The 72,089-nt window shown below is 45.4% G+C and overlaps 2 protein-coding genes and 1 pseudogene across 2 annotated transcripts; 2 read left to right on the top strand and 1 right to left on the bottom strand.

Annotated features, from left to right (window-relative positions):
- Positions 1-21,236: 21,236 nt before the first annotated feature.
- On the top strand, positions 21,237-28,739 carry LOC125556445 (annotated as a pseudogene).
- Positions 28,740-39,898: 11,159 nt separating this feature from the next.
- Positions 39,899-41,197, top strand: LOC125556444 (glucan endo-1,3-beta-glucosidase-like). The gene has a single exon (XM_048719176.1). It carries the CDS (start codon positions 39,995-39,997, stop codon positions 41,060-41,062), a length of 1,068 nt encoding a protein of 355 aa, XP_048575133.1. The 5' UTR covers positions 39,899-39,994; the 3' UTR covers positions 41,063-41,197.
- A 919-nt stretch (positions 41,198-42,116) lies between these two features.
- Positions 42,117-51,751, bottom strand: LOC125510111 (pantothenate kinase 2). Its single transcript, XM_048675200.1, has 22 exons — positions 51,200-51,751; positions 50,610-50,822; positions 49,977-50,032; positions 49,440-49,556; positions 49,124-49,243; positions 48,968-49,062; positions 48,803-48,896; positions 48,501-48,632; positions 47,716-47,828; positions 47,373-47,565; positions 46,253-46,464; positions 45,777-45,818; positions 45,640-45,688; positions 44,780-44,862; positions 44,460-44,576; positions 44,315-44,378; positions 43,856-44,002; positions 43,589-43,735; positions 43,131-43,214; positions 42,844-43,038; positions 42,663-42,734; positions 42,117-42,413 (listed from the first exon to the last, which is right to left on the bottom strand). The coding sequence occupies exons 1-22, from the start codon at positions 51,453-51,455 to the stop codon at positions 42,324-42,326; spliced, it is 2,691 nt and encodes an 896-aa protein (XP_048531157.1). The 5' UTR covers positions 51,456-51,751; the 3' UTR covers positions 42,117-42,323.
- Positions 51,752-72,089: the final 20,338 nt, after the last annotated feature.

Genomic DNA, 72,089 nt, shown 5'->3' with positions numbered 1-72,089 from the left:
AAAGTGTTGAAATTAATAAATACAACGTACTTGCAAAAGGGCGAGGTTCCCCTAGGGCCACTGCCTAACATGGTCGTCCTGCAGAAGCTTACCAATCTTCGACGAACAGAATCGCGAAGTGAATGCATTCCAGTTGAACTTCCTTATCAACTTAATATTTTGCACTAAGGCATAGTATTTCTTCGGAACGTATTCATGAGACACTGGTGTAATTATAGTTCCTAAGAGAACTAGAAATGTCATCCAGATAAAGTCATCGTCAGTGCTCTTGTTCTTCACAATCTTTTCTATGAGATCATCAATCATGATCTTACCATTTTTCTTGCTAACAAAACTAACTTGTATTTTTTTGGTTGCTTTTTCTCCTTCAGTACTAAGAAACCCAAAAACATCCACTGCATTGTTTTTCCAACCAAATATGGAGTACACATCATCAGGCCTTAGTGAAATAAGGCCTTTACTTCCAGCAGTACTTCCAGAACTCTCTTCGACCATGAATTTTTTGCTACTTGGATTGTAACCTTGGAGTAAAAAGTGAAGCAAATAATCACGCATCAGTACCGATGGTATTCTAAACATGCCCTGCATATCCGTTTCATAAAACCGGAATTTCTGACTTGGTGACAGTTTGTCAACTAGGCTAACCCACTTTTGAACAGAACATGGAATCACACCGTCGATATTCATACTGCATCAAATAGTTTTCTGTCACATACCATCGTACTGCTATGAGCCTCGTCGTATAAAAAAACAGACACAAAAAAAACTTACACGACGGTGATGGTGGGAGAGGCACCGGCAGCGTATAGAGGGCGACGGGTCAGGGTACGCAGGCCGGCGCGGGCGCACCGACGGCGTTTGGACGGTGGGGCGATGGTGGGAGAGGCACCGGCAGCGTATAGAGGGTGACGGGTCAGGTCAGGGCGACGTGCGGCGTACGTCGGCAACACGTGCAGATCGCGGCGGCGGCGAGACAGGCTGGACATACAAGGAAAATTTGCATGCGCGTCGGCTAACGACGTCGCCCGAGCGCTGATTGCGGCGTCGTTGTTAGTGGGACGGCCCCATGCACGCATGCGCGTCGGTTAGCGAGACGGCCGGCGTTTTTTTTTTCATAGAGGGCCTCATTTTTTAACTAAATAAAATAAGCTCATTTTTTTAACTATATCAAATTTTTTTACCTTAACTAATTTTTGTTAACTTAGCCAAACGTGCCCATTTTTTTAACTTAATCAAATAGGATCATTTTTTTTAACTTAGCCAAACATGCCCAGTTTTTCCACGTGCTACAGTGTCCATGCAGGGCACGCATGCAAAAATTTGTGCGTTTCGAGTCCGTATGGATTTTCTACGATTTTCCAGGCCGAAAACCCCTAAAATACTGCCCGGACGTGACGCAACGTGTGTTCGTTGTCGGATTTTGTTCATTTTGGCCGTGGGGTGCCCGGGTGGGACCCACACGCGCTGGCAAAAGTTGGGTGCATTCTGTGAAGCCGCTCAGGTACTTGCTGTGGAAGGGGGTGGTTTCGGTATCGGCGGAGGGGACCCTCGGTCGCGCGTCTCCGCTTCGCATCTGCCAAACATGCCCATTTTTTCCACGTGCTACAGTGCCCATGCAGGGCACGCACGCAAAAAATTGTCGCGTTTCCAGTCCGTAAGGATTTTCTATGATTTTCTGGGCCGAAAACCCCTAAAATACTGCCCGGACGTGACGTGACGTGCGTTCGTTGTCGGATTTCGTTCATTTTGGCCGTGGGTTGCCAGGGTGGGGCCCCACACGCGCTGGCAAAAGTTGGGTGCATTCCGTGAAACCGCTCAGGTACTTGCTGTGGAAGGGGGTGGTTTCAGTATGGGCGGAGGGGACCCTCGGTCGCACGTCTCCGCTTCGCATCCGCCAAACGTGCCCATTTTTTTTCACGTGCTACAGTGCCATGTAGGGCACGCACGCAAAAATTTGTCGCGTTTCGAGTCCGTATGGATTTTCTACGATTTTCTGGGTCGAAAACCCTAAAATACTGCCCGGACGAGACGCAACGTGTGTTCGTTGTCGAATTTCATTCATTTTGGCCGTGGGTTGCCCGGGTGGGGCCCCACATGCTCTGGTAAAAGTGGGGTACATTCCGTGAAACCGCTCAGGTACTTGCTGTGGACGGGGGTGGTTTCGGTATGGGCGGAGGGGACCCTCGGTCGCACATCTCCGCTTCGCATCCGCCAAACATGCCCAGTTTTTCCACGTGCTACAGTGCCCATGCAGGGCACGCACGCAAAAATTTGTGCGTTTCGAGTCCGTATGGCTTTTCTATGATTTTCCGGGCCGAAAACCCCTAAAATACTGCCTGGACGTGACGCAACGTGTGTTCGTTGTCGGATTTTGTTCATTTTGGCCGTGGGGTGCCCGGGTGGGACCCACACGCGCTGGCAAAAGTTGGGTGCATTCTGTGAAGCCGCTCAGGTACTTGCTGTGGAAGGGGGTGGTTTCGGTATGGGCGGAGGGGACCCTCGGTCGCGCGTCTCCGCTTCACATCTGCCAAACATGCCCATTTTTTCCACGTGCTACAGTGCCCATGCAGGGCACGCACGCAAAAAATTGTCGCGTTTCAAGTCCGTAAGGATTTTCTATGATTTTCTGGGCCGAAAACCCCTAAAATACTGCCCGGACGTGACGTGACGTGCGTTCGTTGTCGGATTTCGTTCATTTTGGCCGTGGGTTGCCCGGGTGGGGCCCCACACGCGCTGGCAAAAGTTGGGTGCATTCTGTAAAACCGCTCAGGTACTTGCTGTGGAAGGGGGTGGTTTCGGTATGGGCGGAGGGGACCCTCGGTCGCACGTCTCCGCTTCGCATCCGCCAAACGTGCCCATTTTTTTCCACGTGCTACAGTGACATGTAGGGCACGCACGCAAAAATTTGTCGCGTTTCGAGTCCGTATAGATTTTCTACGATTTTCTGGGCCAAAAACCCTAAAATACTACCCGGACGTGACAGAACGTGTGTTCGTTGTCGAATTTCATTCATTTTGGCCGTGGGTTGCCCGGGTGGGGCCCCACACGCGCTGGCAAAAGTGGGGTGCATTCCGTGAAACCGCTCAGGTACTTGCTGTGGACGGGGGTGGTTTCGGTATGGGCGGAGGGGACCCTCGGTCGCACATCTCCGCTTCGCATCTGCCAAACATGCCCAGTTTTTCCACGTGCTACAGTGCCCATGCAGGGCACGCACGCAAAAATTTGTGCGTTTCGAGTCCATATGGATTTTCTATGATTTTCCGGGCCGAAAACCCCTAAAATACTGCCCGGACGTGACACAACGTGTGTTCGTTGTCGGATTTCATTCATTTTGGCTGTGGGGTGCCCGGGTGGGACCCACATGCGCTGGCAAAAGTTGGGTGCATTCTGTGAAGCCGCTCAGGTACTTGCTGTGGAAGGGGGTGGTTTCGGTATGGGTGGAGGGGACCCTTGGTCGCACGTCTCCGCTTCTCATCCGCCAAACGTGCCCATTTTTTTCACGTGCTACAGTGCCCATGCAGGGCACGCATGCAAAAATTTGTCGCGTTTCGAGTCTGTATGGATTTTCTACGATTTTCTGGGCCGAAAACCCCTAAAATACTGCCCGGACGTGACCCAACATGCGTTCGTTGTCGGATTTCGTTCATTTTGGCCGTGGGGTGCCCGGGTGGGGCCCCACACGCGCTGGCAAAAGTTGGGTGCATTTCATGAAACCGCTCAGGTACTTGCTGTGGAAGGGGGTGGTTTCGGTATGGGCGGAGGGGACCCTCGGTCGCACGTCTCCGCTTCGCATCCGCCAAACGTGCCCATTTTTTCCACGTGCTACAGTGCCATGTAGGGCACGCATGCAAAAATTTGTCGCGTTTCGAGTCCGTATGGATTTTCTACGATTTTCTGGGCCGAAAACCCTAAAATACTGCCCGGACGTGACACAACGTGTGTTCATTGTCGAATTTCATTCATTTTGGCCGTGGGTTGCCCGGGTGGGGCCCCACACGCGCTGGCAAAAGTGGGGTGCATTCCGTGAAACCGCACAGGCACTTGCTGTGGACGGGGGTGGTTTCGGTATGGGCGGAGGGGACCCTCGGTCGCACATCTCCGCTTCGCATCCGCCAAACATGCCCAGTTTTTCCACGTGCTACAGTGCCCATGCAGGGCACGCACGCAAAATTTTGTGCGTTTCGAGTCCGTATAGTTTTTCTACGATTTTCCGGGCCGAAAACCCCTAAAATACTGCCCGGGCGTGACGTAACGTGCGTTCGTTGTCGGATTTCGTTCATTTTGGCCGTGGGGTGCCCGGGTGGGACCCACACGCGCTGGCAAAAGTTGGGTGCATTCTGTGAAACCGCTCAGGTACTTGCTGTGGAAGGGGTGGTTTCGGTATGGGCGGAGGGGACTCTCGGTCGCACGTCTCCGCTTCGCATCCGCCAAACGTGCCCATTTTTTTCACGTGCTAGAGTGCCCATGCAGGGCACACACGCAAAAATTTGTCGCGTTTCGAGTCCGTATGGATTTTCTACGATTTTCCGGGCCGAAAACCCCTAAAATACTGTCCGGACGTGACGCAATGTGCGTTCGTTGTCGGATTTCGTTCATTTTGGCCGTGGGATGCCCGGATGGGGCCCCACACGCGCTGGTAAAAGTAGGGTTTACAAATATTTAAAAATATTTCAGAAAACTCATAAATTTTAATGGATTTAAAACTATTTCAGATAATGTTAATGAATTTAAAAATTCTCGGATTCATAAATATTAATGAATTATAAATATTCTCTGGTTCATAAATTTAAAGAATTTAAAAATATTTCGGTAAATGTTAATGAATTTAAAAATTCTCGTATTTATATATGTTAATGAATTTAAAAATATTCTCTGATTCATAAATGTTAATGAATATAAAAATATTTCTGAAAATGTTAATGAATTAAAATATCACACCTTTTTAATTTTATTTTTGTTTTTTATTTGTTATATTTTTTATTTCAAAATTTTAATTTTTTCATCCACCGGGCTTTACTATATGCATTTATTTTAACAAAATCTGAACATTTCTAAAACACTTTATAAATATTTAGATACACTTTTGACTTTTTCTTCAGTTTTCTTTTATATTTTATGTGTTTTCACGATTTTTTTGTGCTCTCGCTCCCGCCGCGCCCGCTCGCATGCCTCGTCCGCCCAAGCTCGCCGCCGCCCGTTGCCCTCCACCGCGCCTGCAGTTGCGCCCCGCCGCCTGCGCCATGGCTGCCCGCAGCCGCGCCCCGCACCAGCGCACGCCGTCCGAGCGTGCCATGGCCGCCCGCCGCGCGCGCGCTGTGGCCGCCCGCCACCGCGCGCCGCGCCCGGCGCCCGCCCCCCATGCGCCGTGGCCGCCCGCCGCCGCGCGCCGCGCCCGCGCACGCCGCCCCCACGTGCCATGGCCGCCCGCAGCCGCGCCCTGCGCCCGCGCACGCCGCCCCCGCGCGCCATGGCCGCCCGCAGCCGCGCCCCGCCCCCCACCCAGCAGCGCCCCGCGCCATGGCCGCCCGCTCGCCTGGCCCCGCGCTCGCCCGGCGGCCACTGCCGCGCCGCTGGTCCCTGCGCCGCGGGCGCCCGCGCTGGCCCTCTCGCCGCGGCGCCCGCGCTGGCCCGCTCGCCGCTCCGCCCGCGTGCGCGCCTGCTCGCCCGCTGGCCCTCCCCGCCTCGCCTCGCCCCGCCCCGCCTCGCCGTTGCCTCTCCTTCGTCCTCCCTCGCCTGCTACAGAAAAGGAGAGTGTGACAGGTGGGGCCGAGGGCGGACACAGACGGACGACGAGGACGCGAAGACGTCCGCTTTCTGTCCGCTTTGGCCCTAAACCGAGAGCAACTTTGGTCTGAAAATGGGACAAAAGCGAACACAGACAGGACGAAACGTTCGTATGCTTCCATGCGTTGGGTCGTTCGGTTTGTCCGTTTTACCCTAAACAGATATAAACGGACGATTTGGGGTAGAAATGGGTCACGCGGTGGAGTTGGCCTGAAAGTGATCGATCAATCCAACCGTTTCCCTGCAGCTACACTGACGTTTTGCATGCATTGATTGACAGCTATCCTGGCCCCTTGTGCATGCAGCCAGCGAGGAACGTTCAAAGCTAGGAGTATCGTCTTTATTTCTTTCTTGGAACGGAGGCGAGGAGTACAATCTTGGACAGCAAGTCGAGTGTCATGCTGACCGGCCAAGCACCATTTTGTCCAGGTGTAGAGACCATTCACCGTGGTCGCCAAGCAAGCAACGCTATATGAAGCTAGCCCCGCGGCAGCAATTCCTCATCGGCACAAGAGAACATCTAGTACTAAGTAGAAGAACAAACGTGAAGGTTAGAGAGGATCGGTTCCATGGGAGACGGTAAGAAATCCAGCCCCGGTTTCTGGTCGGTGGTGGGGTCTTGGTTTGCTTGCTTTCGTCGCCCAGCTAAGGCCAAGGCGGCGAGCGCCGGCGGCCGGACCACCACGTATGAATATGGTCCAGCCGACGGGATGGTGGCGGCGGCCAGACATTTCTCCAGTGCTCACAAAATAAACTTTGGATGATTCATGCCATGTCTGTGTTGGGAATAGTTTTGTGGTCTACCCATATCCCTCAACGCTTATCCATGGTATCGCTTATAGTTCGCAAATCAGAGGCTAAGGATAGGTACTTTCTTATATTGTCTTTCCAAAGAGTTCACCTCTTATACAAATAAGATTCATAATATTTTTAACTATTTTCCAGGATAGACTCAAGATCAAATTACCAATCACGATCAAATTTGTCTGTTAACGGATTCTACCTGTTGTGTCTCTGGAGTAGACACTTATGAGCAACGCGCCATAATAGTATAAATTCCTCTAATTATGTAGATTGATATTAAGCTGTAATCTAACTATATGATCTAGCTTCTTCCAATTATCACTGTACCCGAGTAGTCTTTTCAATATAAATACTAGTATATTGCATTCCACTGATAATCGATCAGCTTCCTTAAGCATACAACTTAAATACGTTTCAACAAGTGATAATTCCATAATAACCATGTAAAGCAATTTTATGCATAAATACATGTATAATTCCATAACGAGGTATTCCGAATATTAGTAATTCCTAATAATTAGTACTACAAAAAAATGAATATTGTTTCTCATCTTGTAGATACAATACTAGCTTCCTCAAAACGTTTACCTTTAATATAAATTCCAGAATAAGTGACATGTTGTGATGCACTTTCCACAATGTTATAGTATGATGTAGGAGATTCCCTTAGCTGCTCGTCTTTCCTCCCACTACTTAAATTTGCAACATAAATTTTGAAAGCTAAGGTATGATTGCATAATGAAGATACAGTAAATTTCAACACCATTATTATTCCTTTCTCCACAGGAGTTCAAACATAATTCCTCACCGAGTTTGGTTCCAGGTACTTTAACAATTTGCAATTTTCCATAGGAAACGTTTCAAAACATACTCTATGTAGTTACACTCCTAAAACAGAGGAAGCTTCAAACGTTCCTTTCATATGAAAGTTAAAACATGACCAAGCTTTCACTTCCATCAATGTGACTTTATCATTGCAAACAACAAAACAATGTTAATGTATACAATAATAATGCAAAATATTTTACACTTACATTTTTAGATGACCGCCTTGCTTCATTTACAAAACCATATGACCTGCTATTCTATTGATGTGAAGCTTGTTGTAAGACCAAACATTAATGTATTCAATTAGCAAACCATGCCCTTAGTTCCTCTTTCCGTAAATTCAAGGAGAGAGAGTTTTCACAAAGTATATTTCTGTTTGTGTAAAGAATTTAATAGCAAGAGGGACATTATAATATTCCAATGAGCCAAATTTCCTTAAATAAATAAACAAAACACTTACAAACAATGGGCTTGCGGTAGTTTTGTATGATAATAAGTACCTGAACTATATATTTTCTCATTGAATTTGTTCCTTCCTGCATTTCCTCCACCCATAGTTGACATTGATGATAAATTTAAGCCTTCTTAAAAGACTTCCTCTAAAATTTAGAGTGACTTCCCCCTAAAGAACAAATAACAATTTTCCAGAGATGACACCCCAAGTTAATTTCTCTCACTTACCGTAAGCATGTTAGTGTCGGGAGTTACTCTTGTAGTTTCCTTTGGGGTCAAAATTATAGTCCAGTATGATTGTCAATAAGTCCACCCTTTATCATAATAATTATTGTGTTCCTACCTTTCCACCAGTTTGATCCACTAGAATAACCACTAAAAAATTACTGGTGTGTGCTAAACCATGTCAATGCCTTTCCCTTCAAAGATAAAGGGAAGACCTTCTTCTTGACAACATCCTCGAGCATACCTGCAAGTTTAAATAATCCACAAACTTCATCCACATAGATTAGGTGCATATCGGGATGTAATGTTCCATCTCATGGAGAAGGATTAGCTAGCAGTTTCTCTATCATACCCGAAGGAATTTCATAATAAATATTTTCAGTAGGTGCAGTAGGTTGAGGAGCAACTTCTTGCTCTACCGGTCGAGGTGAAGATGAAAGAAATATGCCCTAGAGGCAATAATAAAGTTGTTATTTATATTCCTTATATCATGATAAATGTTTAATATTCATGCTAGAATTGTATTAACCGGAAACTTAGTACATGTGTGAATACATAGACAAAATGAGTGTCACTAGTATGCCTCTACTTGACTAGCTCGTTAATCAAAGATGGTTAAGTTTCCTAACCATGGACAAGAGTTGTCATTTGATGAACGGTATCACATCATTGGAGAATGATGTGATTGACTTGACCCATCCGCCAGCTTAGCACTTTGATCATTTAGTTTACTGCTGTTGCTTTCTCTATAAATTATACATGTTCCTATGACTATGAGATTATGCAACTTCCGAATACCGAAGGAACACTTAGTGTGCTATCAAACATCACAACATAACTGGGTGACTATAAAGATGCTCTACAGATGTCTCCGATAGTCTTTGTTGAGTTGGCATAGATCGAGATTAGGACTTGTCACTCCGTGTATCGGAGAGGTATCTTTGGGCCCTCTCGGTAATGCACATCACTATAAGCCTTGCAAGCAATGTGACTAATGAGTTAGGTACGTGATGTTGCATTACAGAACGAGTAAAGAGACTTGCCGGTAACGAGATTGAACTAGGTATTGAGATACCGACGATTGAGTCTCGGGCAAGTAACATATCGATGACAAAGGGAACAACGTATGTTGTTATGCGGTTTAACCGATAAAGATCTTCATAGAATATGTAGGAACCAATATGAGCATCCAGGTTCCGCTATTGGTTATTGACCGGAAGTGAGTCTCGGTCATGTCTACATAGTTCTCGAACCCGCAGGGTCCGCGCGCTTAATGTTCGATGACGATCGGTATTACGAGTTTATGTGTTTTGATGTACCGAAGGTAGTTTGGAGTCCCGGATGTGATCACGAACATGACGAGGAGTCTCGAAATGGTCGAGACATAAAGATTGATATATTGGACAGATATGTTCGAACACCGGAAGTGTTCCGGAGAAGTTTCGAATAAAACCGGAGTGCCGGAGGGTTATCGAAAACCCCGGGGGAACTAATGAGCCTCGATGGGCCTTAGTGTAGAGAGAGAGGGGCGGCCAAGGCAGGCCGCGCGCCCCTCCCCCTTGAGTCCGAATTGGACTAGGAGGGGGGCGGCGCCCCCCTTTTCCTTTCCCCTCTCCCTCTCCTTCCTTCCCCCTCTCTCCCTTTTGGTGGAAACCTACTAGGACTTGGAGTCCTAGTAGGATTCCCCTCTTGGGGGCGCACCAAGGAGGGTCGGCCGGCCTCCCCCTCCTGTTGGGGAACGTAGCATAAATTCAAAATTTTCCTACGTGTCACCAAGATCTATCTATGGAGTCATCTAGCAACGAGGGAGAAGTGGATCTACATACCCTTGTAGATCGCGCGCGGAAGCGTTCAAGAGAACGGGGTTGATGGAGTCGTACTCGTCGTGATCCAAATCACCGATGATCCTAGCGCCGAACGGACGGCACCTCCGCGTTCAACACACGTACGGAGCAGCAACGTCTCCTCCTTCTTGATCCAGCAAGGGGGGAGGAGAGGTTGATGGAGATCCAGCAGCACGACGGCGTGGTGGTGGAAGTAGCGGGATTCCAACAGGGCTTCGCCAAGCGCTACGGGAGGAGGGAGATGTGTCATGGGAGGGAGAGGGAGGCGCCAGGGCTTAGGTTGGGCTGCCCTCCCTTCCCCCCACTATATATAGGGCCAAGGGAGAGGGGGAGGCGCAGCCTTGGCCCTTCCTCCAAGGAAGGGTGTGGCCAGGGAGGAGTCCCTCCTCCCCAAGGCACCTCGGAGGTGCCTTCCCCCTTTAGGACTCTTCCTCTCCCTTGATTCTTGGCGCATGGGCCTCTTGGGGCTGGTGACCTTGGCCCATATAGGCCAAGGCGCACCCCCTACAGCCCATGTGCCCCCCCGGGGCAGGTGGCCCCATCTGGTGGACCCCCGGGACCCTTCCGGTGGTCCCGGTACAATACCGGTGACCCCGAAACTTGTCCCGATGGCCGAAATAGCACTTTCTATATATAATTCTTTACCTCCAGACCATTCCGGAACTCCTCGTGACGTCCGGGATCTCATCCGGGACTCCGAACAACTTTCGGGTTACCGCATACTAATATCTCTATAACCCTAGCGTCACCGAACCTTAAGTGTGTAGACCCTACGGGTTCGGGAGACATGCAGACATGACCGAGATGACTCTCCGGTCAATAACCAACAGCGGGATCTGGATACCCATGTTGGCTCCCACATGTTCCACGATGATCTCATCAGATGAACCACGATGTCAAGGACTTAATCAATCCAGTATGCAATTCCCTTTGTCTATCGGTACGATACTAGCCCGAGATTCGATCGTTGATATCCCGATACCTTGTTCAATCTCGTTACCAGCAAGTCTCTTTACTCGTTCCGTAACACATCATCCCGTGATCAACTCCTTGATCACATTGTGCACATTATGATGATGTCCTACCGAGTGGGCCCAGAGATACCTCTCCGTTTACACGGAGTGACAAATCCCAATCTCGATTCGTGCCAACCCAACAGACACTTTCGGAGATACCTGTAGTGTACCTTTATAGCCACCTAGTTACGTTGTGACGTTTGATACACCCAAAGCATTCCTACGGTATCCGGGAGTTGCACAATCTCATGGTCTAAGGAAATGATACTTGACATTAGAAAAGCTTTAGCATACGAACTACATGATCTTGTGCTAGGCTTAGGATTGGGTCTTTATCCATCACATCATTCTCCTAATGATGTGATCCCATTATCAATGACATCCAATGTCCATGGTCAGGAAACCGTAACCATCTATTGATCAACGAGCTAGTCAACTAGAGGCTTACTAGGGACATGGTGTTGTCTATGTATCCACACATGTATCTGAGTTTCCTATCAATACAATTCTAGCATGGATAATAAACGATTATCATGAACAAGGAAATATAATAATAACCAATTTATTATTGCCTCTAGGGCATATTTCCAACACCTCCCTCCTTTATATACGTGGGGAAGTGGCACCCTAGAACACACAAGTTGATTGTTTAGCAGTGTGTGGTGCCCCCTCCATAGATTTCCACCTCGGACATATCGTTGTAGAGCTTAGGCGAAACCCTGCGTCGGTAACTTCATCATCACCGTCATCATGCCGTCGTGCTGACGAAACTCTCCCTCAACCTCAGCTAGATCTAGAGTTCATGGGACGTAACCGAGCTGAACGTGTGCAGATCGCGGAGGCGCCGTACCTTCGGTGCTAGGATCGGTTGGATCGTGAGGACATGCGACTACATCAACCGCGTTGTCATAACGCTTCCGCTTACGGTCTACGAGGATACGTGGACTATACTCTCCCCTCTCGTTGCCATGCATCACCTAGATGGATCTTGCGTGTGCGTAGGATTTTTTTGAAATTACTGCATTCCCCAACAGAAGATACCCCGAACAAGCCCCTCAAAGGATTATTTTTCATAGTAACAAGTGACAGTAAATTTCGGCACACTATATAAATGTTTCCTTACCAAATTCCACTTCCCAAAGGCGCTTCACTCCCCGGCAACGACGCCAGGAAAGAGTCTTGATGACCCACAAGTATAGGGGATCTATCATAGTTCTTTCAATAAGTAAGAGTGTCGAACCCAACGAGGAGCAGAAGGAAATGACAAGCGGTTTTCAGCAAGGTATTCTCTGCAAGCACTGAAATTATTGGTAACAGATAGTTGTGTGATAAGATAATTCGTAACGGGGAACAAGTAACAAAAGTAAAAAATGTGCAGCAAGGTGGCCCAATCATTTTTTAGCAAAGGACAAGCCTGAATGAACTGTTATGTAAAGCAAAGCGCTCCCGAGGACACATGGGAATTGTTGTCAAGTTAGTTTTCATCATGCTCATATGATTCAAGTTCGTTACTTTGACAATTTGATATGTGGGTGGACCGGTGCTTGGCTGTTGCCCTTCCTTGGACAAGCCTCTCACTTATGGTTAACCCCTCTCATAAGCATCCGCAACTATGAAAGAAGAATTATGATAAATCTAACCATAGCATGAAACATATGGATCCAAATCAGCCCCTTACGAAGCAACGCATAAACCAGGGTTTAAGCTTCTGTCACTCTAGCAACCCATCATATACTTATTACTTCCCAATGCCTTCCCCTAGGCCCAAATCATGGTGAAGTGTCATGTAGTCGACGTTCACATAACACCACTAGAGAAGAGACATCATACATCTCATCAAAATATCGAACGAATACCAAATTCACATGAATACTTATAACAAGACTTATCCCATGTCCTCAGGAACAAACGTAACTACTCACAAAGCATATTCATGTTCATAATCAGAGGAGTATTAATTATCATTAAGGATCTGAACATATGATCTTCCACCGAATAAACCAACTAGCATCAACTAGAAGGAATAATCAACACTACTAGCAACCCACAGGTACCAATCTGAGGTTTTGAGACAGAGATCGGATACAAGAGATGAACTAGGGTTTGAGAGGAGATGGTGCTGGTGAAGATGTTGATGGATATTGACCCCCTCTCGATGAGAGGATCGTTGGTGATGATGATGGCTTCGATTTCCCCATCCCGGAGGGAAGTTTCCCCGGCAGAACAGCTCCGCCAGAGCCCTAGATTGGTCCTGCCCATGTTCTGCCTCGAGACGGTGATGCTTCGTCCCGAAAGCTTCCTTCTGATATTTTCCAGGTCAAAACACACTATATAGCAGAAGATGGGCATCGGGGGTCTGCCAGGTGGCCCACAAAACCGAAGGGCGCCCCCAGAGGGTAGGGCGCGCCCTCCACCCTTGTGGATGGCAGGTGGCCCCCCTCTGGTGCTTTATTCACCCAATATTTTTATATGTTTCAAAAATATTCCTCGTGAAGTTTCAAGGCTTTTGAAGTTGTGCAAAATAGGTCTCTAATATATGCTCCTTTTCCAGTCCAGAATTCCAGCTGTAGGCATTCCCCTCTTCATGTAAACCTTGTAAAATAAGAGAGAAAAGACATAAGTATTGTGATATAATGTGTAATAACAGCTCATAATGTGAATCAATATCAATATAAAAACATGATGCAAAATGGACGTATCAGAGTCCGGATCTGCCGGCGGTGGGGCGCGGCGGCGGATCGAGGTAGGCTGCTGGCCGGGAAAGGAGAGGGGAAATTTCATGGCGGTTGGGTTGGCGCGTGGCTGGCAGTTTTGCATCTGAGTTTACATCTCCGACGGTTGGATGTGTGTAAATTTGCATCACAAAATGTTTTATTTTACATCTCCGAGAGATGGAGATGTAATTTTTTGCATCTACATTATGTATTGAAAAGGGGGTTTTGGCCTTGGAGATGCAAACATTAGCTATTTTTGCATCAACGTCATCTATTCAAGATGCTCTTAGAGATATACAAAATCCTTTGCGTCATCACAATTAAACTACAGTTAATATCTTATAACTAACCTATGTCAATCCGATTGTGCTAACAAGTTACACCAGCCACACAATCTGCTTTTAAAACAAAATCACCCAACTTTATTCAATTGAAATAATAGATACAAGACATCATTTACGAGGACGGATACAATTTCACCCAGCCATGCAATCTGCTTTGTTATGGAAAGGGACAAATTATGTAACTCTTTTACCTTACTAATAAAGCATGCAGTGTTTTCGTCGGGTTCACCGTCAACATTTTTATAGAAAACCCCCTCTATTTTTTAATATCCTGGGAACGCCAAAAAATTATCTGACAACTAGGGTCTCTTGGAAAGAGGCAATAGGCCACTAGCACTAGGTCAACTGATCTTTCACGCCAAATTGAAAGAAAGTAAACTTATTTCAAAATTAGTCTCTCTCTCTCCAAGCTTGCAAAGCCAATGGGCCACATTGACCAACTCAAATCCTCCCTCATCTGTTTTGTCCTTCAGATGGGCCAAACCGGGCCACTCCTAGGACGCAGCCAACCCAACATACGGTCAAATAAAACTAATTAGTCCCACCTCGCCCCTTTTAAGTAAATTCCATCAATTTATATAGGCCTATGAGTTGTATAAGCTACAAGGAGCCTGACGTCTACTACACAACCTTCTTCTTGTAGACGTTGTTGGGCCTCCAAGTGCAGAGGTTTGTAGGACAGTAGCAAATTTCCATCAACAATAATAAGGCGACACAAATCAACCAAAAAACCCTAATGTCACCTAGATACTCCAATGTCACCTCAAGTATCCGTGGGTATGATTATACGATATGCATCACACAATCTCATATTCATCTATTCAACCAACACATAGAACCTCAAAGAGTGCCCCAAAGTTTCTACCGGAGAATCACGACGAAAACGTGTGCCAACCCCTATGCATAGGTTCATGGGCGGAACCCGCAAGTTGATCACCAAAACATACATCAAGTGAATCACGTGATATCCCATTGTCACCACAGATATGCATGGCAAGACATACATCAAGTGTTCTCAAATCTTTAAAGACTCAATCTGATAAGATAACTTCGAAGGGGAAACTCAATCCATTACAAGAGAGTAGAGGGGGAGAAGAAACATAAGATCCAACTATAATAGCAAAGCTCGCGATACATCAAGATCATGCCAAATCAAGAACACGAGAGAGAGAGAGAGATTAAACACATAGCTACTGGTACATACCCTCAGCCCCGAGGGAGAACTACTCCCTCCTCGTCATGGAGAGCACCGGGATGATGAAGATGGCTGCCGGAGAAGGATTACTCCCTCCGGCAGGGTGCCGGAACGGGTCTAGATTGGTTTTCGGTGGCTACGGAGGCTTCTGGCGGCGGAACTCCCGATCTATTGTGCATCCCCGATCGTTTTAGGGTATATGGATATATATAGGCGGAAGAAATACGTCAGGGGAGCCATGATGGGCCCACGAGGGTGGAGGGGGCGCCCCAGGGGGTGGGCGCGCCCCCTACCTCGTGGCTCCCTCGTTTCTTTCCTGACGTGCACTCCAAGTCTATCAGGTTGCTTTCCTTCCAAAAATTACTTCTCCAGAAGGTTTCATTCCGTTTCGACTCTGTTTGATATTCCTTTTCTTCGAAACACTGAAACAAGGGAAAAAACAGGAACTGGCACTGGGCTCTGGGTCAATAGGTTAGTCCCAAAAATAATATAAAAGTGGATAATAAAGCCCAATAACGTCCAAAACAGAAGATAATATAGCATGGAGCAATCAAAAATTATAGATACGTTGGAGACGTATCAACATCCCCAAGCTTAATTCCTGCTCGTCCTCGAGTAGGTAAATGATAAAAACAGATTTTTTGATGCGGAGTGCTACTTGGCATAATTTCAATGTAATTCTTCTTAATTGTGGTATGAATGTTCAGATCCATAAGATTCAAGACAAAAGTTTAATATTGGCATAAAAATAATAATACTTCAAGCATACTAACTAAGCAATCATTACTTCTCAAAATAACATGGCCAAAGAAAGTTCATCCCTACAAAATCATATAGTTTAGTCATGATCCATTTTCACCACACAAGAATGCTCTCATCATGCACAACCCCGATGACAAGCCAAGAAATTGTTTCATACTTTAGTAATCTCAAACTTTTTTCAACTTTCACGCAATACATGAGCGTGAGCCATGGATATAGCACTATGGGTGGATTAGAATATAATGAGGGGGTTATGTGGAGAAGACAACAAGGAGAAAGTCTTACATCGACGCGGCTAATCAATGGGCCAGGGAGATGCCCATCAATTGATGTCAATGCAAAGAGTAGGGATTGCCATGCAATGGATGCACTAGAGCTATAAATGTATGAAAGCTCAACAAAAGAAACTAAGTGGGTGTGAATCCAACTTGCTTGCTCACGAAGACCTAGGGCACTTGAGGAGGCCCATTGTTGGAATATACAAGACAAGTTCTATAATGAAAAATTCCCACTAGTATATGAAAGTGACAAAATAAGAGACTCTCTATCCCGAGGATTATGGTGCTACTTTGAAGCACAAGTGTGGCAAAGGATAGTAGCATTGCCCCTTCTCTCTTTTTCTCTCATTTTTTGGGGCCTTCTCTTTTTTATGGCCTTTCTCTCTTTTTTTATTCCTCACTTGGGACAATGCTCAATAAAATGATGATCATCACACTTCTATTTATTTACAACTCAATGATTACAACTCGATACTAGAACAAAGTATGCCTCTATATGAATGCCTCCGGCGGTGTACCGGGATATGCAATGAACCAAGAGTGACATGTATGAAATAATTATGAACGGTGGCTTTGCCACAAATACTATGTCAACTACATGATCATGCTAAGCAATATGACAATAATGAACGTGTCATGATAAACGGAATGGTGGAAAGTTGCATGGCAATATATCTCGGAATGGCTATGGAAATGCCATAATAGGTAGGTATGGTGGCTGTTTTGAGGAAGATATAAGGAGGTTTATGTGTGAAAGAGCGTATCATATCACGGGGTTTGGATGCACCGGCGAAGTTTGCACCAAATCTCAATGTGAGAAAGGGCAATGCACGGTACCGAAGAGGCTAGCAATTATGGAAGGGTGAGAGTGCGTATAATCCATGGACTCAACATTAGTCATAAAGAACTCACATACTTATTGCAAAAATCTACAAGTCATCAAAAACCAAGCACTACGTGCATGCTCCTAGGGGGATAGATTGGTAGGAAAAGACCATCGCTCGTCCCCGACCGCCACTCATAAGGAGGACAATCAAAGAACACCTCATGTTTCAAATTTGTTACATAACGTTTACCATACGTGCATGCTACAGGACTTGCAAACTTCAACACAAGTATTTCTCAAATTCACAACTACTCAACTAGCACAACTTTAATATCACTATCTCCATATCTCAAAACAATCATCAAGCATTAAACTTCTCTTAGTATTCAAAACACTCATAAGAAAGTTTTTACTAATCTTGAATACCTAGCATATTAGGATTAAGCAAATTACCATGCTGTTTAAGACTCTTAAAATAATATAAGTGAAGCATGAGAGTTCATCTATTTCTTCAAAATGAAACCACCATTGTGCTCTAAAAGATATAAGTGAAACACTAGAGCAAACGACAAACTACTCCAAAAAGATATGAGTGAAGATCAATGAGTAGTTAAATAATTATGCAACTATGTGAAGACTCTCCCATTTTAAGAATTTCAGATCTTGGTATTTTATTCAAACATCAAGCAAAGCTAAAGAAAATGACATGACGCTCCAAGCAAAACACATATCATGTGGTGAATAAAAATATAGCTCCAAGTAAAGTTACCGATGAAGGAAGACGAAAGAGGGGATGCCTTCCGGGGCATCCCCAAGCTTAGGCTCTTGGTTGTCCTTGAATGTTTCCTTGGGGTGCCTTGGGCATCCCCAAGATTAGGCTCTTGCCAATCCTTATTCCATAATCCATCGAATCTTTACCCAAAACTTGAAAACTTCACAACACAAAACTTAACAGAAAACTCATGAGCTCCGTTAGCGAAAGAAAACAAAACACCACTTCAAGGTACTGTAATGAACTCATTCTTTATTTATATTGGTGTTAAACTTACTGTATTCCAACTTATCTATGGTTCATACCCTCCGATACTACTCATATATTCATCAAAATAAGCAAACAACACATCGAAAACAGAATCTGTCAAAAACAGAACAGTCTGTAGTAATCTGGATCAAACGTATACTTCTGGAACTCATAAAATTCTCAAATAAATTGCTGGACGTGAGGAATTTATCTATTAATCATCTGTAAAAATAATTAACTAAATAGCACTCTCCAATAAAAAAATGGCAGCAATTCTCGTGAGCGCTAAAGTTTCTGTTTTTTACAGCAAGATTAACAAGACTGTCCCCAAGTCTTCCCAATGGTTCTACTTGGCACAAACACTAATTAAAACATGAAAACTCAATCATAACAGAGGCTAGATAAATTATTTATTTCTAAACAGGAGAAAAAAGCAAGGAACAAAAATAAAATTTGGTTGCCTCCCAACAAGCGCTATCGTTTAATGCCCCTAGCTAGGCATGATGATTTCAATGATGCTCACATAAGACATAAGAATTGAAACATAAAGAGAGCATCATGAAGCATATGACAAGCACATTTAAGTCTAACCCTCTTCCTATGCATAGGGATTTTGTGAGCAAACAACTTATGGGAACAATAATCAACTAGCATAGGAAGGCAAAACAAGCATAACTTCAAAGTTTTAAGCACATAAAGAGGAAACTTGATATTATTGCAATTCCTACAAGCATATATTCCTCCCTCATAATAATTTTCAGTAGCATCATGAATGAATTCAACAATATAACCATCACATAAATCATTCTTTTCATGATCTACAAGCATATAAATTTTATTACTCTCCACACAAGCAAAATTCTTCTCATGAATAATAGTGGGAGCAAACTCAACAAAATAATTATCATGTGAGGCATAATCAAATTGAAAACTAAAATCATGATGACAATTTTCATGGATATCATTATTCTTTATAGCATACAAGTCATCACAATAATCATCATAGATAGCAACTTTGTTCTCATAATCAATTGGAACCTCTTCCGAAATAGTGGATTCATCACAAAATAAAGTCATGACCTCTCCAAATCCACTTTCATCAATATAATCATCATAAATAGGAGGCATGCTTTCATCATAATAAATTTGCTCATCAAAACTTGGGGGACAAAAAATATCATCTTCATCAAACATAGCTTCCCCAAGCTTGTGGCTTTGCATATCATTAGCATCATGGATATTCAAGGAATTCATACTAACAACATTGCAATCATGCTCATCATTCAAATATTTAGTGCCAAACATTCTAATGCATTCTTCTTCTAGCATTTTGGCACAATTTTCCTTTCCATCATAATCATGAAAGATATTAAAAAGATGAAGCGTATGAGGCAAACTCAATTCCATATTTTTTTGTAGTTTTCTTTTATAAACTAAACTAGTGCTAAAACAAGAAACAAAAAGATTCGGTTGCAAGATCTAAAGATATACCTTCAAGTGCTAACCTCCCTGGCAACGGCGCCAGAAAAGAGCTTGATGTCTACTACACAACCTTCTTCTTGTAAACGTTGTTGGGCCTCCAAGTGTAGAGGTTTGTAGGACAGTAGAAAATTTCCCTCAAGTGGTCCGTAGGAGGCGTAGGATGAACATGGTCTCTCTCAAGCAACCCTGCAACCAAATAACAAAGAGTCTTTTGTGTCCCCAACACACCCAATACAATGGTAAATTGTATAGGTGCACTAGTTCGGTGAAGAGATGGTGATACAAGTGCAATATGGATAGTAGATAATGGTTTTTTTAATATGAAAATATAAAAACAGCAAGGTAACTAATGATAAAAGTGAGCACAAACGGTATTGCAATGTGTTGAAACAAGGCCTAGGGTTCATACTTTCACTAGTGCAAGTTCCCTCAACAATAATAACATAATTGGATCATATAACTATCCCTCAACATGCAACAAAGACTCACTCCAATGTCACTAATAGCGGAGAACAAACGAAGAGATTATGATAGGGTACGAAACCACCTCAAAGTTATTCTTTCCAATCAATCCGTTGGGCTATTCCTATAAGTGTCACAAACAGCCCTAGAGTTCGTACTAGAATAACACCTTAAGACACAAATCAACCAAAACCCCAATGTCACCTAGATACTCCAATGTCACCTCAAGTATCCGTGGGTATGATTATACGATATGCATCACACAATCTCAGATTCATCTATTCAACCAACACATAGAACCTCAAAGAGTGCCCCAAAGTTTCTACCGGAGAATCACGACGAAAACGTGTGCCAACCCCTATGCATAGGTTCATGGGCGGAACCCGCAAGTTGATCACCAAAACATACATCAAGTGAATCACGTGATATCCCATTGTCACCACAGATATGCATGGCAAGACATACATCAAGTGTTCTCAAATCTTTAAAGACTCAATCTGATAAGATAACTTCGAAGGGGAAACTCAATCCATTACAAGAGAGTAGAGGGGGAGAAGAAACATAAGATCCAACTATAATAGCAAAGCTCGCGATACATCAAGATCGTGCCAAATCAAGAACACGAGAGAGAGAGAGAGATTAAACACATAGCTACTGGTACATACCCTCAGCCCCGAGGGAGAACTACTCCCTCCTCGTCATGGAGAGCACCGGGATGATGAAGATGGCTGCCGGAGAAGGATTACTCCCTCCGGCAGGGTGCCGGAACGGGTCTAGATTGGTTTTCGGTGGCTACGGAGGCTTCTGGCGGCGGAACTCCCGATCTATTGTGCATCCCCGATCGTTTTAGGGTATATGGATATATATAGGCGGAAGAAATACGTCAGGGGAGCCATGATGGGCCCACGAAGGTGGAGGGGGCGCCCCAGGGGGTGGGCGCGCCCCCTACCTCGTGCCTCCCTCGTTTCTTTCCTGACGTGCACTCCAAGTCTATCAGGTTGCTTTCCTTCCAAAAATTACTTCTCCAGAAGGTTTCATTCCGTTTCGACTCTGTTTGATATTCCTTTTCTTCGAAACACTGAAACAAGGGAAAAAACAGGAACTGACACTGGGCTCTGGGTCAATAAGCTAGTCCCAAAAATAATATAAAGTGGATAATAAAACCCAATAATGTCCAAAACAAAAGATAATATAGATCATGTACACTGGTGACAAGCAGAAGACCCAGGATTTGTACCACGAGGTCCAAAACATTGCTTTTCCCAAGAACAAGTCGGACCCGCTGCTACGTGAGTGGGTCAAGCCTGGGAGCAACCCGATCATCGTGCCGGAGGGCGGCATCAACGACACGAAGTTCCGGGACCCGACCACCGCGTGGCATGCCGACGGCCACTGGAGGTTGCTCGTCGGCAGCCTCGAGGGGACGTCCCGGGGCATGGCATACGTGTACCGGAGCCGTGACTTCAAGCGGTGGACGCGGGTGAGGAAGCCTCTACACTCAGCGGCCACGGGGATGTGGGAATGCCCCGACTTCTACCCGGTCGCCGTGGATGGCTGGCAGTACGGGCTCGACACGTCGGTACCCTCCAGCAAGCACGTGCTAAAGAACAGCCTTGAAGTCGGCCGGTACAGACTACTACACCGTCGGCGCCTACGATGGGAACAGGGAGCGGTACGTTCCGGACGACCCCGCCAGCGACGAGCACCACCTGCGGTACGACTATGGGAACTTCTATGCTTCCAAGACGTTCTATGACCCGGCCAAGCGTCGCCGGATTCTGTGGGGCTGGGCCAATGAGTCGGACACCGACGCTGATGACGTTGCCAAGGGATGGGCTGGAATCCAGGTAATTATGTTTAAACTGTCCAAATCATCGTCATTTATACATATGCTGGTATAGTTTAGTCAAGCCAAAAGATTTTTCATACGTACCGTGATCTTAGAAGTATTTGTGTCATATTTTTAGGCAATTCCAAGGAAGGTTTGGCTTGACCCAAGAGGGAGGCAGCTGAGACAGTGGCTCGTCGAGTTGGTTAAGACACTCAGAGGGCGAAATCCGGTCGGTCTCAAGGACAGGTTGGTCAAGCAGCAAGAACATGTTGAGATCGGGCTACGAACGGCACATGTATCTCTTTTTTTGTGATTCAGAAGCATTCAATCATAGAAATGTATAAGAAGATTACAATCATGTGTAAGGCAATTAACAAGGAAATTTTGAACCATGTTTATCCAAACACACTTTTGCCTATCCCAAATTGTAGTGGAGTTGCCATTGCTATGAGGCCTTTCTTCAGGGCATCTCTGCCATGAAGAATATTCCGCCACACATGAGAAGAGTTTCTCTTCTTGTTTGCCTCCAGGAAGTTGCAGTTGTGGTAGTACTTGCCACGCAAAACCCGGGCACATAAGGAATCCAGGTAAGTCAGGAGTCTCCAGCCTTGTTTCGCAAGAAGAGCCTGGTTAAACTTTCTTATATCCCTGAAGCCCATCCCGCCCACACCTTTAGGCTTGGCAATTTTCGGCCAGCTAGTCGAGTGCATCTTGCTTTTCTTCTCATCCCCTCCCACTAGTATTTGGCAAGGCTGTTGGCGATCTTTTTGCAGGTTGTGACCTAGTGCTGGAAGACACTCATAGAATAAGTTGGCGCTGCCCGGCCCACAATCTGTATATGTGTTTCTCTCCTAGCAGCGCTGAGATTTTTACCACTACAAGTATTCACCAAATTTTTTATTGTTGTTGGAATGTGCTCGAAAACCTCAGAAGTAGATCTTCCAAGAGCTGTTGGAAGTCCCAAATACTTTAACGCAAGGGCTTCAGAACAGATATCAGCACCCCAGAGCCCTTCCTATTTCATGCTCATGCTACAGTTTGCACTGAAGAAAACAACTGATTTACTTTTGTTATCCATTTGACCTGAGCCAATCTTGTAGTTGTCAAGAATCTCTTTCAAGGGCAGTGAATACCAATCCTAACCCCTCTCGAAAGATAAAGAGACCTTCTGAACTTGAGCATGCTGCTAAAGCCTTCTCCACGCAACAACTTCTTGATTGCCCTGCAGATATCATTCTTCAGTAAGTGCCAATGTTTGATGTAGAAACCCACCGTGAAGCCATCAAGACCGGACGAGGAGTTGGGTTTCATCATGAAGAGCATTTTCTCATTTTCCTTTTCGAGGAAGAGGGCACAGAGGCCCTCATTCATGGCAGCGGTCACCTTACGGGGACCAAATGCAGTCACAACATCAGGGACAACTATTTCTAGAGCAGTGAATAATCCTTGGAAAAACTGACCTGTCATTGACTCTAATTCTGGTTGGTTGGTGCAGAAAGAACTATCATCTCGCTTCAAGGAGCTGATATTGTTGTTGCTTGCTTGTTCTTTTGCCTTGGCATGGAAAAAGGCCATGTTCCTGTCACCCTCTTTCAACCACTGAATCCAAGAGTGCAGGCCAGATGTAGCTTCTTCCCGGGCTAACAGCTCTGAGATCCTCTTATTAAGTCTTGTTAACAGTTTCCTCATATTGTTCATGCATGCGCCACATATTCTCGTACTTAAACGGCTTTCCAGAAGATCCACCTCCAAGCCAGTTTGATCTTCTTAACGTGATCAGAATGACACAATGGTCAGACTCGATAGTTTGAACATGGGAAACCAAAGGGCCATCAAGCCTATCCAGGATGCTAACATACCCAGGAGCCCTGTCCAAGCGGACTTTGACATTGAGTTGCCATCTTGTAGATTATCCCAAGTATACCGCGGCCCCGCATAACTGAGATCAGAGGAAGAGCAGAAATCAGTTGCCTCTCTAAAGCCCTCCATTTTCCATTCCTCCGTAACATCACCCCCAAACTTTTCAGAAGCACAAAGTGTCTCGCTAAAATCCCCTGCACAGAGCCAAGGTTCATCATGTTGCTGGTGTAAAAACTGAGGCAAGCACGAGCTATCCCCTCTGAATTGGCGGTTTGGGTCACCATAGAACCCAGTAAATCTCTATTCATTTTCTCCAGTGGCTTCACCACACACCATGTCGTCAATGTCGAAGTGGATAGATTTAGAACCCGCACATGAACATCATTCATCCAGAACAGAGCCAACCCACCACTAAGGCCAACACTGCTCACAACTATTGCATTTTGCATCCCAATTCTCCACTTCAAATCTTGAGCTCTTGTAGCATTCAGTTTTGTCTCCGAAAGAAAGACCAAAGTTGGGTCATGAGTTTCCACAAGGCTGTGCATCTCGTGAAGACGTGAACTTCCTCGGACCAGCCGCAGCCCCGGTAGTTAAAACATAAGTATTCATTGATGGTGGCGGGGCTGAACCCTGGTAGCCACCACCACATGAGAGTTGTTTGCAGGTTTGTCATTCTTTTGCTTTTTTGCCATTTCTCCTTTGTTATCAAGATCCAGCATGATAGCATTGTTGTTGTGTGCCCCCTTCAGCACCGGCGTAAGGGCTAGGGCAGAGTGAGGGTTGTCAACTGCGAGAGCTTCCAGCCCTCGTTGCATAGGCTTGTGTTATTTCTGAATCTTCAACTCCTCGCTCCAGCATCAAAGAGCTTCTTTGCAATTTTAAACGCTCTTGAGCAACCAGGCACCACATGAGTTTTCGAGTTTAGGGAGGTAACATCCTCCTCACCCGGTTTCAAACCAGAGCCCTCATCTGCATGGTTGGTATGGCTGGATGTAGACCCAGGGTTGGATTTCCGGCCACTACGGTCTCTGTAATCGCTATTCCATGACGACGTTGCATCAGCCTGGCTGAAAGGTTGAAGTTTCTTTCTACGATCATTAGGCGCTCTCAGCTTCCTATCAAACGGGAGTTTTCCCTGAGCTGCAGGAAAATGGCACTCCAGATCTCCATGCCCAATTAGCCCACAGCTAAGGTAGAAGTGAAGTTTCTCATATTGCAACTCAAACTTTTCCACAGCCCTCTGCTTCATCGTTGTCACCCATCTCTGGAGTGGTTGACCAACTGGAACCGAGACCCTCTCTCGCAGGAAGCTACTGAAGGAAATATGCCCTAGAGGCAATAATAATGTTATTATTTTATTTCCTTATATCATGATAAATGTTTATTATTCATGCTAGAATTGTATTATCCGGAAACATAATACTTGTGTGAATACATAGACAAACTAAACGTCACTAGAATGCCTCTACTTGACTAGCTCATTAATCAAAGATGGTTATGTTTCCTAACCATAGACATGTGTTGTCATTTGATTAACGGGATCACATTATTAGGAGAATGATGTGATTGACATGACCCATTCCATTAGCTTAGCACCCGATCGTTTAGTATGTTGCTATTGCTTTCTTCATGACTTATACATGTTCCTATGACTATGAGATTATGTAACTCCCGTTTGCCGGAGGAACACTTTGTGTGCTACCAAACGTCACAACGTAACTGGGTGATTATAAAGGAGCTCTACAGGTGTCTCCAAAGGTAAATGTTGGGTTGGCGTATTTCGAGATTAGGATTTGTCACTCCGATTGTCCGAGAGGTATCCCTGGGCCCTCTCGGTAATGCACATCACATAAGCCTTGCAAGCATTGCAACTAATGAGTTAGTTGCGAGATGATGTATTACGAAACGAGTAAAGAGACTTGCCGGTAACGAGATTGAACTAGGTATTGAGATACCGACGATCGAATCTCGGGCAAGTAACATAACGATGACAAAGGGAACAACATATGTTGTTATGCGCTCTGACCGATAAAGATCTTCGTAGAATATGTAGGAGCCAATATGAGCATCCAGGTTCCGCTATTGGTTATTGACCGGAGACATGTCTCGGTCATGTCTACATTGTTCTCGAACCCGTAGGGTCCGCACGCTTAAGGTTTCGATGACAGTTATATTATGAGTTTATGAGTTTTGATGTACCAAAGTTAGTTCGGAGTCCCGGATGTGATCATGGACATAACGAGGAGTCTCGAAATGGTCGAGGAAGTGTTCCGGGTGATTTCGGAGAAAACCAGAGTACCGGAGGGTTACCGGAACCCCCCCCCCCCCGGGAGAAGTAATGGGCCATATGGGCATTAGTGGAGAAAGAGAAGGGCAGCCAGGGTGGACCGCGCGCCTCCTCCCCCCTGGTCCGAATTGGACTAGGAGAGGGGGGGCGGCGCCCCCCTTTCCTTCTCCCTCCCCACTTCCTTCCCCCTCCTAGTAGGAGTCCTACTCCTACTAGGAGGACTCCTCCTTGGCGTGCCTATAGGGCCGGCCGGCCTCCTCCCCTTGCTCCTTTATATACGGGGGCAGGGGGCACCCCTAGACACACAAGTTGATCCACGTGATCATTTTCTTAGCCGTGTGCGGTGCCCCCTTCCACCATAATCCTCGATAATATTGTAGCGGTGCTTAGGCGAAGCCCTGCGACGGTAGAACATCAAGATCGTCACCACGCCGTCGTGCTGACGGAACTCTTCCCCGACACTTTGCTGGATCGGAGTCCAGGGATCGTCATCGAGCTGAACGTGTGCTAAAACTCGGAGGTGCCGTAGTTTCGGTGCTTGATCGGTCGGGCCGTGAAGACGTACGACTACATCAACCGCTTTTTCATAACGCTTCCGCTGTCGGTCTACAAGGGTACGTAGATCACACTCTCCCCTCTCGTTGCTATGCATCACCATGATCTTGCGTGTGCGTAGGATTTTTTTTGAAATTACTACATTCCCCAATAGCTACCAGAGGCATCTCCAAAATCATCCACATCCAGCTGGCATTTCTTATCAATCAAACTAGCAATCTTCAGAACCTTGGCCTTGTTTAACCACTGAATAGGAAGATTCACAATGCGTATCTAGATTGACATTGAATCAAACCGGATCTCTGATGGTCGCAGTCTTGCGTCGAGCTCTTGTAGCAGTACCCCGTGGTGCCCGACCATCCAGGGAGAGTCCTCAAGAGCATAGTCTGCCACCCAAGCTCGCAAAATCAGCAACAAAAAGGTTGTTACCTAAGGATCTGAGTCGCAGCCCTCTCGGGTTGCCCCATACCGGCCTCACCACAATCTTGATTGTCTGAATGTGGATGACAGACGGCAAAAGCACCTTGCCCTCGTTATTCATATCTACCACATCCACCTCATCGGCCAGGATGTTGAGGCGTCCCATCATGGACTCCATCCCCTTCTACCCCTGAGCAGCTTCCTCTGCTTCCTACCTCTTCCCACGCGCAGCAGCAGACCCAGATTCCCCTCCCCCCTCCCCCCACACCCACCCACTTGACACTTCAGTCAGAGGGCACAGAAGAAAACAAGGATCCCACACTAGTGCACCACGGGAATCAGATGGATACAAACCCACCCATCTCACAAAGGGGAGCTAGGAGGACAGGGGTAAAAACCAGCGGGAAGGAGCTACAGAGTCTAGGTTGGGCATAGAGGGAGGCGCCCATCAGCCAATGTGGGTGACGGCTGGAGGCTCTGTCCACCGTGTTCAAGCCAGCCAGTGGCAGTGGGACGAGGAGTCGCTAGGGATTGTGTACGCCGATCACTCGCTTTGCCAATTTGCTAACTTTTCACTCTACTCTACTCCGTGCTCCACAGGTATCTCTTTTCTGAGTCCATCTGTTTGTACTCCGCAGATTTCACTACATCTGTCCTCTACTCTAATCTCAACTTCGCAGTCATGCATTCTGCTCCATTAACTAACAAGAATAAGATCAATTAACTAAAAAGAACAAAGACTTGCCGTCCTGTACATATTGACCTTGCATGCACACCTCCAAGGTTCCAACTATACTGATGTGATTAGATTGCTTAACCCAGATACATTTGACCAACATATTGTTCCATTTTGTAATTCTTATTATTAACTAAAAATAATAAGACTCCAACTGTACTTATGCAACCTAATTTTCGAAGATTGATTAACACAAAGTCACAAATACTTTTGTAAGTGTGGTGATCAGTTCATGATTAATTAATAACCAACTAACTTGTGCATGCACTTGGTTTGTCAGGCTGATGTTGAGGTGAGCTTTGAGGTACCGAGCCTGGAGGGAGTGGAGGCACTGGACCCAGCGCTGGCCAACGACGCCCAGAAGCTGTGCAGCGTGAGGGGCGCGGACGTGGAAGGTGGTGTGGGCCCCTTCGGCCTGTGGGTGCTCGCCTCCTCCAAGCTGGAGGAGAGAACGGCGATCTTCTTCCGGGTGTTCAAGGCCGCGCACAACATCAACAGCACGAAGCTGGTGGTCCTGATGTGCTCCGATCCCACCATGTAATGTCATCTCCCGACTCTCATTCGTCCCTTAAATTCATCATCTCATGCATGTAACATACACAAATTTTCTAGCGCTGATTTGACATTGGGCTTCTTTGTCCGGTGCAGGTCATCTCTGAGCCAGAACCTGTACAAGCCGACCTTCGCAGGTTTTGTGGATACTGACATCACAAAGGGCAAGATATCCCTGAGAAGCCTGGTATGCTACCATTCAACAGTTCCTCATGCTATACAAGTTTAGAAAGTGTTTTGTCTTACTTTTCCTCTCCATTTTCCTTCGTAGATTGACGGGTCAGTCGTTGAGAGCTTTGGGGCAGGAGGGAGGACCTGCATCCTTTCTCGTGTCTACCCGACGCTTGCCCGCGGCGATGAGGCGCGCCTTCACGTCTTCAACAACGGCAAGGCAGACATCAAGGTGTCACAACTGACTGCGTGGGCAATGAAGCCGGCGTTCATGAACGGCGCTTAGGATTTGCAGAAGCAAGAAAGGTATGTGACACAGATTCCAGTGGTAGTCTACAAGAGATGTGGTTAGTGATGTTTATGTCCTGCCTTTTCATTGCATTTTGAATGTAAACCTTTTCTTTTTGGAATGCAAAACATCGCCTCATCCACCACAATTGTTACCAACATGAAAAGAACCATCAATATTGATCTTAATAATATCACCATCAGGAGGCTTCCACCTAGGGACAGAAGAGATCTTTGGAAAGAACCATCTGTCGCTCCTGCTCTACCATCAGATTTTCTCCATGAGCCTGGCTCACTCCCTGGCCTGCTGCCTGAGTTGCTAAAACGCCATTGTCCATTCCTGGAGTACACTATTCTTCTCCTAGCCAAAGAAGTTGAGTCAGTACATGACCCTCCTTGGCATGTTCAGTAGCACTCACTGTCAAACAAAAGAAAAAGAATATTCAGATTTCATGTGAACAACTCGTGAATTATGTAAAACCGGAAAGCACTCTATAAGTGCATTTTCTTTTTCTCCAACACCATAAAATCTTTGCTATCGGAACTTTTTCTTCAGACATACCATGCACAACTCAGATGCAAATTACTACGATATCTTCAAAAGTATGAATTTTAACATCAAAAGATGTGAAAGGCTTCATTCGTTTTGGTTTGTCCAGAAGGTACTCACCTTAAGATGTACCTGTACAACAAAAGTAAACATAAGCGCATAATAGCTATAGTGAAATGTACTTCAAATGAACAAGTCTGTACAAAAGTACTTGATCCCTTCTAATCTCATTCACTTATTCCTGAGTAGATTTTGCAGATAAGATCTAAGTATAACTATATGCAAATTCATTTGAGACAACTCTTGGTAGTCTCATATATTACCTCAAAAGCAACCCTAATGAACGAAAACAATGATAAATGGCAGTTTTATGCCTCTACTTCATCTACCCTCTGATCCTACCTTCTTTTTTGATAATGAACCCTCTATTTCTATCATTCTGTGAGATGACAAAACTCAAGTGAAAAAACTGCAAGTGAATAAAAATAGTGGTGCCTTCATGATGACAGCTTAAGATTACCTTATAAGGTGCTGAAAATGACAAGTTACAATGGATTGTGGAGTTAGATTGGTCGTGCAAGAAGCAAATATCTTTATAGCTGTCACCATGAAGACCCCTGCATGTGGTACCTAGTTGACGCTTGAAAACAAAAGTAACTCAAAATATCTTTATAGCTTCCATTGTAGTTGTCACCATGAAGACATGAGGCGATTGGCACTTCCATAACACAGGAAGTACTATGACTAAAAACATTTTTTGCAGTTCATTCTTTCATGGTAAGCTTCGACAAAAAAAAAGTTGACAATATTGTTTCATGAACAGTACAAAAACTGCTATGACATACCCAATGCTAGGAGTGTATAAAATGGAGAGCTACTTATCCATTATAGTTTGATAGGTTATATGAGACAACATGAACTCCACTCTTTTTCAATGTCAGTAGCAACCAGTGGAAAAAAGGATAACAACCTAACCGCATTACAATACTATTAGGTATGAAATTTTAAGAATATGGTTGATTTTGAAATAGTACTGCTAGTAATTATCCATGGAACAGTTCTAGTTTTTGAAATAGTGCTTCTGCTCCATGATGAACGGCGCAACCAGCTTCTTCACTTTGAGCTTAAAAGCAGAGAACTTCTCAAGCTTGCGCATCTCCTTCAAGCTTCTGTAATTTGATTCCCGTTATCTATCAATTGTATAAAATTACTACTCCCTCTGTAAACTAATATAAGAGTGTTTAGATTACTAAAGTAGTGATCAAAACGCTCTTATGTTAGTTTACGGAGGGAGCATTATATATTATATGCATTAATTATGTTAGATCCAGTTATTTACTTTGCACAGTGTAGTCTTCATTTTGCTATGCCAATATTGGGTTCCTGAACCGATTCCCATTTTGTTGATGGAGTTTCAGAGCCGTACTATGTTCAGTGTCGGGAAGCAGATGGGATGACATCCGCCATGCAGCCCTAGATCAATGTTGAGCCTTGAGTTGATGTAATTGGGGTTTCTTTGTGTATCTTGGATAGTAGTATGTACTTGCTTGCTCGTTGAGATTAGTGATGTTGAACCTTGACAGGATGTTACCTGACAAGCACACTTGATGGATGCAGTGAGCAATACTACATGTTAACGGTTGTAACTGGTGACTTCACAACTGAGTGTATCCTAGTTTGTAGTTATCATTCATTTAGTTTTCCTGTTATATGCGCCATCAGTTCACAGATGGGTACGTACTGATCATTGCTATTATCTCTGTACCTTATATTAAGAGAGATACAAAGGTAGTTCAATTTGAACTGCAAAAACATCTTATATTAAGATAAAGAGGTTGTACTTCCTCCAATGAAAATAACAACTGGCGTGCAACAACTGTCCATCAACATCTAAAAGGAAGCAAGTGTGTGTGCAAGTTATAGAAGTGTCTCTGAAAGTCCCTTTTTGCTCCCGAGCTCAAATGGGCTCGGGGTGAACAGTAAAAAATGATTTCTTTGTAGAAAACTTTGACAAATGTTCTCAATGCTTAAAAAAATTCATCTCAATATGACATTCCTGGAAATCATGGCAAAAGAAAAGAAAAACAAAATCCACACTCCAAAATGCTTTCAAAAATAGAGTAGTATTTTTGGAGCATCGATTTTTTTTCTCCCTGACTTCCACAAATGTCATTTCATGATAATTTTTCGTAAGCACTCAAAACATTTGTCAAAGTTTGCCAAAAAAACCAGAATATTTTGATTATTTTACTATTTTTTTATTTATTGTTCATCAGAGGGCATTTGAGCTTGGGAGCAGATAGTTTGCGTCCAAGTGTTTCAGATTTACTCTTATGCAAGTATAGAACTGTTGTATAGATGCCAGGTGGGTCCGTTTTACAGTAGTCAACATTGTCACTTGTTTAGATTTTAGGATCTCTACCCTATGTTTTCTTTAGTTTATTATAGTTTTCGTTGTCTCGTGGGGAATACGAACTGAGAAGTTTGAGGAGCCGCCGGTTAGAATTGTGAGGTATATGGGGTCTTCTGCAAAGTCATGTTTAAGTGGCTTGGTTCCATCCCACTTCCGATGTGGTGCGCTCGTTTGAGATCGGGCGTCCGAGAAACAAAGTTTCAGATTTTCCCTGGGCACGTCGCCAACGTAATATGAGTAGGCCCATGATTTAGCTGCTTATATTAATGTGATTGTGTAAAATTAGGCTTTTATTTGATAAACACTTATTTGGCAAGTACTTATTGGTTTATATCAAAGAAAATATAAGCTTATATGGTAACAGAACAAAAGGTAGGTTAGTTGAAGCGGTTTTCTGGGGAAACCGATGAAGAAAAAAATCAAAGATGGGAGGAAGGGGGCCCATAGATAAGATTGGACCAAGGCCGAATGAACGACGTAACTTTTTCTCTTTTTTTTTTAAGTAGGAGAGAAACACCGACCTGTCCCATTCGTCTAAGCAATCGCTCCCCCAAGATAGTCACTGCCTGATTTGGGCAAAACCCCGGGCACGATACATAAATTGATCACATGTTCTGAGCACAAATTCCATTGTTTTTATTTTTTACTTTTTGCACTTGCACAAAATTTAATTGAAACAAAAAGTCATTGTCACATGTTTTTTTCCGATAAAGAGTCACTGTCACATGCTGAGTCTCAACAAGTAGTGTATACGATCTTTAAACGGGGCCACCAAAACATAGGCCAGCAGAGCAGTCTGCAATATATTGCACACCACTACCCTTGGATTTGCTTCAATTGATCAATTGACCTGTAGAAGATTTTTTAATTTTCAAAGGTTTGCAACTTCGATTGTTTATGAATGCTAATTTACATTGCCACATTTTGTAAAAATATAACATCTTGCAGCATTCAGATTTGGTGTACCTTGATGGTTCACTGTCATGATAAAAGAGGAAGCTATCATTAATAGGTTGGAATGTCATGTGAGAAAATTGTTGGGTTATTGAGGTGTTTATAGCGACCACATGTGTTTTTTCCTTCTGAAATTCATCTCCGAGATGGTTTAGACTTTTTTTTTTCATGTTTTCATTTTATTTCACATGTTGTATTTAGGTAGGTTATAACTATAATTCGTGATCAACACCAGCCATTGCAGAACTAAAGAAACAACAAGCTTTTTTCATTTGTAAATTATGAAGATGATAAAAAGAATTTATATTGATATGCTAGAACTACCATATATAATCCATACATGCATTGAATTATTCATGGCATCTTTGTATCATTTCAGTCCCATTTAGGAAACAGGGCAACAACAGTCGGATGCGAGCCTGCAATACCCCCCTGGGCTGTTGCAAAGTTTCTCGCACGCCTCCTTTGTGCAGTTAGGGAGTTCCATGCTGTAGCATTTATCGGGTAGGGGGAGAGCATCTATCTGTTTCTGCAAACACAAAAGCACACATTGTTAGGCCGATTTTGTGGAAGGTTATTCACCATCTTATGTTTCCCCAATACTAGATATATATATATATATATATATATATATATATATATAAATTTTGTGGGGAGTTCACTATTATATAATGCGCATGAAGTTGTCTTCATGGGGGTGAGAAAAGGGATGGATGTAACATAACCTCATTGTTTGCGTTGCACGAGGAGAGGACAGTGGCCATGACCATGAGGGCCATCAAAATCAGGGCGCTTGTGTTCTCCTTTGAGATTGGCATTTCTGAGAGCCCTGCTAATGCTTTGTTTTATGCTCAGTTGATCTGCTTGTATTTTTATGGCATACAATTAATGGTGAATAAATAATATTTCCTATCAATATTTTGGTTGTCAATTAAATCCTTGATTGTCGGAAACAATATCTTCTGTGTCAATAGCACCTATTGCCAACTTAATGCATTAGATGCAAAAAAATTAATACGATATCTTTTTTATATAGCCGCGGTTTCTCTATGAAATAAATACATTAATTTTGATAAACAGTGTCTTTTTTTATACATGTGTACAAAATAGGCTATGACGAAACATATTTTCGGTCATCAATTTTGACGGCTCGGCCTCACGGAGCAGGCTGAAACGTACGCACGTACTAGTAGCCAGGAAAGGGGCCAGCGATTGATTCGTTCCTAGTTAATACGAGCACGTGGAAAAAAAGGAACTGATTGATCCTTCCGATTTGTTAGCTAGTAAGTGCATGCCGAAAAAAAAGAACTGATTGATCCCTTCCTAATCCATCACACATGCATTTCAGGCAGCGATTCTCAATTTCCCAGCAGCCGCCGACACTTGTCTCTTCGTGATTGCGCGCTTGCCGTTCCTTTTCTCTTTTCTCCTAAATTCAATTTTCCTCCCTAATTCAGATCGTCCACCAAATTTCAATTCCTTGCGGGCCGTCGCAACCCTGATTTGCTCTACGTCTATGAACGATTCGACCACCTAAGGTATATATTCTATTCATATCGAGGTTTCTAGTCTCGTAGATGAATAGCCGCACATCGGCACTGCTCAACAATTGTCTATTGATTTTATTTTATTTTTGCGGGTGAGCAATTGTCTATTGATGCAAAAATAATTATTATTTCAGCATTGTGTCTTATTCTGTTGTCTGGAATAAAGTATTATTCATCTGGTAGTGGTAAATTATTTATTTTCAGCATTGTGACTTGGTACGATCACAACGTGAAATATTCATAATTTTTTTGAAGAGAGTTGACGATAGTTGAGGAAAGGCAACAAACTAATGGAAGTTCAGAATTTGATCAGTAAGAAGAAATGTCGACATCAACATCAATGTCGCCCCTGAGCATGTAGGTAATTCACATGCACAGTCCGTTGATGAACAACCAGTTTATACTGCTAGTATTTATGAAAGAAATTGGAATAATCTTGATAATAAAGCAATAGACATCTTGGTTGAGAAAGGGCCTATGTGAGAGGACAAAAAAATGGCATACCATCTAGATGATGCAGGAAGACATTTTTTTCATATGCTCATTATCATAGGAAATTAAGCAATGGGAAGGAACATGATTGAAAGTGGCTAGTTTATTCAATAGATGCCGACAAAGTTTTTTGCTTCTGTTGTAAGGTCTCCAAGTATAGCATTAGCAGGATGCAGGAATCAGAGATCCTTAGCACATGATGGATTAGGACATTTTTACATAATATTTATAAATTATTTGATACATATACTGATTTTGGGTGCATTTCAAGTGTTATTGGTAAAAATTCACATATATGTATATTGATTTTTATTGTTTTGATGTCTACATTAAAGGCCCCGGGTTTTAGTCTCGCCCCGGACCCCCAAAATCTCAGGACCGGCCCTGAATGCACCAAGGACGGGTACTATGCTAACTGCATCACGTTCGTAGCTGGTGCAGCAAGGAGCAGATACCAGACACCCCACTTTAAGGCCTATTCGGTTTGGAGGATTTTCATAGGGAACACATAAGAACAAGGATTCCGAAGGAAAATTTCCGACAGATGCGTTCGGTTTGTAGGAAATGTGTACAGGAATTTTGTAGAAATACTATTCATTTCCTGTGTTTTTGAAGAAAATTACACATCCACTCAAAGCTCATTTTACATATAGAGACAAGGCGAGTCAATTCCTTAAGATGACAAGTATCATCCTATTTAATTCCTATACTAATCCTAATTCCTACGTTATGAAATCTTCCAAACCAAATGAGCGCTAAAGAGAGTTCACAGCCATGGGCACCGCCACTAGGCCAGCACCCAGCAATGTGTAGCTACGGGGGTGAACAACAGAGGCTTGCACGGTTACACCAACGAGCCTCCAATTTGCCCTCAAACGCACCAGCGTTCGGGAAAGGTGTCAGATTTCCACGCTTCGAAAAAGCTCTGTCGCATGTAATATACATGCCTATTTGTTTGGCGTGACACCGAAATGTCATGTAAGGAAACAAATCTTTGAGAGTCAACAACTCACTAGAGATTCTCCGCCAGCCGAGAGGCAGACGAGGCACGTGGCAGCATAAGGCCACTCGGAGCAGGACCGAGACGGGAACACGGACGAATAAACGGGACACGATCCAAGAAGGGCATAGCTTTCTTCTCTACTATCTAAAAAGAACGTAAGGTTCCTTTTCCTGCCGACCGACCGCGTTCTGCCAACCTTCGTCCATCCACTTTATCTTTTTTTCTCGGTTGGCAGGTGACGATTCGATTTAATCATCATAATTACAATGACCCAATTCGCAATCACCATAATTACAAAATTTGGCTCACGTAGCAACATGGGCACATACCTAGTGCAAAAAACGAGGCTAAGGGAGAAAGTTTCCTCCCTTGACTTTCGTTGTTAGTAGGTGGGAAGAATCAAACTTAGATGGAGTATCTCCAACAGGCGACCAAAAAGAGCTTTGCGCATTAAAAATTCGTTTTTTTACCGCCGAACAGCTCTAGAAGATGCTGTAGCGCTAAAATGTTTTGGACGCGCGCTGAAAAACGCTATCGCGCGCAGCATATTTTCGGCTCCGGATTGCGCGCACTTCACAATTTACATTGTCTGCTTTTTGGACACGCGTTTTTGATCGTCTGCTAAACTAATATTGGTCCTAACGCATTAAAAATGCTACAGCGACACGCTATAACTTTTATTGGACGTGAAATTTTTGTACGGGCGTTGGAGATGCTCTAAGTGAAAATAGAACGCACTCGCCGTTGCGCCGGAAGACTCCCCCACCTGCTTGCTTCTGGCAGCAAGACTCGCGACGAGCGCTGCCGCGTCAATCACTCCGCGACTGGATTTTGACGCATTTGTTTTCTCACGAGCTACACAACGTGGCCTATTGACCGATTGACCGTTCAACTTTCTCTTGTGTAAGCTGTGAAAGTGATCGATCAATCAACCATTTTTAACACTTACGTTGGCATGACCGGGAAATGTTCCTATCGAGCCCCTAGTTCAGCCAGCGAGGAACGTTCGCAAATCACAACTAGGAGTATTGTCTTTCTTTCTTTCTTGGAAGGGGTGCACCAGGAGTATCATCTTGGCCAGCAAGCTGAGTCTGGTGTTGACCACCCAAGCACACAGGTGTGTGGAGACCATTCTCACCGTGGTCGCCAAGCAAGCAGAAGCTGGCGATGCTATATGAAGCTAGCCCCGCGGCAGCAAGTCCTCATCGGCACAAGAGAGCATCTAGTCTAGCACCAAGGAGACGGACGAACAAACGTGAAGACGAGAGAGGTTCAGTTCCTTCCATATACTACTAGCTAGCTACTCCGCTCATGGGAGACGGTAAGAAATCCAGCTCCGGCTTCTGGTCGACGGTGGCGTCTTGGTTAGCTTGCTTTCGCCCACCCAAGGGCAAGGCGGCGAGCACCACCGGCGGCCGGGCCACCACGTACGATCCAGTCGGCGGGATGGTCGCGGCGGCCAAACATTTCTCCGCTGCTCACAAGATAAACTTTGGATGATCCATGACATGTCTGCTGGGTATATACGGTGATTGTACATATGTGTAGTACCTTGTAGTACAAAGTCAAAACTAATACAGTACTCCCTCTGTCCCAGAATATGAGAACGTTTTTGACACTATCTAATGTTAAAAACGTTCTTATATTTTGAGACGGAGAGGGTATATTTCAAGCCTCGGTTACGATCCATGTTCTGCGGAGACCAATATTTGTTCTTTTTTTTGAGGAACAACCAATATTTGTTCTTGTTTTTGCTACCGTCGTCCTTTAGCAAGTCCGAATAATGGTCCATTGGAAAACAAATTTGCTCTGAGGTAAGGGCATCCCAACGACGAGCCGCAAATTCCCTCTCGCATCCGTCCGTGGATAAGGAACCAGTCCATAAAAATGGATGTAGAAGGCCGTCATCAGACAATGCCCGCATACATTTCAAACATTTTTTCAACAAATCGGATGAAGTTCATGCAAACACAGCGGATTTCATACAAACCGGACGAAAACGTTTACATTTTGGACGTATTTTAACTAAAAAGGTAAAAGTATGTGCACGTACGGTCGCGCGGAGCTCCACTTCTACGACATGGATACACTACACTAGTCTACGGCAGGCTACGGCGGATCCCTTTGTCTTCCCCATGTCCAACAGCCCGTTCATCGGACTGCCGGGAGCCTCGGAGGTATATTCTTCCCCCGTACCTTCCCTATGTCCGGCTGCGTCAGTCATCGGAGTGGAAAAGAGGACGCTTCAGTTTGAGGGGAAGGGGGGCTCCTCCACTTTCGTGGAGCTCAGACGAGGGACCGACGATGGTCTGGGATAAAAACCGGAAAGGTCACCGGTTGTACAAGCCGGCGAAGCGCCGGCAGTGGCCTTCCTGGGCCCCAAGCGGCGGCGGCCTCCCATGTTCTATTTTCCCTCGACGTTGGCGACAGTCGCGGACGCACTGAACATTGACTCGTCGATTTCCGTGTAGCCGGCTTCTTTCTCGCCGGCAGGGCGCGGTTACGCACGCGTTGATGGCGGATGACGCGGTCGCAGGCACGGGAGGTGCGGTACGATGTGGCATCGTCCACGGCAGGGATGATGCCCGTGTCATGCTCCTCCTGTGCTGGCCTGGAGCAACTCGCCACTCCTCGCAAGCTGGCTTGGAGCACCGAGTTGTTGAACCACGCGCCAGCTTGGAGCGGCAACTTGCTCTGTCGGGCTTGGAGGTGAAGTAGCGAGCTGCCTCGCTTGTATCCGATGGGTCATCCAGCTGGCTTTTATGCCGAAGAACTGCTCTTCCTGCTCGTCAGATGTCATTGAAAGGATGGAGAAAATGGTGGAATAAGGAGATGGAGAGTGGCGGAGTGGTGCGATTCTTGCCCGGCATCTGGCCTCCTTTAAATAGCGGACGAAAGGGAGGAGCTTGCCTGACGTTGTGTTTAATGCCGCCCGCTCGTGAACAGATGTGTGGTCGGAGTAGATTTCTCGGCTTCCACACGGGTTTAATAGAGGCGTTTGAATGCGGCGAGGAGGCGTGTTCAGCCGGGCATTGCTGCTGGCGGCGCCCTAGGCCGGTGCGCCGCTTTATTGGCAGAGCCAGTGAGAGGTCGTGTTCGCTCTGGTCCAGCTTCAATGTGGAGCAACGCGCTTTACAGGGGCATGAATGCGGGCAGCTGACACCGGGCAGAAACGTGCGCGGGCGAGGGAGGGAGGTTTAGGTGGGTCATTGTGGTCAGAAACGGGCTTGGGTGCTGTCAGGACTCCCGCAAAGCCCCACACTTTGGCTTACGGAAGAAAGTATGTTCAGGCCGCTCTGCAGACTGATACAGATCTGCATTGGATGATACAACACATCTGAATCACACAGTCAAGATGGTTACTATTTGCGTGTCGATGTTAGAGATGCCTTAACGGGGCAAATAAAGAGTGGATTATACTCCTTCCACAAAAGCTCCTGATTTACGGTCACGGTCACCAGAATACGTCAAACAATTAAATTAAACCCAGAACGACAACTATTACTATGAAAAGATGGAATACATATATCCCAAACGAAAAGAGTAATTGTTGGTCAAATGCCCCAACTTCACAAACGAAAAGAGTAATTGTTGGTCAAGTGAATTCCACCGTGACAGAGTCACCCATAGAGATGAGCCGCGCCCGACGAGCCAAGGACTCCCAGACGGCGCCTTCAGAAAGGTAACAATGCTGGAGCGCTGCCACCACCCGATCCAAATGATTAAGGTTTTCACTCGAAGCAAGACGAGGGACAGAGAGTCGCCGCGAATTATGTGATATTATGATCTAAATTAATTGGAATGATCCTACGATTACAATTAGTATAATGTGTTGATAGTTATGATACAACGATTTGTGATTGAACCGTAGAGGGTAACACTGCCAAGATGGCAGCTCGCTCTGCTCAATGCATCTCCTCCTCCATCCCCACTCACCGCCAGCAGTCTTTTGGGGTGCAATAGTGGCAGCTCCAGCAACACCTGCGGGGTGACACATGGCCAGGACAGCGCACCAGATCATTTGATGTGCAGCTCGATCGCCATTCAAAAGCCAACGGCTATAATATGCTCTAACGGCTACCCGTCCGATCAATCGTACCGCCCCGGCAACCGTCAAAAGCAACTCAGATCAGATTCGCGCCAACGTCCCCACCCAGGTCAGGCCTGCACCAACGTACCCTGCCATTCTTGTCAACACAAGCTCTATATAACCGACGAGGGCAGAGTCCAACACTCCACAGACAAACATCACGAGATCAACACCGCCGAATCGCAACGTACTCACAAAGTCACAATGGCCACGAGCATAACGGCAGCGGCGGCGGCGTCGCTGCGTTCCGGCTACGTCCTCCTCGCCGCCCTGGCCGCGCTGCTCGCCGTGGCGGCCGGTGGCGACCCGGGGAAGATCGGGGTGTGCCACGGCCGCGTGGGCGGCAACCTCCCCGCGCCCGAGGCGGCCGCGGCGCTGCTGAGGAGTAACGGGATCACCAAGGCGCGGCTCTTCCTGCCGGACCAGGCCGTGCTCCCCGCCTTCGCCGCGGCCGGCATCGACCTCACGGTCGGCGTGCCCAACGAGAACCTCACCTTCCTCTCCGCGGCCGGGCCCGAGGGCGCGCTGCAGTGGCTGCGCTCCAACGGACTCGCCAGCGGCCCCGTCGCCGGCCGGCTCCGCTACCTCGCTGTCGGCAACGAGGTGCTCTACAACAACCAGTTCTACGCGCCGCACCTGGTGCCGGCCATGCGGAACCTGCACGCCGCGCTGGCCTCCCTCGGGCTCGACGGCGCCGTCAAGGTCTCCTCGGCGCACGCCTCGTCGGTGCTCGCGTCTTCCTACCCGCCCTCGGCCGGCGCCTTCGACGCCGCCCAGATGGACGTGCTCCGGCCCATGCTGCGGCTCCTTGCCGACACCGGCGCCCCCTTCATGCTCAACGCCTACCCGTTCATCAGCCACGTCGGCGACCCGGCCAACGTGCCGCTCGCCTACGCGCTCGGCGCCTCCGACGAGCCCGTGGTGCGCGACGGCGCGCTGGCGTACGCGGGCCTGTTCGACGCGACGGTGGACGCGGTGGTGGCGGCGCTCGAGCGGGAGGGCTTCGGCGGGGTGCCCGTGGCGGTGACCGAGACCGGGTGGCCCACCGCGGGGCACCCGGCCGCGACGCCGGAGAACGCCGCGGCGTACAACGGGAGGATGGCGGAGAGGGCGGCGCGGGGCGCCGGCACGCCGCGCCGGCCCGGGGCGCCCGTGGAGGTGTTCCTGTTCGACCTCTACGACGAGGACGGCAAGACCGGCGCCGAGTTCGAGCGCCACTTCGGCATCTTCAGGGCAGACGGCGTCAAGGCCTACAACATCAACTTTGCCTAGAGTAGAGCTGCTTGTATGGAGATGATCGGCACGCTGTTGATCTGTGGATCAACTGGCCGATATGCTAGCGTGAACTGTCCATGTATCTCCCGTTATGTTAATTGCTGCGACTTGAACTTTATGATTTCATAAGCATTCTCCTGTTGATCCGGGCATTGCCGATAAGTAGACAGACATCATGATCTCACAAGGCTGAAGAAACTGAATCAAAGAAACTTAAACTGAATCCTCACTGTTCATTCTGAAAAATGTTGTTCTCTCAAACTCTTTCGTATGTTGCAACACCCTGGCTGGCACAGCACCATCTTAGGGAAAAAATGACACTACTTTGACTAACTCCGTCTACGCTGTCTCAACATAGCCGATCTCAAGTCCAGTAGGTAAAGGAGCGGCGTTGTGATAAGCCGCTGTCTCAACATAGCCGATCTCAAGTCCAGTAGGTAAAGGAGCGGCGTTGTGACAAGCTTGGCGAGCCAACGTCAAAACAACCCTTCTATGAAGATGAAACCCAAGGGCAAGTGGTATCTTAGGACACCTTTCAATATTTTGGGCCAATGCTACGGAAGAATAGAGATATCAACAAAGATGTGAGCAATTGAATCAAAGCTGTGTGAGCCATCGAATCAAAGCCGGATGGATGAAGTGGCACAAACCTTCTTTCATTCTCTATGACAAGAGTGCCACAAAAGCTAAAAGGAAGGTTTATAGAACGGTGATTCGAACCGCAATGGGGTATGGCACTAAGATGGTATGGGCATGTACACCGAGGCCAGTGCATAGGAGAGGGCTAAAACGTGTTGATGGATCAAGGTAGACCAAACTTGACATGAGAGGAGTCCCTAAAGAGATATCTTAAGGGCTCGTATATAACCAAAGAACTAGCCAGAACTAGCCATGGACAAGGCACGTGAATGTTACCTATCCACATGCCAAAATCATGAGTTGGTTTCAAGATCTTAATGGAACAAGGCTATCCCAACTTATTTGGGACTAAAGCCTTTGTTGTTGTTGTGGACACTACTTTGACCGAGGAGTATTTTCTATAGTGTGAGAGTAGAAACAAACCTTCAGTTCTTGCAGTATAATTCGGTTTTTTAGCTTATATGCCATGTGCCAGCACAATGAGTTTTCATGGTCACTGAGTACATCATAACACTGTCTAAACCTTTGGTGCTGCTGTGCTAGAATCACAATGGTTTCATGGTTCTTGAGTACAACACAACACCATCTATAGCAATTTGTCCGCGGGTCTTCTGGACCGTCACGAAACAGGTTCAAATTTACAGATGCAGTCGTATATGTTTCCGTTGAAAAGCTTCTCTGCCAACCTCTGGTTCTTCACCATCGCAAGCTGCACACATAGTCAGTTTGGTAAGCTCAGGATATTGAGTACACTATATAAAGCTTTGGCGCAATGCTCTTGTTGGCTCGACGATATTGACAGACTGGGTATAAATCTCCAGCAAAGCGCAAGTGCAAAGACGGTTCACTTGAATAATAGCACAAGAGTCAAGTTATACTGCCATTTAGAATGACCACAAGGCCAGGATCAAGTTTGTCATTATACATCAAACAAGTCAGCACTGTAGAAAATAAGTACCTTCAGAGCGTCACACTTGAAACGGGCGTTGAGGTTGGTGTGCAGCGATCGCCCCATGCCCTCTAAGATCAACTGCATAACATTCACAGCCAAAACCAACAGATCAAACAACTCTCCAGCTGATTATTGCACACAAGGAAATACATTCGGCTCAAAGAGCTACTACATACAGACTTCTTACCAGATCAGCATCCTTGGCAGCAGCTGCAAGCTCCGAGCTAACCTGCCGGAAGTCAATGCATGGACTGCCACATCCATTCTCCACAACCATTAGTGGCACCGACGCCGGTTCATCCTTGGTATCACCTTGGATGCCAGCCATAGCATCGACTATCAGTCCGCCTGCTTCTGCAGCTTTCCGAAGGATACCACAGTGCTGCGACACATCACAACCAATAAAGCAGAAGCCAGATGCATCAGTAGATAAAACAGCTAGGACGGAGAACAAAATTTCCGTTCACTTTGTACCTTTGCAGCTTCAGCTACAATTTCTGGAAGTTCATTAGCCGTAATATCATTCAAAGCCGGCAACGAATTTGCAACCAGAACTACCTGCAGAATCAGTATTTGGTTACCAGCTTATGCTGAGTGTCTGGGTAGCAGTTGAAAGAGTAATCATTGAATGGTTATTTCACAACGTTGCTGAAACTGCGAAAGTCATCTTTCTATCAGTTCCGGCATTCAGTCTTTCAGTCTGGGTGATGCAAATAAAATAAAATTTCCAGATCTGGCATTCAGTCTATATTTTCCATCAAGGACAACACTATAGCATGCAAATTACACCCTATAGCATGCAGTATACTGCTTGTCCCCGGCCCATGATTCAATCTCTTGAAACAGCAGGACGTTTGTTCTTTTTAATTCAAACTATAATGTGGGGCAAACCTAGCAAAATGTGTTCTTATTTTCATACTCTCAATTTATACCTCAACTCCACGGCGTAGAAATTCTCGTGCTAAAGGAAGCATTCCAAGGACCACATCAGCACCCGCGTTATCAACAGAAATAAGTGCTCTTTTGTATGGCTGATCCTTCTTAAGCATTCTGCTTTTGAACGTATCAAAGTCATCAATCTGAAACAAAAGATACCATCATTACGATTATCTGGTCATGTATTAGTATAACTCGTAAAATATAATTTGGGTAACTCGTGCATTGCAATAACATTTGAATTTGAGACTTGGAATACTTGCCCGCCAAGGACGTTGCATCTTCTTGCGGCTCATGCGATAAATTTCTATTATAGTTCCTTGGTTGTAAAGGTCCACGCAAGCTTTAGACCCCCAATCAAATATGTTCGCAGCAAGAACACCTTCAATTAGCGCAAGCAATCTATCTTCCTGAAAACATCGAGCATAAAAATAAAACTTTGACGAATTCATAATTCCAGAGATGAAACTGAGTGTAGATTGCTGAACTACCGGCCAGCAGCATGTGGCCGTCACAGAAGCATGCAAGCAAAAAAATCAACATAAAACTGTTTACCGTGGCACTGGCAGGTGGGGCCAGAACAGATCTGCTTCTCAGTTACACAATGTGTAGCAGTTTATGAAATTGTTATTATTTTTTTGCTGTGAGATTAACCAAAATTCTCACTTTTTTTTATCTACGCGCTGTGCCAATGGATAAAGAAGGGAAACATTCTCTCATACCTCATCCATACTATCAAGTTCCATGAGTAGATCAGGTAAAACAGCCAGTGAAGCTTCATTTTCCCTTCATGCAGAAAGCATCAAACAATTTAAGTAGCCAGAGGAGAGATATTTACTGAGAACCATGAAGAGATTATGAACTAACCTCTGCTTGATACTAACATATGCATCGAAAAATTGAAATTCTCTCAAACATTCTTCTCTCAACTCCAACAGGTTGGCTAAACCGAACTTCCCATAAGCAGCAGGCTCCTCAGTCAACCTAAACTTTAACACATAAGTAAGGCAACAGAGCGATAACGTGCAATGCAGTTTACACTAGGGCTGTTTGGTCAAAGCCCTAGAGTAAGCTAAGTATGTCAAAAAAATTGGCTACGTTGTGGCCAAGAAAAATGGCACCGCAAATGTGGCAAGCCATAGGTTGTGGCAGCCAAACACCAGCGGCATGCAACTACAATTGTGTACCTTGCCAAATGAGCAGAAAAGGCATGCGCAAACGCATCTCCCCGCCGTTTCGCGTCATCAGTCCCACCTTCACTGGCAACCGCCTGCAAACAGTATGCAGTGTTTAGTCACCGAGATACTTTTCAAGTTTACACGTACACTTAAATTCATTGCTATACCAATTTAACGCCGATAGAACTGTGAATCTAGGAGCTAGCAAGATAACAGAATCACTAGTAATTTAAATGTTAATAATAGTGGCTCCACGATATAGCTAGGTACTAAGTGTTGAGTCTGTTGTATTGGTCATTTGGTTTTTACCCGCCCTTAATTAACTAGGCTGTATTCTTCTTAAGCTTCTGCCTCGATTTTGGAAACAAAAAATCATAGTGCTTAACAAGAGCAGTGTTTTTAGTAGAATATATATGTGGATGGAGTGCCTGCTTAGTAATTATTTTAAATAGTTAGCATCACTTGGTGGTAACTGGTAAAGTAGAACAATGATATTTTAAACAGGAAATTAATCTTATACTCCCTCCGTCCCAAAATAAGTGTTGCTGATTTAGTACAACTTTGTAATAACTTTGTACTAAATCAGCGACACTTATTTTGGGATGGAGGAAGTAGACATGAAGGCCTATCTCTAAGCCTTAACAGACTTTGCCGGCCTCTCCTTGGACTTGTGGCAGTGGCTAGTGGCTGCAATGCTGACCCCCATGACACATGGTTGCAGGCTGACAGACTTATTTAAGGACCCAGACAGGTCCCCAGTTATCAATTGACGTATAAATATTCAGATAATTTATTGTTATCACAATGTCATGCAGTGAAACAAAATTTAGATGTATACAGGGAGAATATGTGTGAGAAGTGGAACATACCTTCTCCACAAGATCTGGCAGGTGGTCTGACAAAATGGTGAACCAGTACCTAGCATGGAAAATCTCAGATATCACCAAGGGAATCATAAGAATGCAGTTCCTATAATGTATTTATAGACAAGGGAAAGGAAAAATACTTGAATTCGTCATGGTCGAGATCGATTGTGTTTGGTTCATACCTGCAGTACAGATTGTATATTACAACATGAACACGATGTATAGTTGCGTTGCACATGATAGCATTTGTTCTTTCACTATCAAGCTTACATACAGTGTCCATACATAACAAGGACTCTACTCCATCGGTGAACAGAAAGGGCGCATGTTACTTATTGCCCCATAGATAAAGAAAAATGATTCACAATGTAGTGATTAGTTTTATGTAACTGTAAGCTTTGGAGGCAAGCATCGACTCATAACTTCTCAATTTTGTAGGGAAATGGAAGTGGAGCTCCAACTTCCACACTGAATTTGTTATAATAGTTTGACTTCACTTGGTCTTCTTTGGGTCCAAAAATCGGATTCAACTACCTAGCCAGTGGCCAGAGCCCCTTTGATGTTCCAAAAAATTATTAGACATGGTAGAGATGAGAGATAAATAGTTGTGGCTTACGTCTTTGGGTCTTCCAGCAATGGGAAGACATCCAATGAGGGTACAAGATGGAGAACACCAACATTTAGAGCTGCACTTGCATCAGACCGCAAAATGTCACCCTTGGAAGTAGGCCTTTCAAAACCTCCCATGCCTGTCGTAGCAGGAGCTCCCATGGGTACAGGTGCTGTAATCTGAGTACCCTTCTGCACAAACTTCTCCATCCATGATATCTGACAAGTAGAGTTCCATATCAAAATTTATTGATCTTGCAATTCAAAAAGAACAATATTTAATAGCTAAAGTGTTGAATAGTTTAAATTTTAAACATTAGCCATGTGCCAAAGAATAGAACATGGTGACGACAAAACATGACTCATTCCAGCAGCTATTCTAATAGAGGACAAGGCTGAAGGCTTTGAGTGACTTGTTTGGGGGGTTGGTGCGTGCACATGTGTCTTTTAGTTAGATGGAGGTGGTCTCCACAAAAACAGTGTAATATTTGTGAAGCAAACATTTAATTTCTGGTTCCAGTGTTCTGCCTGGATTCAGCAAATCTTACCGACCGTGAAAGAGATTCATATTGTGGGTTTAACTTTAGGTTGGGCAATTTGAAAGACCAGGAAGTCTTTATGTTTTGAAAAGAAAAGGATAAATCTATAACGGGCATGGTTTGCTTTTCTGTGTGTGTTTTGTACTACTGACAAGGTATGCTAATGGGAGATCTCCAGGATGCTTCCCGTGGAGAAGCAACTTGACTGCAACAGATTGTGAGTCGCCTGGGTGAAAAACATCAGGGACTTGGGGTGCTGACAGCTGAAGAGGCTGATCAGATTCCAGTGGCGTGACAGCATTCTATCCACTGATCAGCTTTCGGTGGCTTAGTTTGACTGAATTAGCTGAGTTGTGAGGCTGACCACTAATTATGTGAAGGGTATGTTTCCAAAGGTTCCAAATCAGTCTAGGTGTGCTGTTGTTAGCATGGATAATCATGTACTCTATTATACTCTATTGTTAATGCAAAAATGAGTAAGGTTCTCCCTCGTAAAAAAACAATAAAGATACAGATTGTTATGCTCTGCAGAATAACCAAAACAACATAATCATAAAGACAACGATAATAAGAAATAGATGTCATTACCTTCTCGTTGAGATCCCCCAGAGGAGGCCCGTGAATCTTCCCACCAACATATGGAGCACCCATTGGAAAACGCTCAACCAAGTGATGTGCACTCAAGTCATCAAGACCATGCTTCTCGTAACTCATAAACGCGCCAAGTGCTCCTAGAAAACCCTCATGACGCAGAAACATGGCTTTTGCTTCTCCTTTTGACCTTATCAAAACAATAGTGTATGTTTGTTTCAGGAACATACTATTGAAATACAATATGGGGGCAGTATTATTTAATTATTTTCGAAATTAACTACATGTCTACTTTAGTACCGTAACACATCCAAAACTAAAATGATTTCAGGATGTTTACCAGAAATGTACTGCAAAAGAAATTGTGTCCATGGTGTAAGCATGGCCACGAATGAAGAATCCACCAAAAAATATCCTCTTGAGTCCATATCGAAGTGCATTAAGATAGGAGATCTACAAAAAGGAAGAAAATGAGTCCACTGAAATGTGCAATATTGCATGCACTGTCATAAACTGGTACCGGACAGTGGACACCCAGTTTCTCCTTAGACCTAGTGTCGAGTATTAAACACAGATGAAATTCAGAGATTTTGGCTATATGTACTTTCTAATGAGATATGTTCAGCCGTAAGATCCCAGAGAAACCATCGCTGTTAGCTTACAACAACTAACACTAAATATCTGAGTTCACCGAACAGCATGCTAACTGGCAGTCGACCTTTGAGGAACCTAATACATAGTTTATCACTGCCATCTGATATCATATTTTGCAGTGTCAGCTTCTGGGCTCTTTCTGTTTTCAAATCCACAAGTACTAATGAATAATTGCGTACATTTTTACCAATATCACTACATAACAAAACAAGCTGAAACTCCATATTTTGTTTCTTTTCACAGAAGAATGCTACTGTTCAGTGTTGGACACGGGTTTCTGAATAAATCAAGTAGAACACAGCTCTATGTTCAGATAAGCTTCCAAGCCTCATTGTATGGATCGCTTGCTCAAACTTTTGAAGTCAACAAAACATTGTCAGGTTTGAATCTCTAAATACTTTGAAGCAGCAATATCTGAGGTTCAAAATACTATGTCAATAACTACTCAGCGTTTCTGTATCAACAAGATACCTGGCCAATATTATATGAAATCATCCGTAAGAGGGAGAGTGAAATATCCTCGGGTCTATAATCAGATAGCTCCTTGTTATCTGAAATTGTCTTCCCAAAGCTAGAGGCAATTGTTGACGCCGAAAGGCCAATCTGCAAGACACCATAAGCATTAGTGCATTGCATAACAAGAATTAGGGACTTTGACACGGTAAATGTTATCCACTAATACCACTTGCAACTGGAAATTTTCATAATGCATACAAAATCCAATGTGCACATTATGATAATAAAATGAAACAACTAATAATATTAATAGTTACCTTGGAGTAGTCCAGACCACCATATATATCTCCTACAAGCATGTCAATGGTGCTGTTGTCTCCACGTTGGCTCAGCTCTAGTAACTCGTCAAAACTGAAACAAATTCAAGATTTCAAACTTCTATGGAGGAACACATGATATCGATGAACAGACAAAAATAGCACCTCTTGCACTCTGTCATTAACCTCCCCAATCCCCAGTATGTACCGCCACCAACGTTTGTTCCACTTACTCGTTGAAACTTCCCATGCCCATCAACCTTTGAAGAAGAACAATTAGCAAAGATCCAATGAGGGGAAAAGGGTCAACCTTAAAGTTACCTTGATTATGCTGACACCAGATCCAACATTAACTAGAAGGTAAGGAAACAGATCGTTCTGATCAATTTGCACGTACTCCTTTTGGCCATCCATGTGTGTAAAGGCTTCATGGCGTATAGCCTGGCAAAAAACAAAGTCTTACTAACTTGCACGTAATTTGATTTTCTGAGTGCGACCACCCTATGAGATGTGTTCAATAACACTTTAGTGGCACAATACATTTTGAACAATCCATTATAAACACCATGTACAATATGGAACTGCATAGTAGGATGCAGCCAAAATAGTGATATTGCAATTTAGAAATAATGAAAACCTTAAGCAGAAAGTTTGCTCCAGCTACAAGGCAGTCCATTTCATCTTCCTTCTCAAGACTGACTCCCAATCTTTCCTTAAAAAGATCAGCATACTTGAATGCTCCACCACCTGTTGCCTTTCCAGAAAATATCATAATCAGTAAAAAAAAGTAGAATTCTAACTTCTAATGCTGTCATGAGAAGGAAGAGCGGTGCAAACATCAAAACTTTCCTTCTATATAGTACAAGTTGCTAATACTTCCATTCAAAAGTTTATTACTGTGAGAGGAAGGGAAATCTCATAATGATTTACTACTAGACCATCTATGGTGTTATGTGCTAGATGCCTGTTTTCTACTAAAAAAGAAGTGGTATGTGCCCGGAACAAATATGGCTCTTATTCACCAAAAGCACCAAAACTAACCATTTGTTCAAATTAGGAAGAACACACTGCTAACCAATATGTCAATCGTCCTGATAACAAGCACTAGGTAACTTTTCAGGCATACAAACCAATTTTCAATAAATGGTGATGATGTTATCTCATTAGTTGTTACCTTAATGACAATGTTATCAGGCTGAGCTCCTGAGCGCCATGAAGGTGAATCAACTCCTGCAGCATAAAACTGCAACTCAATGCGAGAGCAAGGGAAGATACAAGTAAAAGAACAGTAAAACCACATGAAACATAGTGATGGGAGGCTGGGAGCAATTAAGAGATTAGAGAATGTAGTTTAAGCTCATGTATATATACATCAAATTTGACATATGGTAAACTTCCAAAATGGATAGAATACAATGAGGATTGCAAGGTAAGAACATGAGACGCAAAAACTTGAGCATGCCATCAGAATAAAGATATGAAATATGAAACGAACATGTCAGCACATACAAATTAGAAAAGCCATAGGATTGAGAAATAAAGAAGATATACGCACAAGTCAACCTCAAAATTATTAGCATGTTATAATAACTTGAATAACTACCCATATATATACTGTCACTATGTTTATAAGAGAGTGTTATTTTCCTTTGTTTTACAATAAAACTATATATCATCCTAACACGATGTGATTATACTGAACAGAATATATAAAAAATCCACAGCGTACAGGATTTGAATTGTTTTATATCAAACTATCAATGCAGCAATTTGTATTATAAACGAAGTAGTGCTAATATTTGCATACCACCCCGGTGTAGTTGTTTGGACGAAATGAAGTCCAAACATTCATTTAGCTTCCCGGTTTCGAACTTGACAAAGTGGAGCCTCCCTCCGAGAACCGGGTAACTCCTCCTGGCACCAGTAAATATCTCAAGCCTTCTCTTGGTGGATAGCTTGCGCTTATCCTCGGTGGGCTGATCCGCATGCCGTGAGAAGTATACCAACTTTATGAGAGAGCCTAGAGGGAAAACATACAGTTCAGTCACAAAACAAACAGTTTGTAGCTCTCATTCAGACTGATGACCAGAAAACAATGTGGTGAACAAAAAACACAAAAGCCAAATGCAGGCTATTAATAGGAGTAATTAGCACAAGGATCAGTACCGAGCAGCAATGCAATAATCCGGAGTCGGAAAGCCTCCATCCACAGTTTGCATTTCACGTTTCATGCACTATTACGACCCATCTTACTCCTTTAGTTATTTATTTACTGAAAAGTGGAAAACTAGCTAGCATCCTTCTTCACGCGCTGCCTCCACACTCCACAGTAACCAGCACACTCAGCACGCTTATGCGGCGAATTTGAGCAAGAGAGGCAAGGTCCGTATGACGTACCACCGATGTCGAGGGCGAGGTGGGAGATGTCGTCGGACTGGTTGGGCAGCAGGATGGTGGGGTTGCGGTCCTCGAGGGTGCCGTGGATGGCGGCGCCGCTGAGGTCGAGCTGCGGGCGCGAGCCGGAGCGGTTCATGGTGGTGGTGGCCGACGACGAGGCCGCCGGCGCCTTCCCCTTGGCCTCCGCCTCCGCCTCGTCCTCGAGCGTCACGTCCTCGGGGATGCGGGGCTCGCTGCCGCTATTATTGGCCGCCATTCCAGGCCAGTGGATTGGATGTAGGAGGGAGGGGAGGGGATGGATGAGTGCCGCCACCAACCGCCCACCTGCCTGCCGGCTACTGCTTTGGGGGGATCGAAAATCGCCAAGCAGCGGGGGACAAAACCGGAATGGATCGATCGATCTCAAGGGGGAACTCTCGACTCGATTTGTGTGGGGAGCAACGCTGCAGGTTGGGGATGGATCGGGGAATCGGTGGCTGGGTCCTCGTCCTCGGCCTCGCTTGCGGCGTGCGTTACTGGGTGCGTGGCTAGGTGGACTCGTGGGTCGTGGTCCCGGACTGCGAGCACTATGGATGGACTCGCGTGCGGCCGTGCGCGTGAAAAGTCCAGGGGATCTCAGTGCAAAAAGCACACAGACGCCAGGTCTAACCTATAAAAACTAGGTGATGCTCCGCGTATCATCTAGGACCGGATATCAAAAAATATAGGTTAATATGATGTAGTAGAATCCAAGGCGGATGCTTGAGAAAAAAATATGGTCTGATACATAAAGCTGAAAATGTTAAAGTGAATAGTAGCAATGCATGTGTAGTGAGAGTTCACTTTTTATTTTTTGATGAGACCCATTAGTAATAGCTTGTGTTGGAGAAAAAAAATCAATCTAGACGTCTCAAGCTACCTTTTGTCATGTAGCATCTATATTCATATACCATCATTGTCTATGCCAAAAAGGACTGTAAAGACCAGCCACTTTCTTTATCGAGCCATTTGATCTAAAACCACGGCAAGTAAATCGGAACGGAGGGAGTAGAAAAATAAAAAAATTAGCGATCGATCCCATCTGACTGCCAGCCCCGGCGTCTCCTCGTCTCTGGACTCCTGTGTTCTTTACCGAGCAGGCGACTGGGCGAGCACCCAACGGCAGCGATCGAATCGATCGATCCGTTGCTGGCGGGCGGCTCACGACCGGTGTACGTGCGCAAGGGCAACCATCAGGCCACCGCCCGACGATCACCCAGATCGAACGTTGCAGGGCAGGCTGCAGTGACCAGCGGGACGGGGCCATGCCTCCGGCCTCCACGCGACCACGTCTGTAATTTTGACTACCCCTAATCCCTCCTCTCTTAGCAAAATAGTAATACGATTTGAGTTTTCCGTCTAGATTACAGTCAAGAAGTCATCACTTGATTTGAATTCTGCCCGGTATTCCTTTTCTAATTAGGCATACTTTATTGGCTACATAATTTTCCATGTCTCATTTGGCATTTGTAATTTATTTGTTAAATACAGATAATATAGAAAAGTTTCTTCTAAAAAGAAAGGCACCATAATAAGATGCTTCAAAAGGCATGAATAGGCAATGAAAAAGGTCACCATTGATCAAGTGGATTAGTATATTTCATGGCTCGAAGAAAGAGAGTATAATTAAGGTAAGTAGGTAACCTTCAAATTTGTAGTCCATCAATTTGGGCATTTTATTATGTTCGACTTAAAAAAATTATTACATTTCTTGTCTTGTAGGTTGCTGAATCTAGATGTCTGATGATGTGCTTTGAAGTTTGAAAATGCAAGACATCCATTTCAAGTAAATTTATCCTTTTTTATTGGTACATTAAGCATTTTGATTGTTGCATTTTGTTTTTATAAATTGACTTTTATTATGTCTGAGAATCCGTGTACCCATTTATTCAATACAACTTTGCTTGAAAATTTTACGCTATGGTTAATGTTGGGATATCCTCCTCATGTGGGCTGTGAGGAGATGACCATTTGAGGCCTTTTAGGCAGCCCAAAGAGGTGCAGAAGCCCACTACCCATTAGGGTTATGACCTAGGGTCATTTTGGACTTTGCACATAAGAGGATGGGGATGCTTTACCCTTCATCCAGCAGCCACCACCAAGAGTGATGAAAATCAGTTCATCCTCCAAGAAAGGAGAAGAGAGAAAACCAAGAGAGCAAGGGAAGAAGAGGAAGATTGAAGGAAGAAGAAAAGGGAGCTCCTCCCCAAGGTTGTGATGGTCCAGATCCACTACCTTGTCTCCTTCAAGCTTCGGTTCCACCATCTTTGGTGAGATTGTTCCAATCCCTAGTTCTTGAGCCCCAAATCTTGTTGTGTTCATCCAAGATTCAGAAATCTTGATGTATGAGATTCTCTAGTGCTGTATAGAGAAGAACTTGTTGTATCCCACATTTGATAATAGTGGAAGAGGATTTGGGTGGCTTCGGCCCATGGTTTTCCCCCTCAAGTTGAGGGGTTTTTCACGTAAAAATCTGGTGTCTCTTTGTTGATGCTTGCTGCTATCCAGAAACTTACTCCTACCACAAGACACTTGGCTGAGGAGTGTCTTGCCTGCTGAGTAACATTTTCTGCCTCCATATATGCTGTTGCATATGTTTCCTTCCGTGCTAAGTAACGATCCTTGAGTTAGTACATGATGTGGTGCTGAGATTACTTGTTTCCACTGCAGTTATCAGTTAACCATGATAACCCACAAGTATAGGGGATCGCAACAGTTTTCGAGGGTAGAGTATTCAACCCAAATTTATTGATTCAACACAAAGGGAGCCAAAGAATATTCTCCAGTATTAGCAGCTGAGTTGTCAATTCAACCACACCTGGAAACTTAATATCTGCAGCAAAGTGTTTAGTAGCAAAGTAATATGATAGTAGTGGTAACGGTAGCAAAAAGTAATATTTTTTGTGTTTTGTAGTGGTTGTAACAGTAGCAACGGAAAAGTAAATAAGTAGAGAACAATATGTGAAAAGCTCGTAGGCATTGGATCGGTGATGGAGAATTATGTCGGATGTGGTTCATCATGCAACAGTTATAACATAGGGTGACACAGAACTAGCTCCAATTCATCAATGTAATGTAGGCATGTATTCCGAATATAGTCATACGTGCTTATGGAAAAGAACTTGCATGACATCTTTTGTCCTACCCTCCCGTGACAGCGGGGTCCTATTGGAAACTAAGGGATATTAAGTCCTCCTTTTAATAGAGTACCGGACCAAAGCATTAACACATAGTGAATACATGAACTCCTCAAACTACGGTCATCACCGGGAGTGGTCCCGATTATTGTCACTTCGGGGCTGCCGGATCATAACACATAGTAGGTGACTATAGACTTGCAAGATAGGATCAAGAACTCACATATATTCATGAAAACATAATAGGTTCTGATCTGAAATCATGGCACTCGGGCCCTAGTGACAAGCATTAAGCATAGCAAAGTCATAGCAACATCAATCTCAGAACATAGTGGATACTAGGGATCAAACCCTAACAAAACTAACTCGATTACATGGTAAATCTCATCCAACCCATCACCGTCCAGCAAGCCTATGATGGAATTACTCACGCGCGGCGGTGAGCATCATGAAATTGGTGATGGGGGATGGTTGATGATGACGACGGCGACGGATTTCCCTCTCCGGAGCCCCGAACGGACTCCAGATTAGCCCTCCCGAGAGAGTTTAGGGCTTGGCAGCGGCTCTGTCGTGGAATTGTCACGGCAGATGTCCTAGCGAAAGGACTTAGTCGTAGGGCCATCGCAACTAGGAAGCTTAAAGGGGTTAATCGGGACAAAGGACACAGAGGTTTTATACTAGTTCAGCCCCTTACGATGAAGGTAAAAGCCTACGTCTAGTTGTGTTGGTATTGCTGGGGTTTCGATCACCAAGAGGCTTAACTCGCCGGCTTGGTTATCGATCTCTTGTATCTTGCCCTAAGCCGCCATCGGGTCGTCCCCTTACATACACAGGTTGACGCCTGGTGGCCTACAGAGTCCCGGCCGGCTCATAATCATGTCCGGCTCGGTGACTTCCTTTACATGCCTTTCTTCACAAGTTTTTCCTTACATACATCGGTTCACAATATCGGGCTTTAAGCCGCCTCCAGGCCTTTGGGCCTTCTATAAGATTTAATAAACTATCGTCTTGAATGTTTACTGGGCTTCTTGTGTAACCCGCCATTGGGGCTGACCCGGCCCCTCCTGGGCGGGTCATAACTGCTAGCTATATCCCCAACATTAGGCCCTAGTTTGACTTTGAATTTTGTTCTTTGTCAATCTTCAACACTTAGACAAAATCCATCTTCTTATCCTCGCAGAAGTTTTTGTAACCCGCCGTGACGTCATCTCTTGAAAACGCAAAAACTTTCATGACGTCATGTCCCAACGGATCTTCGTCTTTAATGTCTCCCGAGAATCGAGGCGTCTGTGTAGTTGGATAACCATTATTCGGCTCTCCCTCGATTTTCGCGCCCGACTGTTCACATTTTTCCTTATAAATAGGCACGCCTCGGCCTTCCTTATTCTTCTCTCTCTCTCTCCGTCTTCTTCCTCTCGCAACCCTCCTGCTGCTCGAGCCTCACCGCCGTCGTGCTTCTCCTTCGTCTCCATCGACCTTGGCCGCTGCATCAACCCGAACCGGTCCAGAGAAACAGCGGCGACCTCCGCAGAAGACCTATGACTGTAAGTGTTCTTCCTTTCGTTTCTCAGATCTGCATTAGGGTTTCCAGGCTTTTGTGTGTTCTTCATAGTTCATCGCAATTCTTCGTAGTTCTTCCACCGCAGGCCTCTTCTCGATCCAAAAAGATATATATGCTTGTGCGACAGTGGTTTTGTGCCTACTCTTGATACCCACAGATCCCTTTCTCTGGTTCAAAGGCCTCATTAGAACTTACAGACTCCTCTGCACTAAACTTTTTAGGTCTAGAATTTTCTCCATTTTGAATAGCCATTTGATCTGGAATAATACCAAGCAATTTGGAAACTTGTTTGTCTCAACACTTAGCTGAATTTTCTTTCTTCAAATATCTGTAGTCATGGCGGCTTACTGTGCCGGCTTACTTTTCCTTATATGACATTAGCCCTTAAGTAAGCCGCCATTACTTATTTGTATCATCATCACTTAACTGTTAATTTCACCATTGAATTGACCCGCCATACTACTTTCTTTTTAGTTTTGTCTTTTGATCATCATGCAGTCAAAAACGCCGACCATCTGCAGCTGGGTTCCCTCAACCGTAACTGAGGAACGTTTGAAGGAGTTCTTCTCCATAGGATTTCTGCCAGGGAAAGACGTCATGTCTTACCGTGCCCCAGACTCGGACGAAGAACGACCCAATCCAAGAGATGGCGAAGTGATTGTTTTTACTGACCATATGAACCGTGGCTTCTCACCGCCCAGCTCAAAGTTCTTCAGAGAGGTCCTCCACCTTTTCAAACTCCACCCTCAAGATATCGGGCCCAATTCCATATCTAACATCTGTAACTTCCAAGTGCTCTGTGAGGTGTATCTTCAACAAGAGCCGGCCGTGGAGCCGTTTAGAGAATATTTTATCTGAACCGGCAGAACGAGTTCACCAATAGCCTTAGCTTAGAGCTTGGAGGCATCTCAATTCAGCGCCGGCAGGGCGCTGTCTTCCCCCTCATAGTCTTGCTGAGTCATCCAAAAGACTGGAATCAGACTTGGTTCTACTGTCAAGACATTTCACCGGCAAACGAGAAGCCACTGCCGAGTTATCACCCCGAACGTCTTGACTCCAAGTTCGCGCTCCCTGACAAGCTCACTGCCGCTGAACGCAAGAAGTTGATACCATCCATCAAAAGGATTAATGCTCTGTTAGGGAACGGGTTAACTGGAGTTGATCTGACCCGCTGCTGGATCTCATGGCGGGTCATCCCTCTAAGCCGTCGATCAAAACTGATGTACGAGTATGGTGGAGGCCCAGATGACTCTCTTCGTCACAGCCACGTTCAATTAACATAAGAAGATATTGTTTCACTGTCAACCCTTCTGGTGAACGGAAAATACGAAGATTGTAGTATTGTCGGATTAAACCCCTTCTGCAAGCTTAACCCGGTGCCAGAAGTAAGGATATTCTGATCTTTCTCCTTTGTATTTTCCCCAGCTGTATTGTTTAATACTTGCCTGACCTTTCATCTTGTTTTTACCTGTCTGCAGGCCAACTCTGACTTCTGGAAAGTTAAATATGACCACGAGGCTGCCAAGAAAGCGAGAGCCGCCGCCACAAACGCCAAGAAAATGACCCGGAGGTCGAAAAAGAAGAAGAAGAGCACTGCTGAAGATTTGATGAAGCTTGAGGATATATCTGAGTCGGAGATAGCCCTTGACTCCCTTGGCCAATTTTTTAATAATCTTATTAACACTGACCATTACCAGGAGGACACTGGGGCCAGTCAGGCCGTGGAAGAAGAGGTAACTATTTCCTCTGACTCAGCCCATTTGCCAAGACAGAAACTTCGAGTCGTAACCCAGAAAGTAAGGTTTTCACACCCTTTAGCTTATCTGGACCCTCACTTTCTTTTGAAAAAGCAGCAACATGAGAGTCGCCATCAAGCTCGGACCAAAGACGAACCGACTGTTGTTCTTTAACAAACCCCACAAAAACGCCGGAATGAGGTTTATTTCTTTGTTTTTTGTCTTTCTATTAATGGATGTCCTTCCTTGCATTACTTACTTTGTCTTATCTTTGCAGGAGGTATCTCGCTCTTCTGGCAACTCGTCTCAAACCCAGTTTCCGGCCTTCAAGACTGCCCCTGGGTAAGGAAAAAATCCTTTGTCTTCTGTGTTTTTCAAATTGTCTCTTTATACTGACAGTCCTATAATATTTCACTTAGTGGCCAAGCTAAGTCTAAGAAGGCCAAGGTGACTAAGCCGGTGGAAGACCCGCCAATCCTTGCACCTGAACCGGCGAGGCCACCTTCTCCTCCAGCAATTGAAACTCCAGAAGACCCGCCTGTCAATGCGGAAGCAAATCCTCCTGAGCCGTCGGTTGATGATACCATCATTAACCCTTCCACAACTGGACCATCGAGCTCGGCCAACCCGCCATCAACGTCTGTGCAAGACGTTTTGATCACCGGGAGCCGTTTTGTTGAACCGGGAAATCCGACCGTGCTGGCTCGCCACACGGCGAAACAAGAGGCATTGGAGAGGCAGAAAGTGCGTTTTGACATTGCACATTATGATCATCTGAATGCCAATGATATTTTATCCGGCTATCTCAGCCATGTGCACTCCAGTCGTGACTCAGAGATCAAAATGGTCAAATAGTTGCAGCTGAAATACGAGGTATATTCCTCCAGCTTATCTATATTCCGCCAGCCCCCAAGTCTTCAGATTATGAGAGAACCGGAATGATCAGTAGACTTTATAATAGAGGCTAAGACTTTTACCTTTGAAACTTTTCTTGAATTCAATATAATAAAACTTCACCTGTAGTCCCCAAGGGCCGGTTCATTTGATCATAAATGAGCCGGTACTTTAAATTGTCTTGTATCGTATCCAAAGAACTTCGTAATCCAGCTTAACCTTGAGAAACTTGCTGAATAGCATACATTAGCCCCCAAGTGCCAAGTGATGTTACTTTGTAAAGTACTTGGGACTTAAAGTATGTTTTTTAGAGTCATAAGAAGTTGTTTTGGCATACATTAGCCCCCAAGTGTCAAGTGTTGTTACTTTCTCATGTACTTGAGACTTGAATCTTGATCTTTGAACCTTAAGTGAAGTCTTGACTCATCTGGGTACGTTTTTCGCAGAATGCATTATCTTAACTGAGCTCGCAATTGACTGATGTGAAGACCCGGCTGGCGGGTCAGGAGGCAGAAATCAAGTCTGCTAATTCCAAATTGCAAGTAAGTCTCGCTGAGACAGAAAAATTAAAGACCAGCTTCATCGCCAAGAAGAAAACCTAGGCAGAGGAAAAACACTTCTAACACAACGCGCCGAAAAGGCCGAAGCAGCCCTTGAAGAGGTTTCAACAGAGCTGAACGGTTTAAAGGGCCGGGTGTCTCAAATGGTGGCCGCCATCTTTGGTAATCCGTCTGTTTTTAATCTTGTGTACTTTTTTGCTGATCTGGAATATAAGCCGCCAGCTGACTTTGTTTATAAAATATGTGCAGGCCCACGAAGCAAGAACCTGAGCCAAGATCATGTGATTAAACTGAAGGCAGTGTATACCTTAGTGGAACAACTGTACATTGGCGCACAACGGGCACTTGCCGCCATATCTCCTGGTAATCAAGGGCCCAACCGGCTCAGCGACGTCTTGAAGAAACTGTCAATCCTACCCGCCAGGTTTCAAGAAGTGAAGCGCTCCTGTGCGAGAGCCGGAGCTTTGACTGCCCTGAGCCGCTCCAAGGCTTGGGTGCCAGATCTAGACCCGGCGGACGTGGCCAGAGGCTATCCCACCGTGAAGGAAGACGGGTCTCCCTTTGAGCAGGATGACTTCATGGCTTGCGTGCGCGGAGTCCGGCCTCAGGCAACTATTCTTGGAGATGAAACCAACATCGACAAGTACCAGCCGGGTTTTGATGTTGAAAATAAGAAGATGGCAACTCCCTCGTACAAGGTGACATATTTAATCCCGCCTATAAGAGAAAATACATTTGCCCCGGAAGTTGACCCGGCCGGCCTAATCGACGAAGAAGCAGAATTTGTCGCCGTGAATGGTTTTGACTGGTCAAAGCCCAACTTCCAGCCAACAGAGGGCGGTGAACCGGCGAGGGAGGAGTAATAACCATCTTCATCGGCTTATAAAAAGCCTTGTAATAGTTTAGCTGTAAACACACTGCATGCCTTGCTTATGCCATCACGCATAAAACACTTGTATATGATTCTGTATTTCCTGATGTCAATATAGGCATCATATTAATGGTTATCCCTATAATACTTGAGCTCTATTCCTGTAGATACAAGAGAAAAGACTAGCTTGGCGGATTAGAACCGAACGGGTTAAAAACACCTGGCTTATAGCCAATATGTTTACCATAATAGAAAACAGAAACAGATATAAATAGAGGACAAGGCTGAAACTAACCCTTTGGTTAATGCAGCAGGCAATTGCGTATAAATAATAGCCATACTTGTACCTTTGATCCTTAGACCACTGGCTTAAATAACCCGGGTAATGAAGTTGATAACTCCATCTTTTTGAGAAGTCAATGCTTCTGAGTACTTAATGATCATCATACTTTGGTAGCCTTGTTGTCAAATAGTCCAGCCGGCGAAGAAGATCATGCTAATTATTTATGAAATTGAGACAACAAAAAACTAAAAGGCAAATAACAGGTAACAGGTATGAGTTAACCTTATGTTTAAATGTTGGTGGCTTCTGATTCGAATACGATCAGTAAACCGGACCAAAGGGGTTAAGCTAAGGTTCGAATACGACCATATAGCCCCCAGTGGCTTTGGCGTTGCGTCGATCAAGAGGGTACCGACAGCTATGTTCTCTTTGGTTCGAATACGACCTATGTTTGAACAGGAAGCCCCCAAATGACCTTGAGAGGTTTTTAACGACCCTGATTCAAATACGATCCAAGTCGGACCCAAAAGGGGTTAAGCTATGATACAGATACGATCAAGAAGCCCCCTAGTGAGTTTGGCCTTGAGCCGATCAAGAGGGTTACGACAGCTATGTTCTCTTTGGTTCGAATACGACCTATGTTTGAATAGGAAGCCCCCAAGTGACCATGATAGTTACAGCTAGATTCGAATACGATCATAAGCCAGACCAAAAAAGGTTAGACTTGATTCAAATATGATCAGCTCCTTAATAATCATTTGAACATAAGAAATAACAAAGATGCGTAATCTTTGAAAAGAAAAGGGACCGATGGTCCTGCTTTATTACTTATCATGGTATATACAATGTTAAAGTATGTACATGATGAGAGCCGGTGGCTCAGGTGTAGTATGGCCGAAGTTGAGCAATGTTCCACGGCCGGCGGGTCTCCTCCTCCGACTTACGTGAGTCTTTGTGCTCTCGAATGTCAATGATATGACCCGTTGTTTAAGTTCTTGCTGACCACAAAGGGTCCTTCCCAAGGTGGGGATAACTTGTGTGCATATGACAGGTCCTGGATGAGCCGGAGCACCAGGTCGCCTTCCTGAAAAGTCCTGGACTTAACCCGACGGCTGTGATAACGGTGCAGGTCCTATTGATAGATTGCTGATTGAGCCGCTGCTAAGTCTCTTTCTTCATCTAACAAGTCGAGTGCATCCTGTCTGGCTTGTTCATTATTAGCTTCAACATAAGCCGCCACACGGGGCGAGTCATGACGGATGTCACTAGGCAACACTGCTTCTGCTCCATACACCATGAAGAAAGGTGTGTAACTTGTAGACCTGTTAGGTGTGGTGTTGATACTCCATAGCACCGAGGGTAATTCTTCTACCCAACAACCCGACGTTCGCTGTAAAGGAACCATAAGCCGGGGTTTGAGACCTTTTAAAATTTCCTGATTTGCTCTCTCAACTTGGGCACTGGATTGAGGATGAGCTTTTTCATGAACTGAACCACCGTGGCCGCATCACACTTACTCACCGGCTCTGCCTCAACCCACTTTGTGAATTTATCAAATGCCACTAGAAGATGTGTCTTTTTATCCTTAGACCTTTTGAGAGGTCCCACCATGTCAAGCCCCTAGATTGCAAACGGCCAAGTGATTGGAATCATCCGGAGTTCTTGAGCCAGCACATGTGCCCGTCGTGTGAACTTTTGACATCCATCACATCTGCTGACCGGATCCTCTGCATCAGCGTGAGCCGTCAACTAGTAAAAACCGTGACCAAAAGCCTTGGCCACCAGAGATTTTAACCCGGCATGATGACCACAATCGCCTTCATGGATCTCATGAAGTATTTCTTGGCCTTCTTCAGGAGAACACACCGCTGAAACGCTCCAGAGACGCTACGATGGTATAGTTCTCCATCAGAAATCGTCATTGACTTAGACCGCCGGGTTATCTGTCGAGCCAGGGTCTCGTCCGCTGGCAACTCTCCCCGGGTCATGTAAGCCAAGAACGACACTGTCCAATCTGGTATGACATGAAGAGCCGCCACCAACCGCGCCTCCGGGTCAGGAACGGCTAGATCTTCTTCCGTGGGTAACTTGACAGACAGGTTATGCAAAGCATCCAAAAAGGTGTTAGGTGGAACCGGCTTACGCTGAGATCCCAACCGGCTTAGAGCATCAGCCGCTTCGTTCTTCCTACGGTCAATGTGCTCCACCTGATATCCTTTAAAATGTCCTGCAACAGCATCCACTTCACGGCGATAAGCCGCCATGAGAGGGTCTTTGGAATCCCACTTGCCTGATACCTGTTGAGCCACTAAGTCTGAGTCACCAAGACATCTGACCCATCTTAGGCTCATCTCTTTGGCCACTTGAAGACCATGGAGCAAGGCTTCATACTCTGCTGCGTTGTTAGTGCAAGGAAACATCAGCCGTAACACATAACAAAATTTGTCACCTGGAGGGGAGGTTAAAACAACGCCAGCCCCCGAGCCTTCCAATTGTCTGGACCCATCAAAATGAATAGTCCAATATGTGTTGTCTGGTTTCTCTTCTGGCATCTGCATCTTTGTCCAGTCATTAATAAAGTCAACCAGTGCTTGAGATTTGACCGCAGTACGTGGTACATACTTCAACCCATGAGACCCAAGCTCAATGGCCCATTTGGCGACTCGTCCCGTGGCTTCTCTGTTTTGAATGATGTCTCCCAAAGGAGTAGAGCTAACTATAGTGATTGGATGACCTTGAAAATAATGTTTAAGCTTCCGGCTCGCCATGAACACCCCATATACGAGCTTCTGCCAATGTGGATATCGTTGTTTGGATTCAATTAACACCTCACTGACATAGTAAACCGGTCGTTGAACCGGATGCTCTTTGCCAACCTCCTTGTGCTCCACCACAATCGCCACACTAACAGCTTGTGAGTTGGCGGCTACATATAACAACAGTGGCTCTTTCTCAACTGGAGCAGCAAGGACCGTCGGTTCAGCAAGTCGTGTCTTCATATCTTCAAAGGTAGAGTTTGCAGCATCACTCCAAACAAAATCATCTGTTTTCTTCATCATCTGATACAAAGGCATTGCCTTCTCTCCTAACCGGCTTATGAACTGGCTCAAAGCAGCAACACGACCTGCCAGCCGTTGAACGTCATTGATGCATGTTGGTTTGGCCAGGGATGTAATTGCCTTGATTTTCTCCGGGTTAGCTTCAATACCTCGGTTGGACACCAAAAAAAACCCAAGAGCTTGCCGGCTGGGACTCCAAAAACACACTTAGCCGGGTTAAGCATCATGTTGTAGACCCAGAGATTATCGAAGGTCTCTTTCAGATCTGTGACTAAGGTTTCCTCTTTCCTGGATTTTACCACTATATCATCCACATAAGCATGAACATTATGCCCAATCTGATCATGAAGACAATTCTGCACACACCATTGGTAAGTCGCCTGGGCACTCTTAAGCCCAAAAGGCATAGACACATAGAAGAAAGCTCCAAAAGGAGTGATAAAAGCCGTCTTCTCCTGATCTTTGACTGCCATCTTGATCTGATGATAACCTGAATAAGCATCCAATAAACTCAAACATGCGCAATCCGCCGTAGCATCGATGATCTGATCAATACGGGGGAGGGCAAAAGGGTCAGCCGGACAAGCCTTGTTTAAATCGGTGTAATCCACACACATACGCCAGGTGCTGTTCTTTTTGAGTACAAGCACCGGGTTGGCTAACCACTCTGGGTGAAAGACTTCTACAATGAATCCGGCCGCCAAGAGCCGGGCCACCTCTTCTCCAATGGCCTTGCGCCTTTCTTCATTGAACCGTCGGAGAAACTGTCTAACAGGTTTAAACTTTGGGTCAATATTGAGAGTGTGCTCAGCGAGTTCCCTCGGGACACCCGGCATGTCAGAAGGTTTCCATGCAAAGATGTCCTGGTTCTCATGGATGAACTCGATGAGCGCGCTTTCCTATTTTGGATCCAAGTTTGTACTGATGATGAACTGCTTGGATGAGTCACCAAGCACAAAGTCAACCATCTTGGTGTCATCAGCTGATTTGAACTTCAACACCGGCTCATGCTCTGTTGTTGGTTTCTTTAACGACGGCATGTCTGCCGGGTCAACGTGATCCTTGTAAAACTTTAACTCCTCTGTTGCACAAACAGACTCAGTATAGGCAGCATCACCTTCTTCACACTCTAAGGCTATTTTCCGGCTCCCATGTACTGTAATGGTGCCCTTATAACCCGGCATCTTGAGCTGCAAATATACATAACACAGCCGAGCCATGAACTTGGCATAAGCCAGCCGTCCAAACAGAGCATGATATGGGCTTTTGATCTTAACCACCTCAAAGGTTAATTTTTCCACTCTGGAGTCATACTCATCTCCAAAGGCTACTTCCAGTTCAATCTTACCAACTGGGTATGCCGACTTGCCAGGTACCACACCGTGAAAAACAGTGTTGGATTGTTTAAGACTCTTATTAGTCAACCCCATCCGACAGAACGTCTCATAGTAGAGGATGTTGATGCTGCTGCCTCCATCCATGAGTACCTTAGTGAATTTGTATCCACCAACCTGAGGCGCCACTACCAAGGCCAGTGACCCGGATTATCAACCCGGGGGGGGGGGTGATCCTCTCTGCTCCACACAATAGGCTGCTCTAACCAACGTAAGTAACGTGGAATTGCCGGCTCAACGGCATTGACAACCCTGTTGTGAAGCTTCTGGTCCCTCTTACATAAACTAGTGGTGAACACATGGTATTGCCCACTATTCAGCTGTTTCGGGTTGCTGTGATATCCGGACGGTTGCTGCTGATTACCTTGGCCGGGTTGTGGATTATATCCTCCTTGGTTACCAGGATGGCCCTGACCGTGAAATCCTCCTCCACCTGAACCGGCGCCCGGGCCATGGAAACCGCCTCCACCTGAACCGCCACCTGGGCCGTGACCTCCATCAAACGCGTTTGAATTTTTAAACGCCTTCATGATTGTACAATCTTTCCACAGGTGGGTGGCTGGCTTCTCCCGGGTGCCATGCTTTGGACAAGGTTCATTCAATAGTTGCTCAAGGGTGGGACCTGACCCGCCCGACCGAGGGGGTTGCCTGCCCTTGCGCCGTTGATTTCCGCCCTATGCATTAGTGTTAGCGACAAACTCATCAGCCTTACGTTTATTACCTCCTTGATTTGCCGGGTTATGCTGGTGACCCTTGCCGTTGTCGTTCTTCTTTCCCTTCGCTGTCTTTTCTTTGTTAGACACCGGGTCTTTGGTACTATTGGAATCAGCATACTTGATGAGAGCCGCCATCAACTGGACCATGTCATTGTAGTCACGCTTGAGCCGCCCCAACTTCTGCTTCAGAGGTTCAAAACGGCAATTTTTCTCCAACATCAAGACTGCTGAGCCGGCATCCATCTTATCAGATGAATGTATTATCTCCTTGACCCGGCGCACCCAATGAGTTGTAGACTCACCGTCCTCTTGCTTACAATTGGTCAGGTCCACAATTGACATAGGCTGCTTACACGTGTCTTTGAAGTTCTGGATGAACCGGGCCTTCAACTCCGCCCATGAGCCGATAGAATTGGGTGCCAACCCCTTCAACCAAGTACGAGTTGTTCCATCCAACATCATAGTGAAATACTTGGCCATTGCTGCATCGCTGACCTCCAACAACTCCATAGCCATCTCATAACTCTCAATCCAAGCCCCAGGCTATAAGTCAGCCGTGTAATTAGGCACCTTACGAGGCCCCTGAAAGTCCTTTGGCAAACGCTCATTACGTATGGCCGGCACCAAGCAAGGGACGCCTCCGGTTCTTGTGGCGACTCCTGCCTCGACCGAGGTTGCTGGATAAGCCGGAAAAGTTTGATGAGCTGCCTGATCTGCTGCCAGTTGAACTGCTCGTTCCGCCTCTTGTCAGATCCTCTCCTGATCCGGCAAGTTAAGGGCTCCAGCCTGCACCGGCTCATACCTGTGTGGCCGGTTGCAGCGTTGAGCATTGCTTGACATATCCACAGATTCCATATGCCTACTGTAGCTCGGGCTTCGGCTTGGGCGAGGAGTTGAATGGATCATGTCTCGACTGTTGAAGTACGCATCCTGCTGTGCCAGAGCTGTTTGAAGAAGTTCTCTTACCCTCCGCGTTTCAACCGCCGCCGGTGAGTCACCTTCCATCGGGAGAGCCGCCAAACGAGCTGACGCTGCGATGGGGTTTTCCAAGGGGTTGGAGAAGTGACCCGGCGGCGTTGGTACGTAATGAGGCGGAGCGGTAATTACATGAGGTGGTTCCATGGCACGCGGTTGGACCGGCGCGCTGGGTGTCGTGATCCGGTTTGCCTCCGGCGGGTTGCTTCCCCTAGCTCCGGGTGTATGAAAAAGGTTCCTAGGATCGAGCGTCAGAGGCAGACGTGACTGAGTTTTCTGATGCCTTCTCCTCATGACCTCGTTTGACGCGTTCAGATCCACCGAGAGCCGGAAAGTCTCCGCTTGAAGCTGTTGAGCATGAACGTCCAAAGCCGCCCGCTCCGCTGCCATCCTGACTTCCTCTGCGGCTAGATTTTCTTTAGCTTGCACCATCTCTTCACGTACGCGTGCCACCTCTGCGTCATGCTGGGCTTTATCCGCCGGCTCTACCACGGCAGTCAACAGAGTCGTCAGTTTATCCATGAGGTCCATTAGAATCTGAGCCAGGGGGCGCGCAGGGTCTCCTGACACAGCTGCAGCCGACCCGGTAGCTGTTGCCGCTGCTGTTGTGGAGTTCTGCCCGGGTTGTGTCCCTGCCATGAAGACTCCGACCCAATTCGGCGGCTCAAGGGGGTCCGGAATGCTGCTGCCATCGGAACAGCCCCCGAGCATGCCATCATGCAGCTGGTACAAAGAGTCCGTCTCGCCCGTTGATGATGCAGTGTCAGAACAGACGGCTGTCTCACCGCCCTCCACCGATCCTTCTAAGTATTCACCACCGTGGACGCAGCCTATGAATGCATGCTTCACGACAGATTGAACACAGGTGGTCCTCGCGCGCCGAGCCGTTTCGACGAGGTTGGTGTGGACGTCTGGCCCAGGGCCTGACTCGCCGATCCGGCCGATGAAGATGTGAATTCCGCCGAAGGGGACCCGGTACCCATACTCAATTGAGCCGGCCTCGGGGCCCCAGCCTTCGTCGTCGATGTAGAGCTTGCCGCGATGACTCTTGGTCATTCGGCCCACAGCGTATCCCTTGAGCCCTTCGAAGTTGCCCTTCAAGAACTCAAATCCACCGTGCGCTGGCCCCATGGTGGGGCCAACTGTCGTGGAATTGTCACGGCAGATGTCCTAGCGAAAGGACTTAGTCGTAGGGCCATCGCAACTAGGAAGCTTAAAGGGGTTAATCGGGACAAAGGACACGAGATGTTTTATACTAGTTCGGCCCCTTATGATGAAGGTAAAAGCCTACGTCTAGTTGTGTTGGTATTGCTGGGGTTTCGATCACCAAGAGGCTTAACTTGTCGGCTTGGTTATCGATCTCTTGTTTCTTGCCCTAAGCCGCCACCGGGTCCTCCCCTTATATACACAGGTTGAAGCCTGGTGGCCTATAGAGTCCCGGCCGGCTCATAATCCTATCCGGCTCGGTGACTTCCTTTACATGCCTTTCTTTACAAGTCTTTCCTTACATACGGCGGTTCACAATATCGGGCTTTAAGCCACCTCCAGGCCTTTGGGCCTTCTATAAGATTTAATAAATTATCGTCTTGAATGTTTACTAGGCTTCTTGTGTAATCCGCCATTGGGGCTGACCCGGCCCCTCCTGGGCGGGTCATAACTGATAGCTATATCCCCAACAGGCTCCATATCGTAAAACGCGAGGAATCCTTCTCTCTGCTTTTTTTCTCCCCGAACACGAATATATGGAGTTGGAGTTGAGGTCGGTGGAGCACCAAGGGCCCACGAGGCAGGGGTCGCGCCCAGGGGGCAGGCGCGCCCCCACCCTCGTGGACAGGGTGTGGGCCCCCTGGCCTTGATTCTTTCGCCAGTATTTTTCATATTTTCCAAAAATAAGCTCCGTGGAGTTTCAGGTCATTCCGAGAACGTTTGTTTCTGCACATAAATAAAACCATGGCAATTCTGCTGAAAACAACGTCAGTCCGGGTTTGTTCCATTTAAATCATGCAAGTTAGAGTCCAAAACAAGGGCAAAAGTGTTTGGAAAAGTAGATACGATGGAGACGTATCAACTCCCCCAAGCTTAATCCTTTGCTTGTCCTCAAGCAATTCAGTTGATAAACTGAAAGTGATAAAGAAAAACTTTTACAAACTCGGTTTGCTCTTGTTGTTGTAAATATGTAAAGCCAGCATTCAAGTTTTCAGCAAAGATTATGAACTAACCATATTCGCAATAACATTTAGGTCTCATGTTTACTCATATCAATGACATAATCAACTAGTGAGCAATAATAATAAATCTCAGATGACAACACTTTCTCAAAACAATCATAATATGATATAACAAGATGGTATCTCGCTAGCCCTTTCTGAGACCGCAAAACATAAATGCAGAGCACCTTTAAAGATCAAGGACTGACTAGACATTGTAATTCATGGTAAAAGAGATCCAGTCATAGTCATACCCAATATAAATTAATAGTAATGAATGCAAATGACAGCGGTGCTCTCCAACTGGTGCTTTTTAATAAGAGGGCGATGACTCCACATAAAAGTAAATAGATAGGCCCTTCGCAGAGGGAAGCAGGGATTTGTAGAGGTGCCAGAGCTCAATTTTGAAATAGAGATAAATAATATTTTGAGAGGCATACTTTCATTGTCAACATAACAACCAAGAGATGGCGATATCTTCCATGCTACACACATTATAGGCGGTTCCCAAACAGAATGGTAAAGTTTATACTCCTCCACTGAAAGGATCGAGATGGACCTAGAGGGGGGTGAATAGGTACAATTACAAATTTTAGTTACGACTTAGCAATTTTAGGCAATAATGCGGAATGTGAAAGTGAACCTAACAATTGCAAGTGCAGTACTAAGTGCTAAGCAAGTACAGCAAGTATGTAAATAGGCAAACACAATATGATAAACGTAAGTGCTAAGAGACAAGTAACCACAAGTAGAGAGTTAGGGTTAGGAATAACCGCAACTCCGGGAGACGAGGATGTATATCGATGTTCACTTCCTTAGAGGGAAGCTACGTCACCGTTAGAGAGGTGGATGTTACCACGAAGGCACACCAATGCCACGAAGGCTCACCCTATTCTCCCTTTGAGACAACACCACGGAGGCGTTTCTCAACCACTAGTGGTAGACCTTGGGGTGGTCTCCAAACCCTCACAAACTTTTCCGGGGGTAATCACAAAGGTTGATTCCTCACCGAAAGACTCCTACCGCCTAGGAGTCTCCAACCTCCAAGAGTAACAAGATCGATGGGAAAAGCTCAAGACTTGCTCAAATCACGAATTCCTTTGGTGCAGTGAAAGGGAAGTAGTGGATCTATCACTTGATAGGAGAAGTTCTCTCAAATGTTCCCAAATCACTTGGGGATCTAGGATTTGGTGTAGAGGATTGAGTGAGAGAGTGAAGAGTGTTCTTGGCAAGCTCAAAGTGAATGGTCAACCAACTCCTGGAGGAGGGAGAAGGATATATATAGTGTGGGAACAAAATAGACCGTTGGGCCACTTAATGCTGACGGACGTCCGGTGGCTACCGGACGACCGGTGACATGCAGAGGACCGGACGTCCGGCAGGCGGCCGGTCATCCGGTGGCTGGAACACCAACCACAGATACAGGTGTGTAGTGGGACGCACAGGCGGTGGACGTCCGGAAGGCGCCGGTCGTCCGAAGCCCGGACGTCCGGTGTTTGTCGGAAATCCGTTAATATCAGTTTTGTTGAAGTGCACCGGATATCCGGAGATGAGCGGACGTCCGGTGGTGTGATCAGTCTTCCGCTAATATTCATTCTGTGAAGATATACCGGACGACTGGAGAGGGTCGGATGTCCAGTAGGTCAGGAGGGACCGGACGTCCGTAGACTTCGGATGTCCGGTGGTAGTAGGACTAAATAGCTAAGAAGCATACTACCATTTGTGCATAGGTTAGAGGAAGAAACTTGAGATGGTATAAGAGGGAATTTTGTGGGTTTGAGCAAGTCCTTTCACGAAATCCAACGATCCCCTCTTAATAGTGCGGGATCCCTATACTCAAGAACAACCTGAAAATAAGGAGCTGAAGCTTTTTATCTTTGTCTTGTGTCTCTGCTCTTGAGTGATATAAGTATATATATGCTTTATGTCCATAGTTTTGATCCACACACACACATAGCCCTTTGAGACATAATCCTGAGAAATACTCGATAAACATGATTAGTCCCAAAATGCATGTTGTCATCAACATCAAAATTTGATTAAGGGCATGATTGCACTTTCAATCTCCCCCTTTTTGGTAGTTGATGACAACATACATGCACTATATAGAATAAAGCTTTGAATATCAAAAGAATTTATTTTGGAGCTCCCCCTCAATATGATGCCAACACAATCAAAACTTATACACAAGATAATCAAGATAACATCAGATTTAGAATAAGCTCCACAAAGATTCAACACTCATAGCATATAACATTAGTCGGTATAATCATAGCATAAGTTTCAACATAAGTCGGTACAATCATAGCATGAGTTCGATAACAAAGCTAAGAACATAGTGCATCATATCACATACTCCCCCTTGACAGCAAATACCCACAAGAGGGGGAGGTCATAGCAGCATTAAAGAGCCTCATCGTCATCATCATCATTATCATCATGGGCACCACTACCACCAGCCTCATCAAAGAAATCAACCCACTCAGGACCCGAAGGAAAACCGAAATCAGAAGGTGGATCTTTAGGAAGACGTTCATCGTCACTCACATCATACACTCCGGAGTCTCTCAGACGAGCCTTCAGAGCATTCTTGGAGGTGACCAAGCGTGTGACAATGTCGTGATTTGGGGAGCAATGAAAGGTAAACATCTTCATCATGGCAGAGTGAGCCTTGCCAAGGAAATGAGAAATGCGACCAAAAGGTGCAGAGCCGGAGGAAGTAGACCTAACAGTAGGAGGAGGAACACTAGCCGGAGTGTAGCGAGCAGGAGCAGAAGAGTCCTTGGGAACCCAATCATCCGCCATGTGAGGTGGAATGACCCACCGTTCATGCAAGTGCGTGCGGGCAATGGGAAATGGAGCAACACTCTCGATAAATGCCTGAAGAAAGGGGGCATGAGGAAAGGCTCGCTTGTGTTGAAGACAAGCAAGACATATTTCATGCCATAGAAAATGAGGGACGTTGATCTTCCCTTTTGGAGACACATAGAGGCGATGCATGAGATCAATGTAATAACTATTACATGACCCCTTGTCACCCATCTTGGGATAAATGGTGCGAATGACACACTGAAAGATGATGTAGAAAGGAGAGCGCCAAATCGAGACTTGGTTCAGGCTCTTGTGTTTCTCCTCATCAGTCATTTGACCGATGGGTTTTAGAAGATCCATGCAGACTTCTATGCCATTGGGCCTATGGTTAGGGTCATCCTTATGGATTTTGAAGCCTGTGTCAGGAAAACCAAGAGCAGCAAAAAATTGAGCATAGGATGCCGTGAGCATGGTGTCGGAGGTCATCCAAGTGACAGTTTTATTTGGACCAAAATAACACGTGGCATAGAATTGATGGATTGCAGCTTGGTTGAAATCATGCTGACATGCGAATGGTGCAGCAAGATTGGATGACTCAATGAGCTCAAAAGCTCCTGAATATTTTTCCGGATGAGTACCGATATGCTCTAAGTCAATGCAGAAATGGA

The sequence above is a fragment of the Triticum urartu genome, chromosome 5 (genome assembly GCF_003073215.2).
Source record: "Triticum urartu cultivar G1812 chromosome 5, Tu2.1, whole genome shotgun sequence".
NCBI classification, from domain to species: domain Eukaryota; kingdom Viridiplantae; phylum Streptophyta; class Magnoliopsida; order Poales; family Poaceae; genus Triticum; species Triticum urartu.
This window is presented reverse-complemented; position numbering and strand designations above follow the sequence as displayed.

Bases quoted from the DNA above. Each gene is read 5' to 3' on its own strand.
- LOC125556444 (XM_048719176.1), top strand. From the start codon at position 39,995: ATGGCCACGAGCATAACGGCAGCGGCGGCGGCGTCGCTGCGTTCCGGC.
- LOC125510111 (XM_048675200.1), bottom strand. From the start codon at position 51,455: ATGGCGGCCAATAATAGCGGCAGCGAGCCCCGCATCCCCGAGGACGTG. The intron at 47,566-47,715 runs GTAAACATCCTG...TGTTTTGATAAG, and splicing joins TCTTTTGCAGTACATTTCTG to GTCAAAAGGAGAAGCAAAAG. The intron at 45,819-46,252 runs GTAAGCCACAAC...TCTGTACTGCAG, and splicing joins TTGCTGGAAGACCCAAAGAC to GTATGAACCAAACACAATCG.